The sequence below is a fragment of the Alligator sinensis genome, unplaced genomic scaffold, assembly GCF_000455745.1.
Source record: "Alligator sinensis unplaced genomic scaffold, ASM45574v1 scaffold795_1, whole genome shotgun sequence".
NCBI lineage: Eukaryota > Metazoa > Chordata > Crocodylia > Alligatoridae > Alligator > Alligator sinensis.
Window position 1 is genome coordinate 65,706 of NW_005842758.1, and position 72,089 is coordinate 137,794.

Genomic DNA, 72,089 nt, shown 5'->3' on the forward strand with positions numbered 1-72,089 from the left:
CTTTGACGGATTAGAACTTCGTAAGCAGGAAAATAATGAGTACAAAATGACAAAAGATGAATAAAGGACAGTCAATACTCCTTATTTATTTAAATTAAAACAATAAAAAACCCACTCACAGTACAAATCTTTATACCTCATGCTAATTAATTAGAGTTGCAGTTGCAAAAATGACATCCCCCCCCAACAACCAAAAAAAAAAAAAGCAAGAGTATACAGGAAACCAAGTAACTCAAATGGGCAATAAATTATAATAAGAGAAAAAGCCTTTCAGCCCTCAAGAACCTTCTACACAAATACCCTCCATCACATGCAAATGGAACGCTTTCTATTTCCCATTTCCCAGCTATCTTTGTGTTCTAACCTGAGAGATGTGTATAAAGCATTAGTGCTAGGTGCACTTTTCACATTTTAATTGAGATATAGACATTTATAATCAAATTCTGCCCTGATCAGCAGCCATTATGGCACACCAGTTGGGTTGGAGGTGCACCAGGATTACATCTGAATCTAAAGATCCTTTTTGTTGAATCTGTTAATAGTAATGAACTCATAGCTTTACTTTATGTTCACAATATATTCCATGCTTGCCAGTCTGGCAGCACTCCTTGCCCTTATAGCTGGAGTAATATATTTCTGAATGCCTTTGTACAAACACAACAACATCAAGTTAGAATTTGTCCCTTTTGTATTTGAAATTTATTATGGCTTCACTTCTCTCAGTTCTCTTCATCTCTTTGTGTATATACATTTAATCCTCCATCTTCCAATGTGTGACAAACAGCTTAATGGCAGCACCACCTATATCTCCTTTCCTTTGACCGAAAGTGAGAACAGGCTATAGATTACAGAATTTCTTTTTCCTTCATCACAACTCCTGTTTTCTTAGGGAATATCGTCATAAAGTTACTCATACTTCATTGGAAGCTGACTTGTCTCTCATCAGTGGTCTCCTAGAGCCAACCTTCTGCTCTGTGGCCATGTCTGCATGTGCAGTGGGCTACTCAGTTGTTTACTGCACAGCCATTTAGTACTTGCTTATGCACAGTACTGTTGCTGCATGGTTTTCCCCCCATGCTACTGAACAATAATTCATTAGTACTGCACAGTATCATCACCACATGGTTATTGCCTAGCAACGTTACTACATGGTAGCAATGAGCTATGCTGCAGTAGCTTGTTGCTACTGTGCCCTAGTGTCTTGTGTAGATGCATGCTGTGTATTGTCCACCCCTACTGTACAGGGCTTGGGACGGACATTCTAAAAGCCTGAGCCTGAATTGATTCAGTCTTTGCATGTTAGTCTAACCTGCCTTGGCTGAATCAGTTTGTAACCAACCAGACATCCCCTTAGTACTGAAGAAATGCAGGTACATGCCTGCAGTGGCTCAGCCAGAAGCCTGGGGGCACTAGAGCCCTTCGTTCCCTTCCACAGTGCTGAGCTGAGGGCAGGCACAGCCAGGCCCTGGCCAGATGCTATGATTAGGGAGGGGTCCCCTCCCCTTGCTGGTCAGAGAGGGAACTTGAAAATGGGCTGCAGATACAGACCACCAAACCAGGGGGAGGAGCTCGATCTGGAGTTCTCAAGAGAACTGGCAGAGGCCACATACACATGGAACATGGTTTTCATGGATGTCATCAATTACCCAGACATCTCTTGGGAGGAATACTCGGCTAATCCAGATTGGTTGTGTTGTTTCCTGACCTGTATTGAAGAGCTCTACCTGACTTGGGAAGTGCATGGGCCACACAGAGGTAATGCTCTCCTGGACTTGGTCTTAGCCAAAGGAGACAATCTGGTGAGCGACTTGAATATAGAAGGTAGCCTGGGTGACAGCAACCACAAGACCATCACGTTCACTGTCTGTCACAAGGCAGGAAAATCAGCTAGCAGGGTTGAAGTTTTGGACTTCAAAAAAGCGAATGTCAACAGTCTCAGGGCAATTGTAGGGGATGTACTGTGGGACCAGGAACCAAAGGTGAAAGGAATGCATGAAGAGTGGTCATTCCTTGAGGACATGATCCTTAAAGCACAAAAGAAGCCCTTTCCCACATGGAAGAAAGGTAGCAGAAAGGCTGGTAAACCCTCTTGGCTTAATAGGGATATCATGGTCCTCTTGAAAAAGAAGAATGAGGCATACAGATAATGGAAGGTTGGGACAGTTCCCAAGGAGGACTATACAACAACAGTCTGCACTTGTAGGGTGCATGTTAGAAGTGCTAAGGTAGAGACTGAATTTAAATCTGCTACAGAAATCAAGGATAATAAGTCCTTCTTGATGTATGTAGGGAACAGCAGGAAAACAAATGGAAACATGGGGCCATTGCTTAACAACTTAGGACAGGGTTGGTGGCACTCAGGAGAAAACTGAACTCCTGAATGACTACTTTGCTTCGGTATTTCACCAGACTAAGGGGAAAATCATACTAGATAAGGTTCAGATTGGGCATGGTGGGAAAGACTGCCTTCCTACTGTTGACGTTGAGCTAGTGCATGATCAGTTAGAAAAGTTAGACATTTATAAGTCAGCAGGACTGGATGAACTTCATCCAAGAGTGCTGAAGGAGCTGGCTGAAATCATTGTGGGACCTCTGGCAAAACTCTTCCAAACTCGTGGCACTTGGAAGAGGTTCCTGAAGATGGGAAGAGGGCCAATGTTGTACTCATCTTCAAGAAGGGGAGGACAGAGGATGCAGGCAACTATAGGCCAGTTAGCCTAACTTCTATCCCAGGGAAAATCCAGGAAATATTTATCAAGGAGTCTGTGTGATCCACTTGCAGGAGGTAGGATTCTGAACAACAGCCAGCATAGTTTTGTTGTGGGCAGGTCTAGTCTTACCAATCTCATCTCCTATGACCAGGTAACTTGCCACCTGGATGAGAGAGGAGGTCAACATTGTATACGTAGACTTCCAAAAGTCCTTTGATCTGATATCCCTTGATGTTCTCATAGGAAAATTGGAAAATTGTAGACTTAACTGCTCAACAGTTAGGTGGATAGGAAGCTGGCTATGGGGTAGGACCCAGAGAGTTCTAATGAATTGATCTGTATCATCCTGGCAAGAAGTGGCCAGTGGTGTCCCTCAGGGGTCCGTGCTTGGTCCAGGGCTTTTTAACATCTTTATCAGTGATTTGGATGTGGAGGTGAAGAGCTCAGTGGCCAAGTTCAGAGTTGACACCAAGTTATGGGAGAGTGTGGTCACGCTTAAAAATGGGCTGCAGATACAGGTGGGCCTAGATAGGCTGGCAAATTGGGCGGATCAGAACCTGATGAGAAGTATAAAGTGCTCCATCGGGGAACAAAAAATCCCCAACATACTTACAGTCTTGGTGACACCAAACTGACTAGCATCATGACTGAAGGGACCTAGGGGTAATAATAGAGCATAGTATGAACAGGAACTGCCAGGGTGATGCTGTAGCCAGCAGGGCAAACAATACTCTGGCATGCATCAACCGATGCATCTCAAGCAAAACCAAAGAAGTGATTCTTCCACTTTATTCAGCATTGGTGAGACCACAGCTGGAGTACCGTGTTCAGTTCTGGGCACCGCACATCAACAAGGATGTGCAAAAGCTTGAGAGAGTCCAGAGAAGAGACACCCGTATGATCAGAGATTCGCAAGGCAAGCCATAAAAGGAAAGACTGAGGGACTTGAGTCTCTTCAGCCTAAAAAAGAGAAGGTTCAAGGGGACTTGGTTAGCAGCTTACTGCTATAAAAGGGGAATACATCAAGGGCTCAGTGAAAACTGTTCACAAGGGCATCTTTGGGGAAAACCCGGAGTAATGGCCACAAACTCCTGGAAGACCATTTCAGGCTTAATACTAGGAAAAACTTCACAGTTAGGGTTTCCAGACTGTGGAATAAAGTCCCTCCAGAGGTGGTGCAGTCACCTACCCTGGAAGTCTTCAAGAGGAGACTGGACGGTCACTTCTCTGGGGTCACCTTACCCCAGTTGCCTTTCCTTTCTAGTGCAGGGGGGCTGGACCCAATGATTTTGCGAAGTCCCTTCCAGCCCCTTACAATCTATGAATCTATGATTTAACTTAAACCAGGAAGGGGTCTGAGACAGACATTACATAAACCAGATTGAGCCAAATCAGTTAAACCTGGTTGAACATAGTATCAGACTTATCTCCAGCTGGGTTCAGCCATTTTCAAACCAGTTTATGTGCACTGAACATCTGTTCTGTTACAGATTTAAACCAGTTTCTGATCACTTAAACCAGTTCATGTGTAATGTCTGTCCCTTGTCCAGTAGTGTAGAGATACCTGGTCTAGCTCTGGAATTGGTGTCAGTCTAGGTGCAGTAGTGTAGAGCTCCAGTCAGCCTGTCTGCTTTGAGTATCTGAGCCAACTTGTTTACAGATACCAGTAGTTTGTTTATGAGTGCACTTCAATGCACTCTAAGTTACAAGTCTGCTTTCTCTTCTCAGCTTTGTCTTCTCCGCTTTGATTCAGAACCATCTTGACTGTAATTCTCCTCCTGGCTCCTGCTGCCAGCTCTATACTTCTTCAATCCAGTTTTTCCCCACCCACCTTTCAGTATCTTCTCTGAAAAACCTCCCACGTGTCTTGCATAAGCAGTTTCCACAGCGTATTCAGCAAAGTATAAAGCAGTAGCAGCAATACATTTCACCAAGATGCCTATTTCTAGCCAAATTATGGTTGAAGCAACAAGCTAACAGGCTTACTTGTATATAGGCCTACAATTGAAGCAATAAAGATGACCACCCTACAGCACTGACCCAGTCAACCTCCCTTTTAAGTCAGTGGGAATTATGCCTGTGAAAAAGACTGCAGAATTGTCCAGAAGTAACACATATATTTGTAATTAAGAGTTCCTTAGTGAGCAAAACAAGCAATGATAATGGAATGGTTTGTTCAGTTCTGTGCCCTAAATCAGTGCTTTTCAATCTGTGGTCAGTGAACACTGGGGGGTCTGCAGACTATGTCTAAGGGGTCCACAAAAGATGACCATGAGCAATCAAAAGTATATGAATACCTAGACTTACAATTCAAAGAGACCTGCACCTCAATTTGAAATTTTTTAGGGGTTCACAAATGAAAATAAATTGAAAACTACTGCCCTAACTATATAGCACCCTATTAGAAATAATATTTCAGATGGCTTCAGTGCTTTGGCAGTTTGGATGTTCACCTGATCCCATAGGCGACTGGTGTTGCCTTAGTCAGCGGGGGTACATGCCTCCCCCCCGATCAGTCAGTGACAGGGGGAAGTCCCTCCGCAGCCAATCACAAGGCGGCCGATTGCTGCGGCTGCTTCTGGAAGTGACTGTGGCCGCTTCTGGGAGTGCCATGGCAGTCCACTCCCCAGCCAGTGCTTGGGGGGGGCACCGGCACTCCCACCTGCCCCCCCCCCCACACGCTTCACCACTGCCTGATTCACAAAGGACTACTGACAATTCTGTAAGGATCTGGTGCTCATTTACTCTCCAGATCAATTATCCACCTAATATGACAGACAGACAAAAATGCCAGTTTGTTTACCTCTGATTTCAATGATTTGTTATCCAACACTACATTATGCTGCAGTGATGTGCAAACAAAACAAAAACACCATGCACAATTGCATTAGGTTTTCCAGTTAGAGATGGAGATTTCTGAGAAAGGAGAAACCTCAGGAGGGGACTGAGATGTAAAATGGCATGGATTAAACTGAGAATGTAGAGATATAGTGCAGTTTAAGTGGAGTGCCTAAAGCATAAGGGAAATCTGTTAGTTTTTGTACACAAGGAAGATAATGCATTAATATCAGACCAGCATGATAATCTGCAACAGGAAAGATTTGTTGATCAATCTCAGTATTTGTAACATTTAATTTCAGGGGAGGAGATATCAGTGCTTCTTGATACCAGTGAACAGACAGCAGAATGTTATTGCCTTGCCAGAGTTTCACAAAATGTTGTGAATTTATCAGCATGAATCCATATGCTACCACACCTAAAATTAAACTCAACTGCCTGAGGAATAACTTTCTTCATATGCGGCTTTGAAACAAGAGTGGCTTTGAAAGGCCTGATTCATGAGAAGAGTTAGAACAAATCCTGTTCAGGAAGTTGTAGAAAAGACTTTTGCTTCTTTAAAAAATTAATAGCTAAACTAACTAGTTCTCTTCTGGCTGAGTTCTGCTCAGCACAGGAATATTCCCCATGTTATAAGATCTGTTGGTGTAATACTAGCTGCAAATTATAGCAAGCAGGGGGTTAATTTAGGGTGCTGCCACACTCCAGCCATCCCTGACTATTCTCTTTGCCAGGGGCTGCAAGTAGACTGGTAACTGATCTATCTTCACAAATACATACTACAAGTGATGTGTCACAGTGCCGGTAGAGCTGTTATGCTAGACACTCAGCAGACTGGCATATTTTAGGTCCCAGTTTGCTGGATCCATGTTCTTTTAGTTTTACTGAGTTTAAGTAAGCTGCAGCACCATTTATTTCCTTGTCCATTCTAAGTATGTTTCCTTGATACAGACTTTTCCTTTCTAGAAGTAGAACAACATAATAGAGTTGTGTAAGGCTTGAAGATCGCTGTTTCTCACACAGGCTAGGGACAGAAATTACACATAAATCAGTTTAAGTCATGAACAACTGGCTTAAACCTGTAACAGAACAGAAGGTCAATGCACATAAACCAGTTTCAAAATGGCTGAATTGGTTTAAGGTAAACCTGGTTGAACATAGTATCAGACTTAACTGATTTAGGTCAAACCAGTTTATGAAACTTCTGTCCCAGACCCCTTCCTGATTCAAGTTAATTCATAGTCCCCCAGCATGCTTTTTCAGCCCTGGGCTGGGCTGTCTGCTGCAGTAGAGAAGGGTTGGGGAGGAGGGGGAGATAGGCAGGAACTGTCTCCCCCAGGCAAGCCCCAGCTGGGGTCTGGGGCCAGGGAGGGGGGTTAAACCTCCCATCCCCTGAGGACAGAGCTGCACTGCCCTGCTAAAAACTTACAGCTGACTGCGATTGTGGACTACAAATCCCAAAGGCAACTGGAAGCAGGAAGAAGATCTCACATGCCTAGAACTGCCTATGCACTGGCCTGAGTCTGCATGCCCAGATTTGGCTGCATGCCAGTCCAACCAGGTATACTTGCATCCAGGCATAGAGCAATCCCATGCACCAGCACAACTGCACACTGGTGAATTCTAGCACTCAGAGCCAGAGCATCCAATCCATGAGGCTCCCCACAGGTCTGGAAATGTGTTGGCTAGGAAGCAGCAACTAGACTGCTAGCAGATAACATGGGCAGATGACACAACTCTGTGCCAGAGGTTGAGCTCCACTGACTTAGTGAAAAAGGTGGCAGATCCAGGCAAGTAATAAAATGTCTTGCATTTTTCTGCCTATGTTTCTCTACCACACAGGAGCATTCTCTGATTTTAAGTCCTCTGTTCAGGAGCCTTTCAGTGATGCAGAAAACAACCAAAATTCCTAAACTGTAAATAAATTTCCCAGATAAGTTCATAAGGGATATAGACAGATATACCAATTTTCACCTCCTGTGTGCCTATATGGGTAAACATATACCTTAACAAAAAATTTGTGCTCATACTTTTCATCTCTCTAGGAATTTGAAATAAATACAGAGTAAAGCTATGTTTGAGAGAGATTCCAAGCATAAGAGTAGGCAATTTATACTGTGTAAGAGTTGGCCAAAGCTGATTAGCTACTCACTTTATATTTGTGATCTCAGGGTGTATCTACATGAGATGCCTTACTGCTCAGTAGACTAATCTACTGCACAGTAAAGCATCACCATGTAACTGCACAGCAGCTAATGTGCAATAAATTAGTCTGCTGAGAAATTAGCTAGTACCTGTAAATATAGGTACTAAACTGTGCCTATAGGGCTTGTGCAGACACTGACCAGGAACAAATTTGCTCTTGATCAGCCACTCTAGCACAGAGCCCAGGCCTGGCACTGCTCAGTTCCTGGCTCCCCCCAGGAGCTGGAACCTGATCAGTGAAGGGACCATATCCCTCTCTGCCCTCCCCCGCAGTGCTGCAGGGCTCCTGGCACCCCACAGGAGTGGGAAGCTGAGTAGCTCTGGGACCGAGGAGCTCTTGCTTCCCTGCTTAGCCAGGGTCTGGCTGGAAGCTGCCCCATGGGCAGGACAGCTCCAAGCCAGCCCCTGGCTGGGCAGAGATTTCCCGACTAGCTGGGGGCTCACTGTCAGCTGCCCTACCAGTCAATTGGGCCAGGGGGCTGGGAAATTGTCCCCTTCCCCACAATTGTCTCCCAGCTCCCTGCCTCATCAGCAGATTGGGTCAGACTATTGGGAAACAGCTGTGAGGTAGAGAGCAATTTCCTAGCCCTGGAGCACTGGACTGGGAAACAGCTGTCCCCCACCCCCTGGAGCCCAAGCCTGACCCTGGTCCTCTGCCAGCCTTGAACCTAGAGCTCCCTCTGGCTGTCATGTGGCAGGGGCACAGAGCAATGTATCAAATATGAGGTAATTATTTAAATACAAAAGGAAAGAAGAGAGGGAATGGGGCGGGGGGGCAGTGTATGAGGCAAACATGGAATAAATCCATAGGAAGAAAGGTATCACAAGAGCTTATCCAGGTAATGGAATAAGAATCTGCACTCCCCTTTTATACTATACTTAGCAAAATCCAGTCTATGGATGCTTTCTCATTTTGCAATTTCACAATGAAGTTGTGTTTTTAAAGAACAGCCACTCTGAGGTCAGCGATGGGATGTCAAGGGAGGTTATAGTGTTCTGCCTGAGGCTTGTGTGTCTTTTTGGAACTAATGTCACATCACTCTTTGTTCATTCTTACACATAGGGATTTCCCCATTTGTCCAGTGCAGACAGCAGAGGGGCTCTGTAAGCAGGTGATGTCATATATGATGTTAGTAGACGTGCAAGTGAATGAACTTTAGATGTTATTCATGTTATTTTGTCGAGTGATAATGCAGTCTGTACTGATGAGGGACTACTGATTGTGTCTAGGTGTGGTGCAAAGCCAAGAATCTTGTTTTGCAGATGTAAGTGGTACAAGAATTTTGGTACAATTTTGAAAGATTGACTACTTAAACTACTTGGGTAACTAAATTACTCCTTGTACACTTCTGTTTTCCGCTTTTATGCCCCTATCTTCTCTTCTTCCTTTTCTTTGCTTTTTTCTCTTTCTCCTATATCAATTATTGATTAGAACAGAAATATATGTAGTTCAGGTTGATGTGTGTAGCTGATGCATATGTATTTCTGATTTTTGTGCTGTATTTATAAATCATTTAAAAATTAAAAATGTATAACTCTTGTGCTATTAAGGAGAGCAGAGCATAAGTGATCAGAGCCAAAATGCAGGTCCCACTCTGTCAGTGCATCTACACATGCATTTTACTGTAGTTGACTAATTAGCTCTGCACTAAAGCATCACAGTCTACACATGCGCCAGTATTAGGGCACAGTAAACTAATTAACTCTGTTGTAAGATACTTACTATCTTATAGGACAGTAGTGTCTTATGGCAAAGTCATTAAGTACGATGAAACACAAGTGTAGACAGCGACCAGCAGGTACAAATTGCTCCCAGTCATCCTAACCAGCCAGGGGCCAGACCCCTGGCTCCTGCTAGCCTCTTTGCCAGCTGACACTGCCACCCAGAGCCCTGGGCTAACTCCCCACTCCCCCCAGGGCCTCCTTCTAGCCCAGGGCTGTTCCATCCTGGCTCAGATTGCTACTGTCCCAGGTACATGTGTAGATGTTCTGCCTCGGAGCAGTTTACTCTGGCTCAAATGGCTTCCAAGTTTATTGCATCATGTTAATTGTTATTAACTCCAAAGTTTATTGTTAATTGTGTAGATGCACCCTGTATAAACCATCTGCAAACATTTTAAATTAAAACTTTTGTTATGTTTTTTTCAGTTGCCTCGTGTTCTCACAGTGTGACTGTTTTCTCTTGATGACAATTTTATATGTATAGTTTGAAAATTTTATGTTTTGGTTATTTATAAATATTTTATAAAAATATTATACATTTATAAATAGAGATGTCTCATACTTCTTTTCAATTGCAGGGTTTTATTTTGTTTCTTCTCTTTTTTAGAAAAAATTGAAAAAAAAGCCTGCAGTGGTTTTGGACTTTTTTTTTTGCAAGATCTAGAGGACCCAGAGCAACGAACCTAGCCACTTTTGGGCTGAAGTCAGTTATGAAGCAGGATTAAGGAGAATGGATTTATAAGGGGAAAGAAAGAGGAGATATAGAATTGATAGACTTAATTGTAGTTTTTGTTGATGCTAAAGCTCTAATATTACCTGATCAGTTTAAGATGAAGACAGACCGTGAAGTTAAAGGTTTGCCTCTCTTTTCATTTCTGTTTCCATTTTAGGGCTTTATCAAATCAAGGATGATACAGTAGGAGATGAGTGTGTTCATATAAGCATAGAAAACTAATTATGCGCTTCTAGAAAAAAGATGAACTGATTGATATCTGAATGTGTCAGACAACAGTAATCTCCATGATCCTAGATGGCAAAGTTGTGGTCAGCTGTATTTTTTTGTGTGTATTCTACTCACATTAAACATTGCAAAGTCCTGCATTTCTTGCACACAGATCATTTATATAGGAAACTAGAAGAAACGCAGATGAATCAGCAATAGTCCTACTTCTGGATATCTAGCCATACAGAGATGGATATTATAAACACACTGGGTCACACTTATATAGACAAGCACATTCACTCTTCTGCTCTGGCAGCTTCCTTTTACTTTGGTAAGACAACAGAGCCATAAACCTGATTTACACAACTGGTTAAGTGATCTTTCGCACTTCTTTGCATCACAGGGGCTAGGGACAGAAGTTGCACATAAACCGGTTTAAGTGATCAGAAACCAGTTTAAACCTGTAGCAGGACAGAAGTTCAGTGTACACGAACCAGTTTCAAAATGGCTGAATCTGGTTTAAGATAAACCTGGTTGAATGTAGTATCAGACTTAACTGATTTAGGTCAAACCGGTTTAAGGGACCTCTGTCCCAGACCCCTTCCTAGTTGAAGTTAACTCACAATCTTCCAGCATCCCAGGATGCTTTGTTGACCTGGGCTTGGCTGTGCTGTCTGCCCCAGCAGAGCAGGGTTAACCCCCCTCTCTGCTCCCTATCCAGAGCACTATCACTGCTCCAGCTGGCTGAGAAGGGGGTTGGGGTAGAGGTGGGAAAACCTACTTGGGACTGCAGTCAGGAATTTCCCTGCTTGGGGGTGGGGGTTGTGACCAGATCCTGGCCAGCATGCTGAGGCAGACAGGAGGGAGGGAGGGAGATTTAATCCCTCCTCCCTATCCTCTCCCACTGGCATGGGACACCAGCTGGGGTCTGCCTGTCAGGGGCATAGCAACCCCTGCCAGGATGTCCTCCCCACCCCCGCTCAAGCCATGAGGGTGGGGGTGTGGCCAGATGCCAACAGTGGGCTGGCAACATGAGGCAATTGTGGAGGGGGGAGGGAGAGAGATTTAATTCTCCCTCCCTCCCCCCGCCCTCCCACTCACAGGGGATCCCATCTGGGGTCTGCCTGGCAGGGGCACAGCAGTCCCTGCCAGGCTTCCCCCTCTGCCTTTCTTAAACCCCCCTCCCTCAGCCTGCTTTGCTTCAGGCTGTTGGCCAGGACGAGTGTCTGGCCTAGCCCCCAGGTCCCAGTGCTCCAGTGGGGAGTGAGGGGGAAGAGCTCAGCAGAAGCTGCTGTTTCCCTGCCAGGTAGACCCCGACTGGAGTCCCATGCTGGTGGGAAAGGGGAGGGAGGGGAAGTTGAAACCCCCCTCCCTCCCTACCTTCTCAGTGTGCCGACCAGGGGCTGGCATCTGATGACACCCCCTGTCCCTGCCACTTGAACAGTGAGTGAAGCAAAGCCTGGCAGGGGTTGCTTCCCCTCTTCCCCTCTAGACACACCCTGCCTGGGGATCATGCAGGCCAAGGTGGGGGTTTAAGTCCCTCCCCAATCATACTCATTGGCCTGTCAGGGCCTGGCCATGCCCCGCCCCTGTCCCCACTCAAGCAGGGAGGGGGGAAAATCCTGGAGGGCTTCTCTTCCAGTTTCCCTTCAGCCTCCCAGCCACTGCTGAAGGGATGGGAGGGCTTGCTGTAGTGCTCCCCAGCTTCTAGCCTGAGTCACTGCAGGCATGTGACTGCATTTCTGGAATCAAAAAGGAATGTCTATTCACTTGTTTCTTGGTTCAGTCTACACAGTTTATACTAACCTGCAAAGATTGAATTGATTTAGGGTCAGGCTTTTTGAGTGTCTGTATTTAGCCTAGAGCAGGAAAAATCAGCCAAAAGGCAGTATTGGATCTAGCCCAGAGTATCAGTGATGAATTCAGGGATCGTGATTTTCTCTGTTTAAAAAATTGCAAATTCTCTGATTAAAAACTCCAACATCTGCATTTTCCCATGATTAAAATGAAATATCACTAAATATATAGGTATCAGTTTAACACAATTTTTTGATACATTTACAGTGTTAAAGCAATTTGGAAGCCTGCCAGTGCCTCAATCACTATAATAAAATAAATTCTAAATACCCATAAATGTTGCTATTAGATTTTAGGTTTTTTATCATGGAAAATCAGAGCTTCCCCTGCTCCCTTCACTCACCAGGATGTGGGTCCAGCTGCAGCTGTACCCCACCCCCCACTGCTTTGTGGTGTTGAGCAGCCCTGATATGCCAGTGTCTTGTCCATGCCACTGCCCCTCACTCCCCACCCACAGCCCTCTGGGCGCTGCTGGTGCTCCACACTCCCCAACCTCAACCTCGTGGCCCTGCTCGTGCTCCTCACTCCTCACTCCTCACCCATAGCCCCTCACCTCCCAAACCTGTTGGAGGGGGCCCCCAGCTGCCACGGCTGTGGGGCCAGGGGGCTACTACAGCCCCCTGTCCCCTGCAGCAGAACCTGAGCCTCGGCTGCTGCCCATGGGAGGCAGCTGAGTGGGGTGCGGAGCCCGGCTCCCCCTCTGTCATGGGTGACATGGCCAGAGTGGAGACAATCATGTGGAGTGCATGTGGGCTTCCCACTGCCCTTCTGCCCACCCCCCAAGGCCTCTGCATACCAGCAGGTGAGACTCAGTGCAGCAGGGCAGAGCAAGAGTGGGCTGGGAAGCTCATTGCTGCCACTGGGAGCTCTGTGCTGCCATGGCAAGGTACCCCCTGCCCACCTGGCAGCAGCAAGGGGCACAGCTCTATGACAACATCCCCTCTGTTGCCAGACTGGCAGAGGGTGCCTCACCATGGCAGTATGGGGCTCGTGGTGGTAGTGAGCTTCCCTGCCCCACTCTGTCTTGCCATGCCAGGTCCCACCCACTGGGTCATGGAGGCCCTGGGGGAAGGCCAGCATGGTGGGGAGGCCAAGCCTTCAGTGGGCAGCCCGCCCCTGCCCCATGCACAAATCTGGGGGGCATGCCCCTCCTGGGAGTGTATGCAGTGGTGGGGAGCCATGTCCCTCCGCTCACCAGTGAGCCACCTGTGGCCCTATCTCACTCTACGTGTTACGGTCCCAGACCCCATTCCCCATGCACTGCTCAGGCTGGGTAGCAGCCCCAGCTCTGCCTAACTCTCTCTCTCACTATGGGGGCCTCAATTCTCCAGCCCCCCTCCCATCCCCCATCAGACTTACCTGAAGGAGCTGCTTTCCATGCTGCCTGGTGGCCACGTGCATGTGTATGTGCACACATGCACGTGGTATCCCCTGCAGGTTGACCTTGTCTCACTCCCCTCAGCCCCTTGCAGGATGGAACTCTGGCAGCCTGGAAGGCAAAACAGACCCTTTCCCATGTTTTTCATCTTTAAAGGAGAAAGTCTGGGTTTTTCTCCTTAAAATGAGAAAATCCGTAGTTTACCATGGTTTTCTGTGGCAAATGGAAAACCCGGGTCCATGGTGATAATACTACATATGGCCTCCTTTCCTTGTCTACATTTCCTCCACTGTTAGGAGTCTCTAGAGTTCTGGGGCCTAAATCTCATCTTGGTCATAATAATTAAATTAATCTGTATTTAAATTAAACAGTATCAGTGATGAATTCAGGGATCGTGATTTTCTCTGTTTAAAAAATTGCAAAGTCTGTTGGTCAGCTGAAATACTCATGAATATTATTTTGATAGTTTTGCATCAAAATATAAAGCATAAATCTTACTAGTTTTACCCACAGTCTAATTTAAGCGGCAGTTCAATAAATCACTAAAGTGTATACTTAAAGTTAAGGATATGATTAAGTAGTATGGACAGACTGCAGGGTCCTAGCTAATGAAGTATTATGCAAATGAATGCTAACTGCAAATGAGTGTCTGAGCTCAAGTAAAACATCATTACATTGGTTCCCTCAAGTCCGAACCACATGGCTAGGGACATATAGTCAAAAGCCTGAGCCTGAATTGATTCAGTCTTTGCAGGTTAGTCTAACCTGACTAGGCTAACCTGGTTTGTAACTGGACAGACATCCTGTCTGGACTGAGGAAATTCAGGCACATGCCTGCAGTGGCTCAGGCGAGAAGCCAGAAGCCAGGCTAGCACAGCCCTCCCCTCCCTTGCACAGGGCTGACCTGAGGGGGGGGGTAGTACATTCTTATTATTCCCCATCCTCCCCCAGAAGCCCAGCAGGGAGTGTTTATCACCCGTAACTGAGTGTTTAACAACCCATTAAGAAAACAAACACTCTTTACATCAGCTAATGGAGCTCTTCTTAAACATCTCTTCTTAAACAGCTTTCCCAAGGAAGGACACGAGCTTCTGTTGCTACCAGGAGCTGTTGAGGGCAGTTTATGATCACTCACCCCCAATGCCTTCCTCAGCCCTGCTGGTGCCCCTTACTCACCTTCAAAGCCCCCCTACCCCAGCCCTGCTGGTGCACCTCACTCACCCCCAAGGACCTGTTGTTTAGCTCCAAAAATCCTGTCTGGGGCATCTGTCTGCCTTTGTTGTCTCCCACAGCACGGACTGTAGCCAGCAAGTGGTCTGCTAGCTAATGCTGAAGTGTCTGCGTAAGGCAGAGGGGAGTGGGGAATAATCCCTGCTTAGCAGGCAGAAGCCAGGCAGGTGCTCTGTGCCTGCAAGTCTCTGCCAGAGCTGCAACCAGGGAGCAGAGGGGAGGGGCCAGCCCTGCTGTGGAACAGAGACTCCTGCCCAGCCCAGAGAGCATGCAGGGGGGGAATCTGGTTTATCTTAAACCAGCAAGGGGTCTGGGATAGACATTGCATAAACCAGTTTGACTCAAATTAGTTAAGTCTGATACTACATTCAACCAGGTTTATCTCAAACCGGTTTCAGCCATACTTAAACTTGTTTATGTGCGCTGAGCACCTGTTCTGTTATAGGCTTAAACCAGTTTCTGATCACTTAAACCAGTTTATATGTAATTTCTGTCGCTAATCCATAAGTCCCCAAGATCCACTTCGGTGTTTTATGGCTTAATTGTTATGTCTCTTTCAGTCATATGTGATTCAGCCCTCTGCCCTGAAGTCCTCTCTGATAACATAGTACAAATACCATGAGCACAGAGTTTATTGCTTGCTTTCTTTAGTGGGAGCTGTTTGATCTGCTACTACGTTCACGAACTTTGAATTATCGCTGTTTCATGAGTGTCTTATTTCTCACCAAGAACATTGTGTAAGCTGACTGTTCACCATGTGTTTTCAGGACCACAGTTCAGATTATTCCAACATTTTATGACAGATGACAAAAGTACAGCAAATTTCAAACAGGATTTCATTATTCTGCGATGAATCTGCCTTTAATGCAGGGCATTCTCCTTGTGATCAATGATGGACTATGCCAGGAATAACTCATAGGAATTACACATCCAGTGGGTTATTCATAACCACCTGCTCTTCTCTATGGATAGAAAAGAAGAAGGATTGCTGAATGTTTGTCTTTTTGTAATATGGGGTCATGACATGGGAAGGATTGAGAACTACTGCCTGATATGATCTTGAATGGAATTTTTATAGTCTTATCATCAGGGGTCCTGGTTTTCTCTGATTAAAAAAACCACAAATCCATTATTAACTCCCCTCCCCACCCCCAGCCCTCTCAGCCCTGCTGGTGCCCCTCACTACAACCCAAAGCTCTCCCTGGCCCTGCTGGTGCCTCAAACTGCACCCCAAACCCCCCCCCGCCAGCCATGCTGGTGCCCCTCACTGCACCTCAAAGCCCCTCCAGCCTTGCTGATGCACCTTACTTCACCACAGAGCCCACCCCCAGCCCTGCTGGTGTCCCTCACTCACCTCCAATGCCTCCCCCAGGCTTGCTGGTGCTCCTCTCTCACCCCCCCCAGTCCTGCTGGTGCCCCTTACTTGCCTCCACAACAGCACCCCCCACCCTATTTGTGCCTTTTGCCCCCACACACAGCCCCTGCCCCACAGCCCTGCCAAAGGGGTCCCCCAGCTCCCAGGGCTATGGGGCCAGGGACCCAAGTCTGTAACTCCCTGCCCCCAATAGCTGCAGCAGAAGCAGCATGGAGCCGGCTCCCCTACTGCTGCTGCCTGCTCGGGTGGGGTGGGGCCAGCTCCTGGCTTCCTCCCCAGCCCTGCCGGTGCCAGCAGCCATAACCTGCAACCTCCCTGCACTGCCAGAGGGGACCCCAACCTCCTGCAAACCCCACTTACCTCACAGGCCCCAGGTTTCCTGCCCTGTTTGCAAACAGCTCTTGCAGGTGGGAGCTCAACCAGCCTGTAGAGCTCTTTGTAAAAGAATAAAAGATTCTGTGGGTTTCTCTGCTAAAAGGAGAAATCCAGGTTTTCTCTGATAAAAAGGGGAAATCCATGATTTTCTCCATTTTTCCATGGGAAACAGAAAACCCAGATCTCTGCTTATCATATATGAATGGATGCAAATATTAAGATCGTTGTGACAACGATAAAGACAGGCAAGTATAAAGGGTTGCTTACCTGTCACATGACTCAAGCTATTAAAGAAAGAGGTGTGTCTGTTTTCTGGGGATGCAAGAGGCAAGGACAGCATGGTTACATACTTTTATCATAATTTTTTTGTTCCTAAAAGGTATATTTCTTTGCAAATTGGATCAAGTTTAAGTGAAAATTCCCAAGATGATTTTGGAAAATGTATTTAAAAAATATTTATAAGTAATTCATTTTTACTTTTTTTCATGATGTGTACAATATATTGAACTATTTCTGACATGTCATAGTGACATGGCAGTGTTGGAATATATTGTATTTTGAAATCATAAAGGGCAGCAGCAACTAAGCAAGGATTGAAACATCTTTTTCTTTATCAAAAGGTCTTCTGTTGGAGTTATAATCATTTTGACAAAGTGTGCTTGTGATGTGTCATGAAGCACAGTAAAATATAGAAGTGATGCCCATGAAATAAAGTTCAAACATTTCAAAACTGTCATGAAGTTTTGAACTTGCACTCAGCATTTTCACAAAATTAATTATGTGGCAGTTTCAAACACACACTTTGTATCTCATTTCAAAATGAAATTTCTGTGCATCTACATTTATTACAAACAGAAATTCTTAGTGTCAATTGGCTTTACTCTAGGGATTACAGTCTGTGCCAGACAAGGCAATTACAAGGCTTTGTGTTACAAAAGTTTGAATAATAAGTCCTACCCTGAGGCCAGGGTCCCAGACATGCTTAGGTATGGCACTGGTTTCTCCCTGGACTGGGAAATGAATCTATTCATAATTACTCCCTACTAATCTTCACTGGACATTTTTTTGCAAAATTGTGTTTTGATGGGATCCCAGATCATAGTCAGTATTTCAGGAAATATTTAAAGGCCTCCCCTCTCCCCCTCTTTTTCAATCAATAATTGTTTGTGAACAACAACATTTTGATTGCACTCTATGGGTGTGTTGAGATGCTTTACCCGAGATTGGAGCTAATGCACAATAAATGTTACTATGTGCATGTGCAGATGTTTACTTCACAGTAATTTGTTCTAATCCTGAGTAAATTTACTGCCTATAAATACAAGTAATTACCGTGCACTACAGCATGTGTAGATGGCTGACTAGGAACAAATATGCTCCTGGGCAGCAGGGGCGGCAAATTGCGTCCTGCCCCCAGGAGCTGCCTGCTGCTAAGGCAGTCTCTGCCACTGGAGCCCAAGTAGGGACAATGTCCTCCTGCCCTTGCAGCAGGGAGCTCCCAGCCCCTGCTCCACAATCATGACTCCAGAGCGGGGTCTTTTAGATTCTTATCTCCCAGCCTTGGATTTGCAAATGCTGAGCTGGGGCCTACAGATTCTTATCTCCCAGCCTCAGCTTCATGACCTCAGATCATGGAGCGAGGGTTGGGAGCTCCCTGCTGCTAGGGCAGGAGGATATTGTCTTTGCCTGGGCTCTGGTGGTGGAGTCCACCCCAGCAGCTCCTGGGGGCAGGGAGCAGTGTCCTAGCCCTTGCCAGGAGGCAGCTGGCTCCTGGCCCCATGCTCCCTGCCACCTTCTGGGATAGCAGCTAGGGGGAGCCTAGAGCTCCCCTTCGGGTGCTGCAGGGCTCCGGTGCAGGGCTGCCAGTGTCAAGAGCATACTGCTGCCATGAGCATTGAGTATCAAATCTGCTCCTGCCTCCTCACGTGTAGATGCCTGCCCTGGGATGAGTTTATTCTAGAGTAAATTACTCTAGAATAAACCCACCCTGGAGCATTTGTATGTGTAGATGTACCCTATAGTTTCTCGCCACTCCCTTCTGATCATTTGAGGAAAGTCTGTCCAGTCATATTTTGGAAGATTTTTTTAAAGAAAATGTTACCATTTAGTAGTGTTCTTTCAGCAGAACGAGGTGTAAAATCTGTACTGGGAGATACACTATAATATCTTGATGTTCTTGCTTAACAAGTCTGCTCGTTTAAACTACCTCAGTGTCCTTTGTGCAGGCAGTATCATTGCCAAATGTCTGGCTGGAAACTGGGGACAGAGAGAATCTAATTGCTGAAAAAGAGAAACTGTCAGTGTGGACAAGTGATGAGGTAACATTAGTGGTGAAGCCTTTGAAGATGAGATTAAAAAAAAAAAGAGGGTAATTAAGGTGCAGAAACTGTAGCAAATGGACACAGCTTGCCTGACCGTCATGGTGCTGACTCTTTAGTCTTTTCAATGGGCAGACTTGTCAGACAGCCTGGTTATGTAGTTCAGCATTGCTTGTCTTAACCTTTTGTTCTAGGGAGGTGACATTTTCCTGAAGGTAACATGACATAAAGAATTAGATATATACAGGCTCAAAACATCCCATTTTCAGTTATAGTCTTGCTAGCAGAAATGTTTCCTATAAACATTGATGCATTAATACCTTCCCCTCCCCCCACCCCCCCACAAATCCCCCACCCATCTAAAAGTTTTGAAAAACTTGCCATTACTTACATAAACTCAGGGAAACATTCCCCACCAATCTCAGTCTCCATGTGCTTCTCTAGTACATGTACTTTGATTTTGGAGTTATAGAGAAGTAGGGCTGGAGGGGATCTTGAGAAGCCATCTAGTCTAATGCCTTGCATGAAGAAGGATCATCCCTGTACAAACAATCCCATAAAATCCATTGTCTAACATTTTAGCAAAACTATACAGTTGACCCTGACACAACACAAGACAAAACATCCAAACATCTGCCACAAGCAAAGCAAGGGGACCATGGCAGCCCGTGTCCTGCTGCTGCAAAGGTTGTTAAAAATACACTAAAGAGATCCTATGAAAAGGGCCATATTCCCCTCTACATAAGAAGGCAAAACTCTCCACAGTCCATACCAATCTGACTATGGGGTGAAATTCCTTCCTGACCTAAATATAGTGATCAGTCTGACCTTGTGCTGAGGGACAAGATCCTCTAGCTGGGAACCTCTGAAGTATTGGCACACCCCAGTCAAAATACCAGCCTTGGCTGCTGTCAACACCCAGTGCTTCTGAAGAATGCAGTAAAAAAAAGACCTTGATACATGTAGCACCAGAAAGGGAAAACTTTCCTCCCCTCCTCATGTGGCAACCAGCAAAGCGCAGAAGCATGGAAAATACCCATAGTAGAACATAGGCGTAAGTGTTAGGGGTGTGAGAAGGTTTGATTGCTGATTTGATTCACAGCAGATTCATCACGATTTTGCAGCCAAATCATCAAATCCTAATCAAATCGGGAGACCCATTAAAAGCTCTGACTTGATTCAAACCATCCAAATCGATTCAGAAAAAGATTTAGCAATTTGGTGATTCAGAAGAGGTGGTCTTTTGGGGAAACAGAAACTGAGAAGGGGGAGAAGGGAAGGAGGAGTGGAAAGACTGCTCTGATATTGACATCAGTAGCTGACTAGTGACTGTGATCTTTCCCTTCCAATCACAGTGCTCTGGGGGAGGGATGTAGAAACAGCATATAAGGCTCTGTGTAAAGCCTTTCTCTTCCTTTTGTGAACTGTCTCTGGAAGCAACAGCATGTGAAAGGTACTGGCTGGCTCTTAGTTACTCTCTTGCTAGTCTCTCTTCTTGGAAAGGATTGGATACACCTTTCCAATATATGACAGATAGAAGATATAATAAACAGCCGATAGAAGATGTATTGCACATAGAAAATATATTACACACACACACATATATATTAAACAGATAGCAGAAGATATATTGCACATACAAGATATATTTCACACACACACACACACACACACACATTTTCCAGCACAGCAAACATTATGAAGCGTGCTGGAAAGGCAGGCGCTAGGTCTTCTGGCAGGAGAGGGAGAGGGGCTACAGAGGGTAGGGGAAGAGTTGCAAGTCCCTCCCCCCCAAACGTAGATGCAACTTCTTTCCTGGCAGTGATGAGCCTTCTGCTGCCAGTGGGAGCAAGGAGATGGAAGCAGTACCTGTCCCTGCACGTGAACCACGTCCACTAACACCAGAAATAGCCACCAGCACCAGCATGATAATATCCTGCACCCCAATTTCAGCTCCCAGTGTGAGCCTCCCCATGCCAGAGATGGAGCTGGATCTGGAAGCAGGGGAGCTGAGTGCGATAGCCAAGGAAATTCTGGGGAAGGAGGGAGAATATGAGTTTGTGCTCCACACATCTCAGAGTTCCTCTAGAGGCAGGTGTCTTTCCCTGGAAGGCACCTCAAAGGAGGTTGTGGGGACAGGTGGCTCAGCTTCCCCTATTGTTGTGCCTCTGTCTGGTGATAAGGCAGGATTACCACCCTCAACCCAGAAGCAGTGGGGGAGGGGGGTAGTGTAGTGTGGGATCATTTTGAATTGGCAGATGAGCCCAGGTTTGCTACCTGCCAGCACTGCTGAAGGCAAGGCAGATCAGCCAGGGCAAGGACACGAAACACTTCACCACCACAGCGATGCTGCTGCATCTCAGGAGGCAGCACCCCTTTGCCTTTGTTCTTCCTCTGCCTGGCACCAGTGGGAGAGTGCCCAAAAAGAAGTCCTGCTCTTGCTCCAAAGCCCCCATCCCCACAAAACAGAGACGAAACACTTCACCACCACAGCGATGCTGCTGCATCTCAGGAGGCAGCACCCCTTTGCCTTTGTTCTTCCTCTGCCTGGCACCAGTGGGAGAGTGCCCAAAAAGAAGTCCTGCTCTTGCTCCAAAGCCCCCATCCCCACAAAACAGAGGCAGGCCACCCTGGACCGGTGGGTCACAAACAAAGTGGGGCACATTGCAAGGGTGAGCAAGTCACTCAGAGCATTGGAGAGATGCTTGCTGTGGATGGGAGAAATGGGGGCGTGTTCCCAAGGTGAATGAGGTCACCCAGAGCGTTGGGGAGGTGCTTGCTCTGGATGGCCAGCCCTTCTCCTTTGTTAAGCATACTCATGACACTCATGGCCCCATTGTACCAAGTTCCTGCACACACCACCTTTATCAGGACAGTGGTGCCCCCCCCCTGTATGAGGCATGCAGGGAGTACTTGGGGGAGGAGCTGCACAAGGCAGGGCCACAGGTAGCCTTGCACTTCACCTCGGACATCTGGAGCAGCCGGGGTGGGGATCATGCCTACCTCTCCCTCACAGGGCACAGATGCAATAAATCAGGCCATCGGTGGGCTCTCCATCCAGCAGAGGTGATGGATGAGTCCCACAAGAAGTAATGGATGAGTCCCGCACGGCAAGGGAAATAATGGTGGCCATGAACCACATGGTACAGGGGAGGCTTGTTGGGCAAGGCGAGTTCTCACCCATGGTTTCCCGGTCACCGACAGTGGGGTCAATATGGTCAAGGCGGTGTGTGAGGCCTACTTTGTTGGCATCTGCTGTGTGGCACACAAGTTCCATGTCTGTCAGGGATGCCTTGGACGGGGACAGGGTTCCCAGTGATGGCGCTGTCACTACCAGCCAGCTGATTTCGAAATGCAGGAAGATGGCAGGCTACTTCCACCAGAGCATCAAGGGGGGCAAGATGCTGTGGGAGAAACAGGCAGAGCTGAGCATCCTGCAGCACAAAATCATGCAGCATATGGAGACTTGGAGGAACTCCACATACCTGGTGCTCAAAAGGCTGGTTGAGCAACAGAGGGTGATCCATGAGGAAGGAGGCTATGGGAAAGGAGGAGGCCCGAGGTCCTGGGCATGTCCTAAAACCTGCATCCTGCCAGGGTAGGGGGGCCGGTGGGACTGCCGGTGGCACAGCAGCTCCAGGAAATGCCAGGACTCCTAACCTCCCTAGTGAAAGGCGGGTAGGGTGCACCTGAAAACTTCCAGCCACCACATGCACGCACAGTTCTGGCTGGAGAAAGCCCAGACCTGTAAGATCTTTGAGAGGCCTGAGGCTTACTGGCTGTAGTGGAGTTGTGAGGCTCTAGGTGAGCTTAGCTGCCTGCGATGCCATCTGTGAGGCATGGGCCGCAGTGCAGGGAAGGTACAGAGCTGTGGAACAGATGTCACCCCTAGACATCAGGGGCTTAAATTGGCAGTCTCCTGCCTGGGTAACGTTTGAATCAGTTTTCCATCAAGAGCAAGAGGCTCGGGATTCTGACTGGCCTGAAGATGGGGTCAGGACCTAAGGGGAAGCCTAGGTCCCAGAGAAGGGACCACAGCTGGAGGGGGTGAAGGATGCAATCTGTCAGGTATGGGCCACAGTGCAGGGAAGGTATGGAACTGTGGAATGGATGTCACCCCTAGACATCAGTATGCTAAATGGGCATCCTCCCACCTGGGTAACATCTGAATCAGTTTTTCATCAAGGCATGGCAGGGGGAAGAGGGGGGGGCGGGGTTGTCCCAGAAACATGTAGACAGGCCAAGATCTAACCAGCACTGGGAAGGCTCCCTGTTATAGGCTAGCATCACTGTTGCTTTCATCCCGCTCTGCCTTAACACACACAAGGCAGACAAGATACTTTGGGTCAATCTGATATCTTTTATAAGACCAACTGAATAGTTTGAGAAATATATCTTGGCAAGCTTTCAAATTTAAAAATCCTTCATTAGGGTGAGGAAGCATTGCAGTTGGTGTATGTGCTGTTCCTGAATGGAATGAATAGTAAAAAAAAGCAGATGCTGGGATGCTATGCAAGAAAGACATTCAGTGAAAAAGTAAATTGAGATGTCAGGGGGTGAGAGAGAGTCTTGCGGGGGGGGAGTGGGAAGGGGGATGTATCAGTCAGGTAAAAGTGGAGAGGTACCTGGGGAGTCAGATGTCAGGCAGGTTATAATGTGCCATAAATCCAACATCTTTATTGAGTCCCTGATTTTTTATACTAGTAGATTTATGAAGTGACATTTGTAGGCTTGTCTACAAAAGGAATTCTGTAAATTCCCTTTGAGGATCAGGATTTAGAGATTGGAGAGAGTGTGGTTTCCTTGTGAGAAATGTGCTCCCACTGGAAATTGGGTGTTCTTGTCTTTAATAGATGTCTGGTACTCATTCATTCTGATGCACAGTTGTTGCTTGGTGTCTCCTACATATTTTCCATCAGGGTATTTGGTGCACTGGATGAGATATACAACATTTCTGGAGGTGCAGCTGTAAGATCCAGGAATGGTGATGGTTCTGTTGTGGGGTGTAGTAATTGTGGGGGTACTGGATATATGTTGGCAGGTTTTGCATTTTTTGTCATGGTATGGTCTCGATCCATTCGGTGTGTTTTGGGCTGTAGGAAATTTGCTTCTGGTGATGAGGTCAGCGAGGTTTGGTGCTTGTTTGACTTTACAAAACAACTTTTGTAGACAAGCCTACAAGCTTCACTTCATAAATCTACTGGATATAAAAACTCATGGACTCAATATAGACATTGGATTTATGACATACCTGCCTAACATCTGACTCCCCAGGTACCTCTCCACTTTTACCTGGCTGATACATCCCCCCCACCCCCCCAGCCTCTCTGTCACCCCCTGATGCCTCAATTTACATTTTCACTGACTGGCTTTCTTGCCTGCAGCCTAGCCTCTGGCTTCTTGACTATTCATTCCATGCAGGAAGAGCACACACACCAACTGCAGATGTTTCCTCAGCCTGACGAAGTGTTTTTAAACCCGAAAGCTTGCCAAGATATATTTCTCCAACTATTCAGCTGATCTAATAAAAGACATCAGATTGACCCAAAGAACCTTGTCTGCCTTGTTTGTTTTAAGACAGAGTGGGATGAGTGCAGCAGGGATGGTAGCCTGTAACAGGGAGCCTTCCCAGTGCCTTCACCCAAATGCATTTTGCTCTACTTTCTTCCTCCTGAACCAGGGAGCAAGTGTATGTACATTAGACGTAGAAAGTGACACCACCATTTTTTCTTCCAACCCTATCCTTCCAAAACAGAATAACACTGTAGCCCTCAACATTAATGTTCTAATTATAAGAGATATCCCACCAAGTCTCTTTGATACCAGTCAAATCATAGTTCCCTTCACAGGTGGCAGCTTTCAACTCATCTTGTCTTGCTTATTCCCCATACTTTTCACATTTGTATACAAACACACACACACACACACACACACACACACACACACACACACCCCCCATACTTTGCATTTCAATCTACTGGCTTCCCTTTTGCATCACTTGTTGCTGTCCTGTGGTTTCTTGGTCCTTTCCCAGAGTTGAGCTGCTCCTTCTGGTCCTTTTTGGCTTTTTGTTTGCTCTGTTGCTAAAGGGTTCTGTTCACCATCCCCATGAAACCTAGTTTAAAGCCCTGCTTAGTAAGTTGGCCAGACAATGCCAAAAGATCTTCTTTCCAGTTCTGGTCAGATGGATCCCGTCTCATGATAACAATTCTCATCCCCCAAATATCTGCCTGTTGGTCAAAACATTTAACACCTTCACAGCAACACCACTGTTTCAGCTATGCATTTACTTTCAAGATAAGATGGTCTCTGCCTGTCCCTTGCTTTCCAAGGGGAGGATTGATGAAAATACCACTTGTGTTCTAAACTCCTTAGCCCTCCTGCCAAAAGCCTCATAGTTGCCTCTGATCTGCTTAGTGTTGTTTCTGGCAGTATTGTTGTTGCCTACATGGATAAGTGGAAAAGGGTAGTGGACTGAGGGATAGATGAGCTTTGGCAGTCTGTCTAACATCCTAAATTAAAGCTTCAGGCAAACAGCACACCTCCTGGAACCCCAAATCTGTGCAACAAACTGGTACTTCTGCCTCCCACAGAAGGGAGTACCAACCACCACCACTCTTCTCTTGATTCATGGTGTAGTGTTCCTACAGTGGTCATCCCTGGGGCTCTGTGCTTCCTGCTCTCTAGTCTGCTGATGTTCTGTCTTCTGCCTTTTTTCCTCAGCAGTTCCACCACACCAAGCAGTAGAAAGGGGGCTGGGGAAGTGCAGCCACTAAGGTGCACAATTGACAACCCAGCAGTTGCAAGCTCAAGGCCATAGCAGAAGTAGTAATGGCATGACCTCTCAGATTCCAGTGAAATTCTGCTAAATACAAGGGCATGAAAAAGCAAATGGAACAGTAGAAAATGGTTGCTAACTTCAGTCTGCTCCTCTTGAGTCCTCTTTCTTCTAGTAGTCACATTCCTCCACTTCTCTTTTCCCTTTGGCCTCTCCAGTCCCAGAATCTCATAACTTCTGCCCAAGTAATTTTTTTTCCTTGATACGATGCAGCATGGGTATCTGTGCATCCAACCTTTGAATCTTTTCCTCCAGAGCAGACATCAGCTTATGCTTAATGTAAGTGAAGAGGTTCTGACCCTGTGGGAGGAACACAAACGTGGCACATTCTACACCGGTCACAACTGCAAACCTAGACTCCATTTATGCCTCCTTTGCTCCCTGAGGGACACCTAGGCTGTAAACAAAACTTGATGGCTAAGTACAGACAATAAAAAAGCCTGAGGCTGAATTGATTCATTCTTTGCAGGGTAGTGTAAGCTGCAAAGATCGAACCAATAAGCAAATGAACACACATTTACTTTTGATTGAGGAAATGTAGCCACATACCTGCAGTGGCTCAAGCCAGAAGCTGGGGGGAGGGGGCACAGGGGGCACTAGAACATGGCTGTCTGGCATGTAACCAGCATGTGGTGTTTGTTCACTTCCTCTTCCAGCTGCCCCTAAGGTCTCTGGGATTTTCAGTCCATAATCACAGCAGCAGGACTCTGCAGAGTTGCTCATCACTTCCTCTTCCTGCTTCCAGGTGCCTCTGGGACTTGTCTACAGTCACAACCAGGAGTAATTTTGAGCAGGGGAAGGGATGTTTTACTCCCCGCCATTGACCCAGACCCTAGCTGGAGTTTGCCTGGGGGTGACCCCCCCCACCAATGGGCTGCTTCCTCAACTTGGCTTGCCTCCCCCCACCCTGCTTATCATCCAGCCCTCACTGTTCCAGCTATGGAGCAGAGGGCCTGGGCCAGCCCTGTTCTCTGGAGCAGACAGCAGAGCCCAGCCCAGAGCTGCAAAATGCTAGGGGACCGTGATTTAATTTGAACCAGGAAGAGGTCTGGAACAGAAGTTTCATAAACTGGTTTGACCTAAATCAATTAAATTTGCTACATTCAACCAGGTTTATCTTACACCAGTTTCGGACATTTTAAAACTGGTTTATATGCACTGAACTTCTATTCTGTTACAGGTTTAGATCAGTTTCTGATCCCTTAAACTGGTTTATTTGTAATGTCTGTCTCTAGCCAATAAGAAAGAATAAATCACTAAAGCCACATACAAAAACACCCACACCTGTACTTTCATGCACAGTCTCCTGCTCCCTGGTTTCCTTCCAGGGCAAATTCCTTCTCTGTTTACTGCCCTGTGTTCCCTGCCTACTCAGTTTGCAAGGGACTGCCTTCTATAAGGCTACCTATCCTAGGTCCATCCTTCAGTTAGGTAAACTAGCCCCACACAGATCAAGCTCTGTCAATCAGTTACTCTAGAGGAGGAGAAAAATCCTATAAAAACCACACATACCAGGTACTGGTCAAAACCTCAAGTTCCAATCAGACATCCAGTCACGAGCTCCCAGAAAGCTTCTCAAGGCAGTCTGCTGCTGCGCTACTTCTCACAGCAAGTGCCTCTCTGCTTAGAGTCCCTAGTTTCCCTGTGAGGAAACTAAAGGCATCACAAGAGGGCAGGGAAAAATGCACAAGTGTAGGAGCAGCATATGGCCAGTATAGTTGGTAGGCCTGTGCGAAGAGGCTACTATTCACTTGGGATTCAGCCAATTCAGAGGACAGTGATTCAGTTCAGTGATTCAAACCACTGTCCCGAATCGATTCGGGTGAATCTGATTTGGAGAGTTGACCACCGCCCAATTGGCCAAATTTCTGAATCAAACAGGCCCCATCCCCTGCCCGCTCTCCCAGCACTGTCAATGGCTGCCCTGCCTGGCCCCAGCATCCTGGCTCTTAAAAAAAAAAAAGAAAAAAAAAAGCCCCCCAAAAAAGCCTGGAACTCACCAGTTGCTGTCAGGCGGGGGGGAGGGGGATGATGATCCCCGCTGCCCCCCCAGTGCCTCATGCTGCATGAGGGGGGCTCTGTTATGAGCCCCCATCCCCCATCTGCTCTCCCAGCCCTAGCATCCCAGCTCTTTAAAAAAATAAAATAAAACAACCCCACTCACCATCTGCTGCCAAGTGGGGGGGAGGGGGAATCCCCACTGCACCCTCCTGCCCTGTGTTGCATGTGGGGGCTCTGCCATGATTCCCCATTCCCTGCCATGTCTCTTAGCCCCCCCTCCCCCTTGGTTGCCCCGCACAGCCCCAGCTCCCTGTTCTTTAAAAAAAACAACAAAAAACCCTCCCTCCATTTGCCGGCTCCTGCCAAGCAGGGGGCAATCCCCGCTGCCCCACACTGCCCTGCACTGTGTGGGGGGCTGTGCTAAGAGCCCCCAGAAGCCCCAATGGCTGGTGCAGGAGCCAGTGGGGGCAGGGGTTGGGGTTTTTTTTTTTTAAAAACGGAGCTGTGGCTGGGCAGGGCAGCCATGGGTGTGGGGTGAGAGGCTGGGAGAGCGGGCAGTGATTGGAGGGGGCTGAAGGGAGCTGGGGGAGAAGGCAGGGAATTGGGCCTGGCAGGGGGCACCCCATGGTCTCCTCCCTCCTCCTCCAGCCCCCACCCCTGCCCTCTACATACTTGCACAGAGTCCAGGTTCAGCTCCCTGCAGTGGTGAGTGGAGACTGCCTGAATCTCTGAAGTTCTCCAAATCTTTTTAAAGTTGATTCGGAGAGCTTTGAATCAATTCGGACTTTTTATTGGTCTCCTGATTTGATTCAGATTCGGCTGCCTAATCGGGGTGAATCTCCTCCAAATCAAATCAGCACCCAAAGCTTCGCACAGCCCTAATAGTTGGTTCTTCTCTGTCCCCTGTAAATGTCTGATCTTTCACTCAGCAGCCCAACAGTTAGTAGAATCACCCTGGAAATGTGAGACCCCAGTTCAGCTACCTCCTTTAACTGATTTAGACCTACATTTCCTTCTTTTCTCAACTATGGGGTACTTTGGTGCATCACTTTTCAATCTTGCTTGTGCTTTGTATAAAATATTAACTAGAGCAGTAACTGGATCCAAGATCTCCCACCTCTTTGGTGAGTGCCCTTACTTCTGGGGTACTGAATATCTTTCTCATGGCTCACTGAGCATTTATTTATACATGTATGGTATTTATTCATGTAAAACTTAAGGAAAGACCAAGGGACTCATTTCACCCCTTTAAATAACACTGAGTGCAGAAAAATAAGGTTCAAATACCAGTTTTAAATCTGTATGGAACTGAACCTGGGTTGCTCGTATCTCTACTCATTTCTCTAGCCCCTGGCTTAATGGGGAAATGAATATTGAGATTATCTTCATTGTTTTGTACAAGACCAGATCCAGGACATATGCTTTGAGACTGCCTGCCACATCGGGCTCTGTAGACAAGCTAGGTGAAGAACACTTGTCTGTAAAATGTATTTGAGGTTGGATGCTGAGTAGCTTAGTGCAGGGAATTTAGCAGTGTGCTACACATTTAGGTCAGCATTTCCCAGACTTTTGATACTCAGGCCACGCTTTTTTTTGCCAGATTAAAATTGGTGGCACATTTCACTCATACACCTCAGAAGGTGTGCATGTATATATATATTCAAAACCTACAACTTATTCCACTCCCCTAACAGTGGACCAGTGCCAGTGGACCAGTGCTGAGATATATAGTTAAAAAAATATCTCTATAATGTTGCTGAATTTCATAACACCCCAGCTAAAAATCACTGAGCTAGATTTAAATTCAGGGAGCCTCAGGGCTAAAAAAGCTGAGAATCACTGATCTAGCTGATGGCACTTAAAGGTAGTGAGGGCAAGACCTTACCCTGCTGGTCTGTACTTCAGGGGGCAAGGGCAATCCCTGCTGCTGAGGCTGAGCATGGCAGTGACCACTCCCACAGCCCATGAGCATGAGTGGAATGGAGGGGATGAGCCAAGATACAAAGTATCTCTTCATCTCTGTGTCCATCCACCTGCCTGCTTACAGCAGAGTGCACTGCTAGGAGATTGGGGGCACAGCACAAAGGCTACCTGGGACAGGCACAGAGTATTGGATGGGGAGGAAAGCATTTACCTCCTCGCACAGGGGTAGCTTGCAGCACATCGGTATGCCACAGTGAATCCTTTGGGAATCATTGATTTAGCTGCATTTTGAAACATTAAGGCTAGATACAAACAGTCAAAAAACCTGAGGCTAAATTGATTCAGTCATTGCAGTTTAGTTAAAGCTGCACAAAATAAATTGAAACAGAAGTGAAAAGACATTTACCGTTGATTCAGGAAATGCAGCCACATGCCTGCAGTGGCTCAGGCCAGAAGCCGGGAAGGGGGGCGCTAGAGCACGACTCTCTGGCTGTGTGTTCACTTCCTCTTCCTGCTGCACCTGATGTCTCTGGGATTTGCAATCCGGAATTACAGCAGCAGGATTCTGCAGGGTTGCTTATCATTTCCTCTTCCTGCTTCCAGGTGCCTGTGGGATTTGTAGTCAACAGTTGCAGTAAGTTTGAGCAAGGGACCTCAGCTTGGGTTTGCCTGAGGGGATGCAGTCCCCCCACTGCAGACTGGGCTGCATCCCCAGCTATGCTTGCGTCCCCCCCCAGTCAGCCCCATCCAGCCCTTACTGCTCTGACTAGGGAGTGGAGGGGTGAGGCCAGCCCTGTTCTCTCGAGCAGACACCACAATCCAGCCTATGGCTCGAAAGCATGCTGGGGGACTGTGATTTAACTTGAACCAGGAAGAGGGCTGGGACAGAAGTTTCATAAACCGGTTTGACCATAATCAGTTAAGTCTGATACTGCATTCAGACAGATTTATCTTAAACCAGTTCCAGCCATTTTGAAACCGGTTTATGTACAATGAGCTTCTGTTCTGTTACAGTTTTAAACCAGTTTTGGATCACTTAAACAGGTATATGTGTCACTTCTGTCCCTAACCGAAATGTAACTTTAATTGTGTGGTGCTGAAGGAGAGTTTTAGACATAGGTATTTAAGTCTCATTATCAATGTACTCCTATATCATCACACAGCCAAGGGCCACTTAAAACCTCCCATATCCAGTAGCTCATTAATTGCTTTTTTATGTTCCATTTTGAAGAAACTCAGCAGCAACTAAACCTCCAAATCATAGTCTCCTTTCCCAAAGAGTCTAGCCATAACGGACTTGGGACGGTACTTTAGTCTGCATCTGCAACTGTACTTTAAAAACCCTGTCCTCAAAGTCCTATAATAATAATAAAGGAAGGAAGAGATGGTAGTTCAATTGTCCCCATTTTACTATCTGTACAAAATCCACGATTGCTTATTCATTAAAAGGAACCTAGACCTGACATTAGACGTGCAAGAGTAACTTCTAAAAGCAGTCATATATAATTAAATCTCTACTTCTTAAATTAGTCATAAAGCTGTTGAAGACTTCCCCACGAATTCATGCTTCTGCAGCCCTAACACTTGATGAAGTCTTTCATTTATAGCAGGCTGTCTAACTGGCAGCCCATAGCCTTCTGCCCAGCTGTGACTCCAGTGGAGAGCAGAACTGGGCTATATGCGCAGCAGGGGAAAGATTCAGCGGCGGCCTCTGGTGTGTTGTATGTGGCTCTCAGATGCCCAGAGGTTTGACAGCCATGGTCTACAGCAAGCAAGACTGTTCTAGTGAGTCAGATCTCCAAGACCAGGCCCTTTAAGGCCTGATTTTTCAGTAATTTGGGATGCCTATTAGACTTCCCTCTTTCAATTCATAATCCGGAGACAGTTTCCAATGTCTTTATCTTGATGGCTTACAAAATAACAGACACTTGTTTTAATTCCTTTCACTGCACTCAGAACTTTCCAGATGGATTTTCTTTGTACACCTGTGGCTTTTTTAAGTAAAGATAAAAGCAGACCATAAGGAATAGTTTTAAGTCCTGATGCCAAACTTGCATGTTGCATTTAAGAGGACTGGCTTGTTTCTATGCAAAACTTTCATTGTAAATTTGTCTCTTACCTATTTAATTGATTGCCTTATGTACCACAGCCAGGAGCAGTAGCCAAAATCTTTCACGCTCTCCAGGTTGAGTGTAAACCTCCAATACAGTAGTAAAATCTACATAAGCAAAACATCACCCCAAGAGTTCTTGTATTATTCTTTGAAAATGTGGGCCCATCTTTTGCTGTTTTTTCACATTCAGATAACAAACTAGAAGTGACAATAAAATAATCCTAACCTGACAAACCAGTATGTCAACATGTACCACGACTGAGGGCCAGCATATACTTGACCGTACACAACTTGCATGTAGGTGGGGTTCAGCAAGGGAGTGGATGTAACCTTTCTCTGACCATTAGGAGCTTTCCTAAGTGTTATCCACAGCACAACGAAGCAGTGGAAGTACGGTGGGTGCGCAAGTGGCACTATCTGGTCCACTTCCCTGCCTGTAAGCCAAAGGCAAATATGTGAGCTTTACATAGTATGCCAAAAGTCAGCTAATCCAGATGGTCATATCAATGAAGATAACTTTCATTAGTCAGGAGCTCTCTATTGCAGAACTCCTGCCCAGCTGCTACATTGATCCTTAGCTCTTTTAGATAAGTAGTGAGACTGTCAGCTGGCAATGCTTTTGTAGTGCACCAGCTGACATTTGTTGTGAAGTGACTGTGACCCAGCTGTTTATTGTCAGGCTTAAAGTTCTGGAGCCTTAAAACATGTAACTGTATTAAAAAGCTACACAGATATTTCAGCGTAGGACTTCATGACATAAGTTTTTTTTCAATGGAGCGTACAACCCCAATTAAGATCAGGTCACCATTGTACCAAACACTGCAGATGCTTAGCAAAAAACAATCCTTACCCCAAAAGCATTCTCAATAGGCAAGCTGGACAAAGGACTGGAAATCGTATTATCCCTGTTTTTCAGTTAGATAATGAGTACAGAATAAAATTAAATGATTTACTTATAACACAAGGTGTTTACTTCAGCACCTGAAGTTATACCAAATCCCCTGAAATGAACTTAATGATGAAACATTGCTTTTTATGGGAAGGGTGAGCATATAGGCCTGGGCACTGTAGTCTGGTCCTGGCCAGTTGGTCAGAAGTCCTGAAGCAGAATCTGGCAGGGATGTGGAGAGTCATGGTGCGCCAGGCAAGTGGGCAGGTAGGCACTGTTGCTGCGGGGAGGGAGCGAGTTGAGAGGACTGGATTAGGGTAGCACCTCCACTTCCCCACTATACTCCACTCTGGGAATTTTGACCAACTGGCCAGACTGGACTACAGAAGCTGGGTCTGTCCTGGTTTGCCTGGATCATATGATCACCCTATTTTTAAGGCTCCCAGCATTCCTCTCTAGGGCTGGCTCTTTAAATATGTTAGACTTAGGTAGCTGCACTGGCTATATTGCAACAGAAAAGTATTGATAGAATGGTTCTTCTCACTTGTTTTCAGCGGGTGATGTCTCACTGTATTTTTCCCAGTCTTCCTTTGTTTGTTATTGTGGGTGCTTAGTTCTTCAAACTGAAAAAATCAGTAGTATGAAGATTGAATGGGGATTCCTATACCTGTGTTGGCTCTGAATTGTTTCTTTCTTAACACCACATCTTTTACTGCTGTTTGAACACCTTAAAGAAGTAAATGTTCTATGTGAGTACCCACACAAAAACCTCATTTTCATTTCTCACCACCCTGTTATTAAGCAAGCTGTAAGTGTTTATATACCCTTGTTCTTCCTTGTGCATTCTGAGTGCAGATAAATTCATTTGTTTTTTTCAATTTGAATTCAGTTGTATGTATGCATACCTGTTGGGATGGATGGGGATATGGGTATTGTAAGAGGCTGTTATGAATGGGGGAGGGCATAGGTTTGTCTTGAAGATGGTTAGGTTAATCTTCCTTCTCAGTCAGAGGCCAGGTGCAGAAGTCACACTTACTGCATATTAGCAGAAAGCGCTCAACAGCCATAACCAAAGGGACAGTCAGGGACCATAGAGCACTGTAAAAATGGTAGATCCCACTCTAGAATAACCCTGGATGGATGTGGTATCAGAATTCAGTGCTATAGGTTAGAGCATTGTAACAAACATCTGTACCAGATGACGTTGTGGCTCCTGGTAGGTCACATTCCACCTTCTGCCAACATCTGATGGATCATTGCAGCACCAGGGTTGGGTGGGGACTCTCACCCAACCCTGGTAGGGCTGTGGTCTAACCTAGGCCAGAGCTCGTGTGGTTTGCAAAAGCGCTGGGCTGGCCCCACCCCCAGGATGTCACTGACAAGAGCCAGAGAAGCTCTTGTTTCCAGCCTCTCCCACCTTGTTCCCCTAGGCCAGCTATGAGCAACTGTCCAGTATTTTTGCTCAGTTTATGGATTCTATCTACCCCATCTAAGCATTTGTAAAGATTGCAATTAAGGGCTGTGCTGATTGTAGATACTGAATTCACACAGGGGGGCTGTCCAAGATGTTCATCATGTACAGTGTTGTTTTGAAGTGTCCGTATCCAGATCTCAGTCTGTTTAACTTGACCCACACTTCTCTGTCAAGGTGGAGTCCAATGGGGGACTCATTTGCTCTTGGTATGAAATGCTGTAGGAATTGTTTTCAGATTGGATTACTCTGAATGATAATTTCATTTCCATTCACCCCACCCCTTATCTAAATTTAATACAACACACAAGGCCACAGTATCCAACCTGCTGTGCTATCCACTGGCCCAGAAACCTAGCCACAAGGGCACAGTTAGGATCTGCCTTCTTATGTCACTTGATCTAATGACCAAGAGTACAGGGAATATATGTATGTGTGCAAGTTGTGCAGCCTGTTATGAGTCTCTGCAAACTGTCAAGTACAGCGTTGAGATTTTTTAGCGCAACAACTTGTGGACCATACAGGAGCACAGTAATCTGCTAGGGCATATACCATTGCAAGTGTGGTGACTGTGAGCACTTTGAAGTTGGCACCCCACGTCGTGCTGGCTAAACATCTTAAGGTAGACATCTGTGCAGAAACTTTACTGCTGACTTTCTGAATGTGATGTTTATAGGTGAGGGAAAGGTCTAATGTGATTCCTTGGTAAGTTGGGGTATGCTCACGGGGAAGAATGTGGTTGCCTACTCTAATATTCATCATGCTCAAAGATTGTCCAGGTGGAAGGCTGATGATACTGATTTATTGATGCTCTTCACTGACCTTGTGCCTTCCAAACAACCTCCCTCCCCCACAATACTTGTGTCACTGGCCTGGAACAAAGCAGAGATGACAAGACTTGGACACCCTACCATTGTTGGGGGCTTATCAGTTTGTATTACATTGAGTGGGGCCATAAATCTGGGTAATTGACAAAAGGCTGATCCATCTCTCAAGGTCGCGTTGTTTTCCTGAGAGAGGCCAGTGTGTTTACCTGGATCCACATGACAAACTCCAACCCAAACACCCTGATATACATTTAAAGGGTTTTTTTGAGACCCACAACCAAGATGTAACCAACAGGTGAATCTCCATGCCTTTGCTGGTGATCCTCCAAGCATCCTTTGGCAGAGCAGGTACGAATGAGCACTGCTGCAGATAAGGCACAGCTGGAAATGGGAATTCTCCTTAGCAAACATTCTCCCTCCCCCTCCCTCCCTCTCTTTTCCAGAGAACCAGAGAAGGCTTATGCCTCTGGCCCCTGACTTTTGGGTTTCCCAGCTCTCCCGGCTCCCACAGCAGGGAGATGCAACTGAAGGTCTGGGTTTTCCCAGCTGGGAGGCAGAACGTGGGCATTCTGTGCCACAGTCAGCACCAGGTTGTGAGCAGCTGCATAGGTTCTGACCCCAGACAAGAGAAAGGGTCCAGACTGGGGACTCACCGGAGGTCCCTCAGTGTCTCCTTTGTCTGCAGACTCCACTTGTGTTCTTGGGAGGCTCAGTCATGAAGCCTGAGATGCTGGATCCAGGATGGTCACCCAGAAACCTGCAAAGCACTGGAGATATGTGCATAGATGGTGCCAGTGACATGCAGACCAGAACGGACTACTGATGTGGGGGGTTAGAATGAACAGATTGGCAAGTGCTTGCACCCATGTTGCCACAACATTTAAATGAGCCATCCAGGACCAGGAACACACTGCAAAGGTCCAAGAATGAGGTCTACAGATGGTCAGCTGCTCGAGAGAGAAGTTGCATGGCTGCTACAGAGCTGAGAGAGTTGCAGTGCCAGGATAAGGAGTTTATGCACAGGATCAAAAAACACTTGGGATCCAGCTACGACACCCTTCAGTGGCATCAGTGCTGTCTCCCATAAGGAGACCGATGCCCTTCAGAGCCAGAGTGGTTGGAGAGGCCGCCGCCCTTCCCCAGCATAGCGGGCCTTGCTCCAGGGACTGCTCTCATGGCAGAAGCACTCAAACTTTAAAGTTTTACTCTAAACTTTACCCTAAGCAGTTCTGTATGTGTGTGTGTGTCCTGGCTACCTGGGTTCTGTGTGTTTGTGTGCTTGTGTCCCAGATGCCTGTATTCCCCCACCCCCACTGATATTGGTGGCCCTGGACCTGCACAGTGGCAGGCTGTCCAGGTCTGCAAAGCCCTGGCCAAGTAGCTTCTCACCCATGTGGACTAGGACCTCTCCCTGAATAAGCAGGGGCAGAGAGCTTTGAGTGCCCATGCCCTGGCACTGGGCCATGGGGCTCCAATCCTGTTTTTCTCTGGCCCTGTGTCCCAAGTGGTCACTGGATCCCAAGTGGTCTTTGACCCTGTGCATAAACTCCTTAAATTGGTGCTGCAACTCTTTCAGCTCCATAGTGACACATGGAACCTCCCTCAGAGAGCAGCTGGCCATATGTAGACCACATTCTTGGACCTTCATGATATGTTCCTGGGCCTTTGTGGCTTGTTCCACTGCCACAAAACTGTGGGTGCAAGCGCTTGCCAACCTGTCCTTTCTAATCCGCAACACTGAAGATCCCCTTTGGTCTTCATGTCACTAGCACTGTCTGCAAATATGTCTCTGGCACTCTGCAGGTGTCCAGGAGACCATTCACCATGCTGGATCCAGGATCTTGAGCTCCACAACCAGGCCTCCCATGCACAAATGTAGAGTCTGCAGACAAGGGATATGCCAAAGGACCTCTGGTGAGTCCCCTCTCTAGACCCTTTCCCTCACCCAAGGCAAAAAGCCATGCAGCTCTTCATGGTGATACAGCATTGACCACAGCACAGAGCACAAGTGTTCTGCCTCCCAGGTGGAAAACCCAGCCCATCTCCTTGGAGTCCATCTCCCTGCTGTGGGAGCTGGAAGGACTGGGAAGCCTAAGTGTCAGGGCCTGGAGGCATAAGCCTTCTCCAGTTCTCTGGGAGGAGAAGGAGGGAGTCAGGGGGTGGGGAGGGTTTGCAAGGGAGACTTCCCCTCTCCTGCTGCGCCTTACTTACAGCAGTGCTCATTCATAGATGCTCTGCCAAACGATGTCTGGAGGATCACCAGTGAAAATGCAAAGTTTCAGTTTACACCTTGGCTGTGGAGCTCAAAAAAAGCTTTCGGTGTACACCAGGGTCTGTTTGGGTTGGGTCTTGTGTCATGTGGATCCATGTAAACATGCCAGCCTCGCTCAGGAGAGCAATGTGACCTTGAGAAATGAGGTAATCTGTTGACAGTAGGGTGACCCAAGTCAAGCATCTTTGCTTTGTCCAGGCCAGTGACACAAGTTTTGAGGGAGGAGGGTGTTTGCAAGGCATGAGGTCAGACACTAGGAGAAGGATCCAGTCTGCATGAGATCTTATGTTTTTGCTTGAGGCAGGGTCCCTTTCCTTCATTTGCTTTGGTTTTATATAGATGCAACAGATCATGGATTCAGTAGATTTACTTTTACCTACTTCTGTTCTGTTGAAAATGGTTCTTTTGGAGACATGACATGTTTACATCAATGTAATCAGCTTTTACTCTGGGGTAAAAAAAGGAGTCAATGCCTGATGTAAATAAGTCCTTTATTTTCACTGATTTCAAATGATGGTCCTGCATCAGTTCTTTCAGAACTTTCCTTAATCATAGAGTATGGTTTAGAAAGCTTCCAACTTGTTGAGATTTGATAAATCTGAAAAATAGTTTTAAAATAATATGGCTGCTGAAATATATACATGGACTAAATTAAATTAAAATAAAATAAAGCTATAAAAAGGCTTTATTAATAGTTTCCTTTCATTAAAAAAGAGCAAAATAGTTCTGGCTCAACTGTATTTGTTACAAATATTGCACAAGAAAAAAAATCTATTTTGCTGAGCATTATTTTTTTTAATCTAAGGTTTGGAAGAAAGTTATGACAGTGTACACAAGTCAGGAGAATTGCTAGCAAGTGCTTTTTCACATTCACTTAGCAAGAAAGTTCACCCATATGAATGTGAAATTGAAAATTGGACAACAGCAGTCTAGTAAAATCTTGAAGGAACATAATTGGACAAGTCTGGGACATATCATCAGAATACAATAAAATAAACTGACAAGACAGACTTCTTACTGGAATCCTTGTGGGTGGGAAAAGTTTTGTAGAGCTGCCTTTTCCAGCAGAGGAGAGCTAATCAAGAGCTACGGTATAAGATTGTTTCTTTGGAGTGGCAGAGATGCTGCCAAGTAGCAGAGATTGATTGAAAGGTATTGCAAATGCTTTACTATTTTTGTCAGCACTAGACACCCTAAAATTGGGGGTTTAATACTTTCTATATTAGTACTAAGCAATTGAATTCAATTGCATTCATAATGCCAAGGTCATGTTACTTTGACATGGATTTCTACCGGGAAAGCCTTTCTTAGAGGATGTGCAGGTGTGGGTAGAAGTGGAAGGTAAGATCACTCTGTTTCTGCTGCTTCGTTTCTCAGGAAACATCTATTCCAAGGAGCTATTTTATGAGTTTTCTGGGAACCTGCTTCTAATTCCCTGAGTGTATTTTACCAAATGACTTGGCTGGAAGTAAGACTGAAAAGGGAGCTGTTGGAAACTTTAGATAACCTTTATATAGTTATTGGACTTGAGCTGAAATAAAAGATCTCAATGAAACTCCCAAAGATAGTCTCTTCCCAAAAGTATAATAAAATGTAATTATGCTCTTGAGAGCAGAAAGCTGAATCTGCACTGTGTTGTCCAGGGACCCAAAGCTAGCAACCCAAGATAGCATTTCAGTACATCTACTGCTATTGTGCATGTGTGTTCCAGAAAAAATATAATACGGTAATGCTATAAATGGATACAAAATTTGATTTATAAGAGTTTGCCCACAGCTTGTAAACCAGAGAGCATAAGTACAGAGAGATCCTTTCAAGAATCTCAGAGAAATATGACCACCGTATTTTGCTGAAATACGGAGCGTAGGAAAGGGACCCAGCAGGGTTCTGAGTTGCAGACTATAGTAGGCCCTGATGCTTAATGGCAGTACAATATGTTATCAGATTTGCCTGTCCCTTTGGGGTGCACTCATTTAGTAGAGTTACATCTCTCGGGTCTCTGCAATTCTATCAATCCACTGCTTGTGTCACTTGTGTTTCTATATGGAGCTCTCTCTCTCCCTTCTGCAAGTCCTCACCCCCAGTGGAACTACCTTGCAGGGCTTAGTTTCAATGGGGCTGGGTTCCTCCAGCTACCGAATCAGTTGAACACACACACAGATTAATGGCACACGTCTGAGTGGGCAGGGTTACTCAGCTTTTACAGGCTGACACCCTCAAATGCCACAACTCAGCACTTCCCAATCTTTTGTCCCAATTGTCCTGATAGTAACTTCCTTAATGAGCAGACCCCACAGGATTTGGGGGCTTTACAGGGATCTTTGGCTTAGGTAAAAGAAGCATTGCTGCAGAGCAAATTGGGTGGGCTGGGGTGGGAGGTCGAGGAGAAGAAAGAGTAAATGAGGTTTGGAGAGAGAGTATGGCAACCAGCTTGACCATAAAACTAGTTTTATTACCAGGTATATGAAACTTATGATGGTATTAGTAGTAATAGCCATACAAGGAAAAACAAACAAAAAAGTTACAGTATTACATGACTTCAATTGGGTATTTTGGGAAATCTAGTTCAAGACTGATCAACAAAAGTCAGGTTTATAAAGTAATGCCTGGAGTAAGAGAGAAGGAGAGAGAGAGATTAATTCAAGTCTGAGGCTTAGAAAGTGTTTGTTGGAGCTTGCAGACAAGCTGTTCAGTTTCAGTTCCAGAGTGCCTGAGACAGGCAGAGCCCAGCATGATCAGTGGAGGTATCCCAGGCAGAAAAGGAGAAGGTGAAGCCCCCGTGGAACTGCTGCAGCATTTGGATCCAAGCACCAGAACAGAAACTTGAGTTTGGGTAGGGGTTTTTGTAAGGAAACAATAATCATTCAAGGGAGAACACTAGGTTTGTTTATGGGTAAATGATGGCTCAAGGGAGTATACCAGAGTTGTTTATGCTGGACAATGGGAGCTGACCATTCCTGGCTATGGGCCGCTGTTACTCTGAGGAAACTCAATGCAAACAGGCAGATGGAGTGTTTTCTGTACCAATAAAGGAGTCATCAATAGAGTTGGTCTGATAAATGCTGACCTGGGTGTGTGCATATGTGGATTAATTAGCATTTGGAGCAGAGATCCCCCATCATGCAGCGCTCCCCTTCTTCTCTGGTCCCAGAGTTCAGTGCAGTCCTTGCCTTGGAATCTGTTCTCCAGTCTGAATGCTAATGGAGGTGCCTCGTTGTCCCATCTTCACTGTAAATGAGACTAGGGGAGTTGCCTTACTCCTATCACCCTTGTCCAAAGGGGTTTAGGAGTGTCTCCTACTGCATCCCCATTGCCTTTTGTAAGTCTTTCTTCTGATCTGTTCCGGTTCAGGCAGAGGTGGGGGGAGTGAGTCCTTCGTGAGTCAGACAGGCTGGGTACTGCACCAGGATTCCTTGAGAACACAGAGCTGACAGGTAACAGTATGTATGTGGTTGCATTTACTTGATCAAAGTTTGGATAAGATAAGAGGCAAAAAGACTGAGAAAGTGAGAGAATGTCAGAGGGGAGAAACATTTTAGAAAGTGTGAGCAAGACTGTTTAAAAGAAGTAGCCTAAAGGTTGCTCAGAGTACATTAGCAGTTTCATACCAGTTAGTTCTGGGTGGGCATGTCTACACGTACAATTACCGTGCCAAAATAAACTGTGGAGTTTATTGCTTCAGAATTAATTGTTCCTGGGCACACCATTTGAATCTGTGCCTGGGAGCAATTAACTCTGGAGCAATACACTGCAGTTTATTGAAGCAGAAGCACCGTAGCACCGGGTGCTTTGAAAAGCATCTAGTACTGCAACCCTTACAGTTGTGTAAGTGGCAAAATGTGTGTCAGCACTGAGAAAATGGCGGTGGCGCGCTTTTGATCTAAAACACCTTGGAGGCGCTTTAGTTCAAAAGCACACCGCCACCATTTTCTGCGTGCTGATGTGTATTTCACTACTTATACAACTGCATACAATTCAGCGCAGTTCATCTCAGCTCACGTGTGGAACAGATTTGATTAATGATGATTAATTGAATCTGCTCTGAAGTGGTGGCTTTCCAGTGTGTCGTGGGGAAAAATACGTGCATAAATGAATATGGAGCTCAGGTGGAGCAGCCCCGGCTAACAGGGGACCCTGGAAGTCAGCCTGCCAGCCCAGGGCAGCTCCCCTCAGCTTAATGTGCTCTGGAGTAGTTGACTGGGGCACAAGGGAGCTACAGTAGGAGCCTAGCTGGTAGGCAGCCCTGCACTGAAGCATTCTTGTGCCCCAGCCAGCTGCATCAACATGTATGCTGCTGCACACGAAAAAACTGTAGCGGGGTAGTACTTGTATTTATTACCTTGGAGTTTATTCGTTTCTTATACCCTAAAAGGCATGCGCGTGTAAGTGCAGAGATGTTTACTGTGGAGCTAATTAGTCAGCCTCACAGTAAACATCTCATGTAGATGCACCTGGTAAGGACAAGATATATCTTAAAAATAAAAATGAGCATAAAAATAGGGATAAAATAGACATATGAGATATGAATATTAAGTAGAGTAGAACCTATTAGGAGCATTTTTTAAACACATTGGTCTTATGTAGTAAGCTTTTTAATACTGAGATTATGATTCATCACAATCTTTGTTCTTCAGCCTTGAACTACTGTACAGTTCTTGTTGAATAGTCTGTTTTCAGTTGAACCAAGATAAGTGCACTTCTAAAGCTTAATTTGAACCCAGGTAAGAAGTTCTTTTCCCTAACAGTCTGGATACCTGTCTAGAAGCTATAAAGACTTTTAAACTTAGAGAAATTAATTTAAAACTAGTTGAATCCATGCTTCGCTGTGGAAGATTAATTTGATTTTTAAAAACTTTTTATAACCTTTTGTCATAATCATCATCATCTTCACTTTATGGTTTATGCATCATTGCCTGTTCCAACTTCAAAAGCTTTTAGACCATCATTTCCATCTGGTTTCTTCTCTTATGGACTGTAATTGAAATTTTTGAAATGGGTGAGGTACCAACCCCCGGCAGCACCCTCAACCTGGAGGACCAGACCAGAGCCCCTTTAGCCAATGCTTTCAGTTCCCAGGAGACCTTCATGGCACTTTAACACCATAGCAAACATTATTAGATGTACTGTAACTGGTATCTAGCCAACATTGAATCTTGAGCAAAGTGTTTACTGAACAACCTTTTATCATTATATCACTATGAATTGCACGTAGGCCAGGGGTGGGCAAAATAATGCCTGCAGGCCAGATATGGCCCACCAAGCACTTTCATTTGGATCGGGGAGCCCCCGAGCAAATTGTGCCCTGCACAGCCCTTCGACTCATGAGGGTGGAAGCGAGGTGTCGAGGTGCCCACATGTACATGCAGCCCCAGAAATATACCCTGTTGCCTGGCTCCCACCCTCATGGATGGAAGTGCCCAGCCAACTAGCGTGCAGCTTCTGTGCAGGGCTGCTGCTTCTGCAGCCCCTAGGACCTGCTCACTTCCTCGGTCTCCTGCTGGCTCTGAGCAGCATGTAGGCAAGAAGTGGGGGTGGGGCTGCAGCTGGGAGGGAGCCCGGAGCATGGGGCTGGGGCTGTTGGCAGCACGGAGCCCACACCCATAGGGACTGGGGGTGATGGCAGCATGGAGCTGGGGTGGGCAGCTTGTGGGTGTGAAGGAGAGTGGGAGGTGTGGGGATCCCCCACACATCGCCCAACCACCATGGTGCACAGCCCCAGCAGGTGGTGACAGTAGCAGCAGGTGGGGTTCTCAGGGCATAGGTGCTCAGTGGGGCATGGTTCCAGCCAGCGCTGCACATTGCAGTGAAGGGTGAAGCCTCTGCACATCTGCCTGTATTGCTGGTGCCTCCTGCCACTAACATGCCACCGCTGCACTCACACAGCAGGGAGGGAAGCCACAAGTGCTGGAGCCAGATGTCTTCCCTGCCAGGGCTGCATAGCACCAGAGAGAAACTTCAGGCTCCGGAGCTAGCTGTCTTCTCTGCCTGTGGTTTTCCTCCCCTGCAGCGCAGCCCCTGTGGGGAAGGCAGACAGCTCCAGCACCTGAGGCTTCTCCCTGGTGCTGCTCAGCCCTGGCAGGGAAAGCACCTGGCTCCAGTATGTGGTGCTTTCCTCCCTGTTGTGTAAGTACAGGGGTGGCATCTGAGTGGCAGGGAGCACTGGTGATACAAGCAGCCACACAGAGTCTGTGCCCCTCACTGAGATATGCAGTGCTGGCTGGAGCTGCACTCTGCTGAGTGCCTGTGCTTTGAGCGCCCTGCTTGCTGCTGCACCATAGGGAGAATGTGGGGGGATCTCCACACCCCCCCACCTCCCTCACAACCCTCCACATATTCACAACCCCCCAACATACCTATGCCCCCCACACACAGCCACATCCCCTCACAAACCCCACATGCTCCCAGATCCTATCATACACCCCCACATCCCACCATATACATCCACAATATACACACACACTACACACCCATACCACACACACCACATACCCCACATACCTCATGTACACGCCACACACACAGCCATACCATGCACACATACCACATGCACACCATGCACCCCCAAAAACCACGCACACACCACATGCACACATCATCCCCCACAATATACAAAACTAAGAATTTATTTTTGAGTTATTATGCAGTCACCTCTACATACACTACAGAAACACAAATCATGACAAAATATTTTTTTTTAATAACATTAAAATATGTTATGGTAGGTGTTTGACTTTTTGTGTATGATTTTTTTTTTCTGGTTCCAAGATGTCAACCTGCCCTCCCAAAAGGAGTCTTTCTAGGGGGAAGGGGAAGGACTTCTGGTGGCAAAGGTTAGGGGTTAGGAGGTGGGACTTCTGGGCCCAAAGTGGTGACAAGGGGGCAGGGCAACCCACAAGGGGCTTACCTATGCCCTCGACAGCTCACCAGAACTTGTTAAGTGGACCTTCCCTGAAATAATTGCCTGTCCCTGGCGTATGCTGACAGATCTGGCCTCCGTAATAAGAGATTTAATATATAGAGAGTCTCTCAACTGTTAATAAGATTGTAATTTCTTTAAATGAATGCAAATGTTACAAATGGTAATCATTTTCTTGATACAACTTACATGTGCTTTTTGGTCATTTATATCTTATCTATGTTTCATTGTTACATCTGCTATTAACGTTTATTGACATTTATGTTGGGGAGTGTCCTTCTCAGCAGCTTGGAGGCAGAGAGGGATCCTAGAGTCATAATTGACTCCAAGATGAACATGAGCCGGCAGTGTAATGAGGCCATCAACAAGGCCAATTGCACCTTGTCGTGCATTAGCAGGTGCATGACTAATAGAACAAAGGAGGTGATGCTCCCCCTCTATGCAGCACTGGTCAGGCCGCAGTTGGAGTACTGTGTCCAGTTTTGGGTGCCACACTTCAAGAGGGACATGGGGAATCTCGAGAGGGTCCAGAGGAGGGCCACTCGCATGATTAGTGGCCTTTGTGACAGACCCTACGGGGGGAGGTTGAGACAGCTGAATCTCTTCAGCCTTCACAAGAGACGACTGAGGGGAGATCTTGTGGCCGCCTATAAATTTATTAGGGGAGGTCAACGGGGAATAGGGGAAGCACTGTTTACTAAGGCGCCCCAGGGAGTGACTAGGAATAATGGGAGTAAACTAGTTGAGAGTGGATTTAGGTTGGATATTAGGAAGAGATTTTTCACAGTAAGGGTGGCCAGGATCTGGAATGGGCTTCCAAGAGAGGTGGTGCTCTCACCTAGCTTGGAGGTCTTCAGAAGGAGGCTAGATAGTCACCTGGCTTGGGTCATCTGACCTCGGTCCTCTTTTCTGCCAGGGGCAGGGGGTTGGACACGATGATCCATTGTGGTCCCTTCCGACTCTACAATCTATGAATCTATGAATCTATGTTTGTGACTACTTAACTTTGGTGGGACAGGCTCTTTGAACCTTTCTTGGTTCCTATAGTGACTTTGGGGGTCAAGAGAGTGCCTTCCACTTCCAATGGTATTAATGGGGGATGAGAGCATTTAGTATCTCTTGCCATGTTTGGAGCCCTGAAACAAAATAACAACAACAACAGTAATAATAGTGATAATAATGATAATAGAAGTTAACAAAGAAAAATAAACAAATACCTCATAAAAAGCAATAAAAATACTTCTGCTTCCTCCTGGCTTAATAAAGGCTATTGGAGCCAAGAAACTTCGCACACGGATTGCACGTAGAGTTAGCTATAGAAGTCATTAGCAGTAAAAATTCTGCATGGTTACTATAACCTTATCTTTTATTTTGCACAATATTTCTTCATGATATTCAAGCCTTGAACCAGAAACACAAAAAAGGAAACATAACAATATAATAAAATATAGCCCCTGAACTCAAAAGAAATCAAAATTGCTCTCTTTATTTATTTTTGAGGAAAAAAAGAAACCAGTAATACTTATCACAAAGAATTTGCAAGTAATGTGTTTAAATGTATGCCTGTGTTACATATTTTAAAGGAAATGATGGATAGCTAATGGGAATATAAATACTGGCTGATCTGCCTCCTTATAGTCTTAAGGATCACTGGAGCACAAAGATGATATCGACTGTCTGATCAGTTACACAGGATAATCAAGATATCAGACTGAGATCTGATAAATTGATTCCATTGTTTCTTACAAATTTACACAAAAATACAAGTTCTCCAGGTCAAATTTTTCCTTGAATTAAGCCTCTTTAACCTCCCTGGCTTCTGGTTTGGGTCAGAAACTTTGGACTTACGTAGCCTTCATCCTTAATTTTCGTTTATGTAATTCTTTGTAAATTGGTACACAACAATATATGATGGACAAGAAGCATCAGAATCCACTTCACTCTTATAACAATGCTGTCTGGGCAGTGTTAGGAGGAGTGAGCAGCAGCCCAAACATGTTTATTGCTAGTGATAGAGAAGATGCCTGAAGATGCACGCAGAGCCAACCTGTTGAGTGAGCAGCCATCCTAGCAGACCTGCTCTGTAACATTTGTTTCAGTGTACCCTCATTGTGCATAAAGTAAAGGGAATAGGGGTGATAATAGTAGCTACCAACCTCAAAAGGGTTTTTGAAGGAACACATCTTGTTAAACCACTTTCAAGACTTTTGAGTGCCAATCAAACTGAGCATAGATGCGGTAAAAAACCCCTCAAGATGTTTAAAATTTAACTGCTTTTTAGTATACTAAATAGCTTTTTGTTGATTAGAACATTAACTACACCACTATATATTGTTGCATACTCAGTGAGCATGTCTACAAGAGATGCCTAAATGCACAGTAGCGTTATGTGTGCATGTTTACTGTGTACCAAAAACCCTTAATCCCCTGTAAATTTACTCCCTGCAAATGCAGGTAGCAAATTTAAGTGGAATTAGTGACTGCACATAATGAATGTGTGGGTGTGACCTGGAAGCAAGTTTGCTCCAGGGTCTGCCCTGCCACTAGGGGGCTGACCTCAGGCTAGCCCAAGGGCTCTGGACAAGGAGCCGCTCCTGTCCCAGGGCTGGGCTGCCTCTGTGGCAGTCCCTGCCTCAGGCTTTAAAAGCCTGCAGGTGTTTTGAGCTCTGGGGCAAACCAGAAGGGAGCCTAAGGGCACTCCAAGCTCTGTGTCCCCCTGGGCAGGCTGCAGCCCAGGTCTGCCAGCCTACCTGCACCCCAGCACTGCTGCGTGGCACCACAGTGCTGTGTGGCTGCCAGGACAGTGCCATCCAGGCCAGCGGAATGCTGCAGGCTGCTGCAGCTTCCAGCCAGACGTGTGCTGTAGGCAGCTTCTGGCCATCAGGGCAATCACCACCTGCCCGCAGCCCACCCCCAAAAGCCTGCCCTATGCCTGCAGGTGCTACCCGCCATTTCCTCTGCTATGCAGCTGCCACTCCCATGCTGTGCCCCTGTGTTGGCTGTTGCAGGAAGCTGCCTAGGCCTGACAGGACAGGGACAGCTGTGCAGGGGCCCAGAGAGCCAGCATGGGACCAACAATAGCCTCATCCTCCTCACTCAGGCCTGTGCCAACATCTGTGCCTGTGCCTGTGCCTCCCATGCAAGGCCCTAACTAGACCACAGAGGAGACTGGTGACTTCATGGTGCTGTGGAGCATGGTGGAGGTGCAGTGCCAGCTTGAGCATGGTGGGTTCTCCAACACCCACATCTGTGAAGCCCTGTCAGGCGGGATCCAGGAGCATGGGCATGACTGGTCACCACAGCAGTGCTGCATAAAGGTCAAAGCTTTGTGGGCACAGTGGATCACCATGATCAACCCAGTCATAGGTCTGACAGTGCCCGTAACTCCATGCCCTTCATGTGGCAACTGACAGCCATCTCTGCACACCGGCACCCAGGCTGCAGCTGTCCTGTTTATAGCAGCACAGGCAGCCTACCCGAGCCCCTGCCCTGGCCAGGCACATCTAGTGACACATTACTGCAGGAGGGCCCCTCGGGCATCCAGAACCCTGTCCCACCAAGCTTCCAGCTGCAGTCTCCACCAGCAGCTCAGGAAGCCCTGGCCAGTGCCTGCTTTGCCAGCTCCACAACCCCAGAGCTAGCCACAAGGCACAGCTGGCCGTGATACCACCAGCCAGCAGCAGCAGCAGGTTCTCCCTGGGGCAGTCCCCAGCTGGGCACTTGCACGGTGCACCCTGCCATTGGAGGACACCTTCCAAAGCCACATGCCATCACCTACAGCCAGGGTGGAGCAGAGCCGCTGGCCACACAAACCCTGGCCATATGGTAAGGCCCACATTGGGAGCGCCCTCCCCACCCCTTTTCCTGTCCCTGGCCCCACCTCTGCAACCCCGTCCCTGCCCGGCCCACCAGCACTTCCCTGACTCTGAGTTTCCCTCCACAGCACTCACAGAGTTGGGAGACAGTGCAGACCTTTACTGAGCAGTCTGTGCCTCTGCATCTAGACAGGCTTGGGCCTCTCATGCTGAGGAATATGTCAATGCCTGTGGCAATGACCTCCTTGGCTGCAGGTGGTAGGAATATGTAGTACAGCCACAGGTAGCCCTCCAGGCAGTGGGGGAGGTTGTGGGACAGCCCAGGATCCTGTACCAGGTGCACAGGTGTGCCCAGGGCACCATGGCATCAGCAGCAGCAGCAGCAGCAGGGCATATCCAGTCAGGCCCTCATGAGTCCACCCAAACATCTCCCCACACACTACCCCTGATACTCACAGCAGGGGCATGCTCAGGGTGCCACACCGGTGTGCCGGAGGGGGGCTGGCTCTGGGGTGTCTCCCCGGAGAGACCCTCTGTGGGGACGGCAGAGGCACAGGCAGCTCTTCATCCCAGTTATCTGGGAACTGTGTGCTCCTGAAGCCTGGGTGCTGTGGGCTGGGCGGCAGCACAGGATAGTGCCTAGCCTGCAGGAGGAAGGGGAGGAGCAGGGTCTGGAGCTGTGACAGCAGGTGGTGCCAGGAGCCTGGCCTGTCCTGGCCTGGGAATGGGGCAGGGGAGGCAGACTGTCTGCAGCCAGTGCCCAGAAATCCCACTGGCCCCAGGGAAGTGAGTGGGAATGGGGGGCTTGACCAGCAGCTGCCTGGGCCTTGGCCTGCTGGCCCAACCTACCATGGTCCCTGTGCACACCTGAACTGAGGCTGGGCAGCACATGACCACTGGTACAGAATATCTTATCAGAGAAATGTTGCAAAAGCGCACAAACAGCTTCTGTCTCATGGCTCTGTAGGTTGTGCAGCTGCACATAGGCAAGGCTGCCCTTGACAGCTGGGATGTGGCCTTAGGGTTCCTGTCGCCAACAGCCCCATGGATATGCTGGCTCCACCAAAGGCAGATGCAGGACTGCACCATCCTCCTTCAGCAGCTGGTGGTGATGTGGCAGAACTGGCTGGAAGACTTACGGGCCTGGTGGGCAGAGGACATTGCCCACGAGGTCACATGCGACCAGGCAGACCATGAGTTGTGGGCAGAGCTCCTGCCTCTGGATCAAGAGTGGCTTCAGCTGCGGCAGGAGCAGAACACCATCCTGGGCCGGGCAGTGCATGCCATGGACGATGACCACTGGGTGCTGGACATCATTCTGGTCCTGGCATTTGCATTTGTGCCACCTGCTGCCCAGCCCCTGACCTTAGTCCTGCCTGCCCTCTGTCAGCTGCCCACTGCCTAACAGCAGGCCCCCATCTGGGCCACAAGGAGGTCCTTCACCACCTTTGGCAGCCCCTTCTCCAGACCCCACACCAGGTCTAGCACCATCCAACCCCTCTTGCCTGGCTCCACACAGGTGTGGAAGCAGAACTGCCTGCAGTGGGGCCAGGACTGCACGGTGGCCCTGCTGGGCCTGGCCACAAGCTGCCGGAGGGGGAGCCACCCATGCTGGGGAACCAGCCTGCTGCACTTGCAGCGGTGTCTATACCCATGGTGGAACAACCAGAGGTCAGGGTGCTAGCTGCCTGCCCCAAGTGTCTGCTCTGTGCCACTCCCACCCCATGGTGCCCTATCCAGGATGGCCCACAAAGGATATTATAAATAGTTTTCAAGGGAAAGAAGGTTTTTTATTTCTGGTTGGTGGGTTGGGGGGTGGAGGGGGCTCTGTTTGTTGGGGAGGGAGAGAGGAGGGGTTCTCTGGTTGGTATGTGGGAAATAAAAACTTGTTCTTGTGAGACATTCGTGCAGTGAGTGTGGTGCTGGGGGTGGGCAGGTGGAGTGAGGGGGTTTGTGAGCAGCAGTGCAGGTGGGGTAGAATGGGGAGTGCTGGTGGAGGTGGTTGGCCAGGGCCTCTAGCACCCAGTGCCCTGGCCCCTGCTGGTGGGTGCATAGCAATCCTGGGGCCTCAGTGGGGGTGGGCTGCCACTATCACGCCTGCCACAGGTGGTGCTTCTGCTGCCAGGCATCCTCCGCACCCCACTCCTCCTCTGCCCAGGCCTTGTGGAAAAGCTCCCCCTGGACAGCACACAGGCTGCGATGATGACCTGGGGGAGATTGTCCTCAGTGACCTCAAGGCAAGTGGTGAGGGAGCACCCAAAGCCACAGTCCACCAGGGCGTGAGTCTGGACCAGGCATCAGTTGAAGTAGGCCTGGCAGGGGTCCAGGTGGCCAGTTTAGGGCCACATGAGCCAGGATAGGAGTGGATAGGTGGGGTCCCCGATAAGGAGGGGCGGGACAGCCATGGCATCCAACTGCAGGTCCAACACCCACAACACAAAGTGCCCATTTTCCACAAGGGCCCTAATGTACTAGAGCATGGAACCTTGTCACCACCTCCAGGGGATCATGCATGTGGGGCACGGTGTCTGCCAGGATGTCCTGGAGGGTGCCATACACCTCCAGGATGGCATCCCTGGTCATAGCCTTGCCCATGCCAACCAAGTGGCTGATGTACCGTAGGCTGGCAGGCTTGGACATCTTGAGCAGGATGAGGGCCAGGTGGGTGTCTGTGGGGAGGGGCAGCTACATGCCAGTGTCCTGCTGATCCAGATGGGGCTGGAGTTGCTCAGCGAGGTCTCAGAAAGTGGCCTGTGTCATGCAGAAGGCCTCTAGCCACTGCTTGTCATCCCAGATATTCTGGACAGCATGCCACCACCAGTTCTGGCAGTCCTGGTGGGCCCCGAGGCAGTGGGGCTGGAGGCCCAGGAGGGTGACCCTGGTGGTGGCATCCTCAAGCACCTCATTGGTATCCCTGCCAGCAGCAGCAGTGGTGGTGGCCCTGGGACAGTGTGCTGCAGCCAGGCAGGCAGTCACTGCATGGGGGGACCTGTGTGGGTGAGATGGCCGTAGGCCAGGCAGGAGTCAGCATGGTAGGCCAGTGCAGTGGCCAGCAGGAGCCCAGGGTTCTGGTCATCCCTGCCAGGGGCAGGGGCAGCCATGGCATGGGGAGGCAGAGTTGGTGAGGAGAGAGCTGCTATGTTCTGTCCCTGTGCTGGGCATGCTGCTCCTGGGCAGGGAGCAACAAGCAGGGCTGCCTTTTGAAGAGGGCTGCTCACTGCTGGCAGCTGCAACCCGAGCCTGGAGCTCGTGGTGGTGGCAGGAGCCCATTGCAGGGCTGCAGGAAGTTTGGTGCTGAGAGCAATGTGGGGCATAAGGGGGCAGCGAGAAGGCAGTAAGTGCGGGGCTTTTTTTTTTTTTTTTAAGAGCCGGGATGCCGGTGCTGGGTGGGGCAGCCATTGACAGGGCTGGGAGAGCGGGTGGGGGATGCAGCCTGTTTGATTCAGAGATTTGGCTGATTCAGCAGCAGCTGAATCAGATTCGGCTGAATCGATTCGGGACAGTGATTTGAATCACTGTCCCCTGAATCGGCCGAATCCAAAGCAAATACTGGCTGGTTTGCACAGGCCTAGTCCACATAGCAATCAGAGAAGTGTCTGCAGACATGCTTGAGTTACTCTAAACTGGCTAACCCAGGTACTTCTGGCAGTGAGAAGCACAGAACCCATGGATTCATTATTTTAAATATTTACGCAACTTGTCAGGTGGGGTTTGCAGCCTACAGTGCTGAGCCAGTTGTGATAATTCTTATGTTCCTAATTGGGGGCCTGTATAATAACGAAATCTAAACATTCTTTCTTAGTCACATTGCTATTTTGCTCTTGCAGTGAAAAAGGAACATGTTATAAAACAAAACTCTGTTCTCTGAACATCTTTTTTTTCCTATCTGAAGCACGCTACAGTTTTCTTGATGTTCTACTCACTATCATCCTAATACTTTCAGATCTGATTTGGATGAAGATTGTCACTGAAATTGTTTATCGAAAATTGGCAAAGCATGAAAAATGATATGAAGGTTTGTCTGTGTAATTAAAGAAAAGGTCTGAAAAGTAAAGTAGTATATGGAAAAGGATTGAAATATAAAAATGAGCTAAAGGAGCGGAGCAGGGAAAAGAGAGAGGAGGGAGGGAAGGGTGATAATTTGCTAAAAAATTCTGATGCATTATTCCCTCTAGGAAGGAAAGAAATGGAAGGGAGAAAGTGGGAGGAGAACACTGTGAAGAGGCACTTGGATACCATGGAGATGGGTGCAGCATAAAAATCTAGATACTGTAGATAGGTGGGTGGGAGGTTGATATCAGACTCCTACCAGCAGAAATTGGCTCTGTACAGGGCAGCAGTGTTAAAGGAAAAGACAGCAACTATTGTCTTAGTCTCTTCTGTACTATTTCTGTTCTTGCTGTAGAAAATGGCAAAAAAAATAATTTCAAGAGCTGAGAGTAGAGTTTTAAAGATTTGGGTCCTCACTGAAATTGTCTCGCTACTCCTAAATCTGTTTTTCCTTTGATGCTCACTTTTGCTTCTGTCTAATTTCACTGCAATTTGAAAAATTAAACACACTTAATAAATCCATAATGCTGATTCATGGTTTTTGAATTTTGTGGAAAAAATGTGGCTGAGTAGGTAGGAAAAGAATGTTCAGCTTAGTTGCTAGATACATGAATAAGATTGTGTTTTCTTAGCTAAGTCTGTATGTAACACTGCTTTGAAGGATTGTCTGGTTTTCATTTAAGTATTCCTTTTGTTTTTTGCTTCTATTTTTTCACTTTTCAATACATATAAGCTAATACTGTAATCTATTTTAGTTTATATAAATAAAGTAAATGTCATTTCTGGACTTTGATACTGTACTTCACCATGATTTTTGTAAACCTCCAAGAAATGTAGTATAATACTTTAGTTTTCTAAAAATTATGGTAATAACAATATTCCTACTTTATTATTTTAAAAATAAGAGTTCTAGTTATTTTACAATTTGGTATAAAAATATTTGTGTAGTTGTGTCCTCAAAAGAAATATGATTAATGTTATTTAAGGGTGACCTCTGGTCTTTCAGTTCTACATGAAACTAATAATTAATTTCCTAGGAAAACACCTATGATATGTTAGCTACTCAGTAGTGTATTGTATATCCCAAAACTATATATTAAAGAAGAGTTAGCTTTTAAAGTCAGACACACAGAAGTCCAGAAATGCCAGGCTTACAGTTGCCCATTCTGCTCTACTTCTGTCTGTTTATATGTACATTTTGTGCACACAATTAAGTAAGAGTCCTGTGGAAAAAGTATTATGTGGCCATATAACTTTATGACTGCATCATACACAGACTTGAAATAAGGTTGTCCAGGCTAGAGTTTCCTAACTTTTGAATAAGTAACTTTGCAACCTAAAGAATATATTTTTTACAAAAGTAATTATATATTTAAAAAGCCCTACAATTTATTTATGTAAAACAATAACTGGCTACCCCCTTATCCTCATCTTCATCAGGGTTTGAATCCTGAACTCAGAGGGTGTTTATACATGTGATCTGGGTGTGGTGGTGGTGGTGGGGGGGGTGCTTTAATTAATGTAGCTCCAAGAGCCTCTCTAATTAAAGCACCCAGCATGTCTTGTGTATCAGGGTCCCTGTGCTGAAAAATGGTGTTAGGGCTGCTTTAACTAACATTGAATGAGCTTTAGTTAAAGTGCCCCCACCACCATTTTTCAGTGCAGGGACACTGATACATGAGACGCTAGATTAATTAAGTCTGCTCTGACACGCTGTAATTACACTGCATTGAAGCAGCCTCACTGCTCGTGTATAGGTGCCCTGAGAGCTGCAATACAGTTATACCACTGGAGCTGCAGGACTAACTATATTAATTGGCTGTAGTAGAAGCCTGTTATCCTGCAAAGCTCAGGGTTGAAATGACAAATGGGTCACTGGGTCATGTGATGGGTGTATAGAGCCTGGCTTTGTTCTCTTTTTGTCCTCAATCTCATCAGGAGATGGGGAGCTCCCAGGGGTGGGTTGGGTTGCTGTGTCTGTGCCAGGAGTATCGGGATTCTCACTGAAGAGGGAAGTCCTACTCTCTTAGTTTCCAGGGGTCCTCTCTACACTATGTGATGTGGTGATGCTACTGTTTTTAGGGTAGTGTCAATCTGACGCTTCAGAATTTCAAGATTCAGTGAGTCTTTGACACACTGCTACACTTTTCCTCAGTAGCATAAGCCACAGCAGTGGTGATGGGTTTTTTTTATAAGACAGTGGTGCTCAATGTTTTTGCCCAGTGGTCTGGAGTGGCAATATCTGGTCCATACATGGACCAGATCAAGTTGGCGTTCCTGATCTGGTGCCTAGGAGGGCATGATGGGCGCCATCTGGCCATGTGGAGGGGACAGAGAGACAGGCCAGCCCAACACAGCCCCTCAAGAGACAGGAGCTTGACCCAGTCCTGCAGAGAGGGAAGAGTGTGTGACCCAGCCTTGTGGGGGAAGAAAGCATGGCCAGGCCCCAACCTGGCCCTGCAGGGAGGAAAGCGGCCTGGCCCACTGTGGCCCTATGGGGGAAGGAAATGGGGCGTGACCCTGCCCTAATCCAGAAGTGTGTGTGGTAGGGGGAGAGCATGACCCAGCTCTGCGGGGCAAGGGCTTGCAGCCTGGCCTGGCCCGAGTAGCTGTGTAGGCCCTGGGGGTTGTAAATTTGGCATGGGGGAGGGTATCCATATTAATGGCCACTGCTCCCCCGCTGCCAAATTTTCAGAGCCATGGGGAGCCCTGTGGGCCAGAAATGATGGCTCCACAGGCCACATATGGCCAGTGGGTCAGAGGTTGAGCACCCCTGGAATAAACAAGGACTCAAGCTCTAAAATATTGTCAATCCCAGACTTCAGAAGCTAATCAAAAAACCTGATTGAACATTAATGGATTTACAGTTGACCCAACCACTCTCAGATGATATCAGTCCAATGTTTGAAACCAGAAACAAACTACAGCTTTACAAAAAGTTTAACAGTTCTTTTAAATGGAAAGCATTAGGCAGCCTTGCTACATGGGCACACCAGCTTCCACTTATTTCTCCTCTTAAAATATTTGACAACAGTTTTGAACATTGGACTGATATCATCTGAGAGGTGGTTGGGTTGACGGCAAATCGACTAATATTCAATCAGGTTTTTTGACACACAAAAGAGATACTTAAGGGACCGGTACTGAAATACTACAGGAACTGATATAAAGGAGGTGGTCAGTTACCTTCATTTTTAATTGGTTTCATTCTTAGAGCAGTGGAGGGAAATCTGTTTAAACTCTTAGCTATAGTTATCTTTATTTTGGATAAAAGTTGTGCTTTATAACAAGGATGTCCATTCTTTATGATTGTAAATCAAACTTCTTGATGCCATGAAATAGAAACATATTACCCCCATTTTTATGACAGAGGGTTTGTGAGTTGTACAAGGCTAGCTGTGTGGCCTGTACAGCAAATAAATGCATTTTTAGCACTTTCACCCTGTGTTGTAATCATTAGGCGAACCTTTTTCCTTCATTTCCATCAGCTGGGAAGAACTTTCTGCCTATGAGGCATTGGAACAGGCCACCTAGGGATGTTATGGAATCTCCATGCCTGGAAACTTCAAAAGCAGTTCAGACAGACACTTGGCTGGGATGGTTTAGTCAGGAAAGATCCTGTCTTGAGCAGAGGGCTGGATTTTGTGAGGTCCCTTCCAGCCCTACTCTCCCATGATCCTATGAACTAGAATGCCTAGTTTCCTGTTGAACATTATGGGATATTGGTATTTGTCATCCTATCTCCTTTGAAAAAAAGAAAGGCAATGCAACTAATGTTCTCACATGTGATGTATAATATTCACTCATCCTCCATGTGCACATTTTAAAGAAATTTAGTCTGTCTCTAATAAAGTAATTAGATTAATAGCCTTTCTTCATCTGATATAAGCATGCAAATGTTTGTCCTATGCATGAGGAGAAGCTTCATTATGGAGTGTGCCTTGGGGGTTGACAAGCTTTTTTTACACTCCTCGGAGAGAGTGCTAAATCAGAGGGCTTTCAGGGTTCATCTTGAGAACTGAGAAACCTAGCGTGACACCTTGTAAATTAAGCAGATCTTTTCTATGCCTAATCAGCCAGGAATACCATCTTTTCTCTTGCTGACCTTTCATATTCCTATAGTTTTAAAGAAAGGCACAGTTTCTTTCTAAAACAATCTGACAGTGTCTAACACCTCTTCAGACTTGCCTTGTTTTAGGCAAATTTCAGCACACTGTGCCATCTAGTTTATAACTCTCATATCTTAAACAACCTTTCGATGCACACATAATAAAAATAGCACTCTGCACTTATGTAGTACCTGCCACTCAAAGCATGTTGCAAATATTCTCTCTCAATACCTGAGAGCAGTATTATATTAGTTTTGATGAATGGGAAAAACAAAGCAAAAAGATGAAGCCCATAATTTTCCGAAGTGGCTTTTAATTCCAGATGCCATTTTTGTGTATAAGTTTAGACACCCAAGTTCCATAAAAGAGTGAATTAAATTCATTGAAAGCTGTGGGCAGTTAGTGTCTAGATCTCAGCAAATCAACCCTGAGCACTGCGTAGATTGAACTGATAAGCAAGTGAACAGACATTCAATTTTGATTCTTGAAATGCAGCCACTTGCCTGCCATAGCCTAGGCTAGAAGCCAGGGAGTGCTAGAGCATGCCTTCCTGCTCGGCTGGAGCAGACAGCTTGGGCCAAGGTAGGCCTGCTCATCCTGAGAGGTGAGGGGGGGGGAGTTGCAGAGAAGGTGCAAAGCATCCTGGGATGCTGGAGGACTATGAGTTAACTTGAATCTGCAGGGGATCTGGGACAGAAGTTCAATAAACCTATTTAACTTAAATCAGTTAAGTCTGATACTACACCTATCCAGGTTTATCTTAAATCAATTTTGGTTATTTTGAAGGCAGTTTGTGTGCACTGAATTTCTGTTGTGTTACAGATTTGAACTGGATTCTGATCACTTATACCAGTTTAGGTGTAATTTCTGTCCCTGGCCCAAGCTTCGTTAAAAATCTATCACTAAATAATAGAAGTCAGCTGGGCCTGAATAACTTTCACAAAGTCACAGAGCAAGTATATTGGGTGTACATTAAGAATCCATTTTGTGATTCCAGACCATTCATCGTACTGGCTCTTACCTAAACCCCTACCGAAGGTGCATATGCTTACTGAGAGAAGAATGGAATTCTCATTAGTATCTGTTTATTTAGTCATTGTTTTAAAGGTAAATATGTCTAAAGTTCTGTACTGCCGTTTGTTAGGTGTTGTTGTAGGCAAGCCTTCCAAAATTGTTACAGAGATTAATAAATCTCTATAAATGCCAGGCACTTCATCTATGCTATCTGTGTGTGATGATATTAAAAAATATTTTACTCACCTGTCAAACATCACTCAATCTGGATTCATGGGTGAGTAGAAATTTGAAAGGATGTGTAGCTAACAGTAAACAACTGGCCTCATTAGTCCTTATCCAGCAGCCATCAGGCAATCAAAATTTCCACTGAGTTCAGTGCATGTTAGATATGTTTAAGAGCTGAACACCTTGGCCCAGGACTAAGGTACAGACATTCAAAAAGCCTTAGATGAAATTGTTCTAAATTATGCAGGTTTCTCTAAGCAGACTAGGTTATTTCAGTAGCGAGCAGAACTCAAGTTCATCATTTGATGTGGGAGAACACACAGGCTGCCTGAACTGGCCAATGCCAGCATACTGGGGGTTCTCCTGAATGCCTCCCACCATGTCCCCTGGGCTCCCTGAGTTGCTGGAGGTTGTCAAGTGCACCCAAATGGCTGGGCCATCCCCAATTGGCTGCTGGGTATGTTGACCATGCCCCCAACCCCTTGTTGCATCATCATGGACCCTCTCCTGCACCCAGCCCTAGGCTTCCAGAAGATCCCCAAAGCAACTGCCCTCCTTCATGACTTGCATGTGTCTCTTCCCAGCCTCCCCACATCCACCACCCATGCCCAAGCGAGAGACCCAGGAGCACTGGTGTCCTTCTTATTGACCTGCACAACTCTTATGGGAAGTCACAGGACATCACATGTGCCCATCTGGACCTGATGTGGCAACAGGTCACTGTGGCATTTGCCTCCATGCCTCAATTGCATGGAGGCCTTGGACAGCACCCGCATCGCCATCCTCTGCCTAGCCTAGGACATCCAGGCATTCATCAACTGTAAGGGCTACTTCTTCTTCATCATGCAGGGTGTCACTGACCACCAGGACTTCTTCTCTCATGTCTTTGCTGGCTGGGTCGGCAGCACCCATAATGCCCTTGTCTTTCACAACTCCTTGCTCCTCAATTGATGGAGAGTGGGCACTATGCACCTGGGGGCCTCAATTACATCATCAGTGATATCATCATCCCCCACTTCACATCATCAGGGAACTAGGCTACCACTCATGTCCTGGCTCATGAAGCTCTGTTGGGGAAAGCAGGATCACTGGAAGGAGCACTGCCTGATCAGGGGCTGTATGATGATGGAGTGCTCCTATGGCTGCCTCAAGGTGTGTTGGCAGGCTCTCAGCACATGCCTTGAGGTGGACAAGGAGAACCTGATGTAACTCATTGTTTCTGCATGTGTTCTTCACAACATCTGTGAGACCAGGAGGGAGATCTTCCACAAACCTGAGCTAAAGAGACAATGTACTGACTGGGCATGGCAACGCGAGCATACAAAGTGCAGGAGAGAGAGATGGTGAGCCCCCTGCTGATTTTGGGGGTGCCAGCCTTGCAGTGCACAGCAACAGGGTAACCAGATCCATGAAGCCCTGGCTGAATACCTCCTCATCCTTAAAGACCAGGAGCTCTCCCCAGATGAGTAAGGCTGGAGAGGTTTGAGTGCCCCTGCCTGTGCACTGGGCCATGGATCTCCCACCCTAGACATCTCTGACCCTGCATTCCAGGCACTGTTGCCCACAACTGAGGCTGCCTGGACAGTGTTCCCCTTCCCCTCACCCCCACGCTCCCCCCAGGGTTATACACTGGGGTGTGGGGGAATGTGGCCTGAGGAAAAGACATGACTCAGTTTATAACATTGTGGTTGCCAAACTTTTCTTGTTTTTAATAAAGAAAACCGGTTGAATGTTGCCCATGGCAGAACTTGGTCCCTCTTTCCAATTAACACAAACTAGCAAACCTTTGGAGGGGATGAGTGAGCTTTGAGAAACGGGCAAAAGAACATGGAAGGGGCAGTTAGGATGGGGAGGAGGTTGAGGTCAGGGTGAATGCCACAGGTCCTGAACTCAGTAAACATAAAACCTTGGAGAGAAGGCACAGAATAGGGGGCTATAGACCTGACACACTAATTCCCAAACTCAAGAAGCCACTCCTGGCTAGAAGGACTAAAGGCTCTCCGCAGGAGGTAGCACTAGTGCCAGTCAGGGGCATCGTAGGTGGACACAAAGCAAGTGAGGACCCTGGCCATAAACTCCCTATCCTGGTGTCTTGCCTCTGCTAGCTCTGCAGTGCTGTGGCTTGCCTCCTCTAAACAGCAGGGGGCCATCTCAACCCCCTGGTCCTGTGTCTTGACAGTCCAGGTGTACACATCCGACAGCCTGAGCATATCCCCCCTGCACATCTAGAGTCTCTCCTCATGCCAGTCCCACAGCTGGTGCCAGGAGTCAGTTATGCATGTACAGAACTTGGAGGTGGCAACCAAGGCCTGCAGCATCTCTTTGTTCCTTCTTCAGTGCCTCCTATGAACAGCCATCATGCACCCAGCCTTAAGCTACCATTCTGTCCACGTGCCATGTCCGCCATTCTGCCCATGAGCCATCCTCCCTCACACACGTGTGGTCTCTGCAATCAGCCAGCGGAGAGCCTTTGCATGAAGTTCCAATTTTTGCTGATAAAATGAAGTATTAACAATAAAATAAAGTATTAGACCCTCTCAGCACTCACCTGGGCACTCACATGGAGACACTGAGGGAGCTATGGTGAATCCCCTGCCTAGACCCTTTTCCTACCCAGGGCTGGAAGCCATGCTGCTGATCTCCACCATGCACAGCTAGAGTGGGGCCTTGGCTGCCCTGGGGGTGGCAGCCATCCCTGCAGTGGGGCAAGGACAGGTTGCTGGGGAAGGAGGGCCTGGGTCCTTCTGCAGTTGCTGTGATGGACACCTTCTCCACTCCCTCAGAGGATCCCCTGGGAACTCGGACCATACCTGGAGTGGGCAGGAACTGACCATTCTGGGGAATGCCAGCAGAAGTCTCCTTCCCCTGTCCTTCCCTTTCAGGAGAGGTAATTCAGCACTGGGCCCTGTGGGAGCAGCACTTATGTCTTGACATGGCCCTGGTGAGACTCCACTGGGAGAGCAAAATGCTTATGCTGCCCTCTTCCCCTGTGCTTTCCTTACAGGAGAGACAGTTTGGCTTTGCATCCCTGCCACACCAGGTCTTCACTCCTGACATTCCCTTGGTGAGAGTTGGTTAGGCCCAGAGGGATGTGCTTTTCCACTACTTCTGGGGGACCCACAGTCATTATGCTGTGCTCCTGCTGCAGGATAGGGTCTCCCAGGAAGTACTCGGCAGCTGGAGGGGGCTGTCTGCTGTGACAGCACACCAGTGAAGCCCAGGTTGCCACTCAATGTAAGAATGCACATCTGGTGCTATTGTGGCTCTGCAATGATGAGCTGACACCTTCAGATGAGTTCACCATTGCCACCACTATTGACATGCTGCTGAGCCCAGGACTGGACCCCGGGAGTGGTTTTCCAGACCCCGGTCACCTAATAAGTGTCCTGCCATGCATCACGTTTGGCTTTCCAGCACTGTTCTTTTATGAATACTCCAGGAGGAGGTGGGGGAGGAATTAATTTATTATTAGGGGTTGTGGGGTGGGAGGGTCTGGGGCCAGGGTGTGGCCACAATTGCAGAAGTTGGGGTGGGGATTGCTTTTGTTTCAGGGTTTGGGATAGGGTATGGGCCATCCAGGACTGAGATGAGGCTATGGTTGCAGGAGTGGGGGTAGAGGCTGTCTGGGGAGGTCAGTACAATGACTACCTGCACCAAGAGACTTGGACTCAAGTGGTGCTCATGGTCTTTCCCCGCATATTGGGTCAGAGGGGAGGAGGAAAGTACTAAAGTGCAACTTGCCAGCCTCTCCAGGTGCACAACTCAGGAGTCACCTTGGCAGCGGGAACAGATTGGCTGAGATAACAGTTCTCATGTGGGACTCCTGTCATCACATCAGTGCCTTTCTTGGACTGAAAGGGAAGCGGGGAGGGAGGAAGTGGGGTTGTTTTGAAAGGGGGAATTTTTCGCTGCTGTATTACAACTCTAGTAGTTCTCATAGACAGAGAGACTCATACATCTTCTGTCCCTGACTCCTCTGCCACGTGGGCACGTGGGCTGTGGCAGGGTGCTGAGCTGCCTACTGCCAAACAGGGCGGGGTGCTGAGCTGCCAGTGAGGCACAGCTTTATTGGGAAGCCCCAGGAGAGGGGGCCACACGTTGGGAAGCCCCAGGAGAGGGGACAGAGCAAGACAGGGTCGCGCAGGGCCCAGAGAGGGGAAAAAGGGGGCGGGATTATAACAAGGCCCAGACTGAACAGAGTCAATTCCATCGGCGAGGCGTGGGCTGCGGTGTAGGGGAGGAAATGGAGCCGCAGATAGCACCCCCTGGCATCAGGGCAGTAAAAGGGAGCCTCCCGCTAATTAACATCAGTTAACCAATTAACAGCAAGGCATGGCAGAAGAGAAGGCGGGCGGTTGCCCCAGGAACACGTGTGCGGGCCACGTTTAGATCAGCCCAGAGCGGATACTTGTTATGAAGTCCCTGAGAGATAAGGCAGGGAGATGTGAATGAGGCAGATGTATGTTCCCATAGAATGGGAGATGGGCTGCTAACTGTCTGAGGCTAGGAGGAGGGGAGCCTGGCACCTTGGCTGCGCTCCAGGATGGGAGGGAGGAGGGGTGGGGGGGGGCTGGTCTGCCCAGTGCTGAAAGACAAAAACCTCTCAAGAACCTAGTGCCCTCCCCCATCCCCTGCTATGAGTGGGCAGGGTGGGGTGATTCACCTTACACTAATGCCCCACCATCCCTCCACTGCCCCCAAGCCCCAACACCTTTCTGGGCTTCTTGGCCACAGCAACCTGAGAGAGGGCTGTGACTGTTGGGGTGGCCTGTAGTAGCTGTGGTTCCCCCTTCCTCCCCTTCTTGCCCCAATCCCCCAGGGAACCATGTATCCTCCAAGGCCTATGACCCTGTCATACCATATGGAGTGAGGGCAAGCCTGACCTTCCTGGGCTCCACAGTATCTTTGCTCAGTGCCTGAGTCATCATCAGGAGTCTGGGGAGGACTGACTGTGCTTCTGTAGTGGCTGCTGTGCTGGTAGTGGGATGCGGGGGTTGCGTTCTGCATCGCTGGGGGTGGGGTAGTGAGGAGGTGTTGGAGGAATGGATCCGGAACAACCACAACAGCAGTGGGGGGAATGGTTTCCTGGGGCCTGTGCGCTTGAATGTGGTCTGCAGGATTGAGGACCAGGATGGAGAGGGCCACCCATGAGAGAAAGGCATGGACTTAGACTCCAGGTCCTGGGTCCCAATGGCTGTGGCATCAGCACTGTCCCCCAGCTCCTGTGTGCCATGCTCCCTGCTCTATGATAAACCTTAGAAAAAGTCAATGGAGCTGTTTCCATTGCAGGTGCACCTTGGCTCCCACATTGTGTGATGATGTGGGGACCAGCACCAACAGAGTGGACTCTTCATGGGCCAGCTCCATCATCTGTGCTCTTGCCCTGTGGTCCCTGGGGACATGTTCTTGGGCACTCAGTTTTCCCATTCTCCCAGGGCCTTCCTGTGCCTCCTTCTCCAGTGGGGTCCCTGCTGGTGTCTCCTCTGGCCCCCTGCTGGTGTCATGAGATCTTGTGTGTGAAATCTTGAGGGACATGTCCTTAGCAAAGAAGTGGGGACAGATCCTTGTAGAAGGTTATGGTCTGCCTTCTGGCCCTGGACATTTTGTTGGCATCATGCACATGCCTATACTGACTCTTCATCTACTTGGTCTTAATGCACTGCTGCTCCCAGTTGCTTTTGTGGCCCCACACCTGCATCTGATGGGCAGTGAACTTGAATACATCTCTGTTGTGGTGCACTTTATGGAGACGGTGCTGGGTCTCCTCCTTGTCCAAACTGACAATGAAATCCCTCATCTTCCCAGTTGTATGACTGGGGTTGGGTGGAGGAGGAGGAGGAGATGGGATCATCCATAGTCTGTGGCAGTGCCTGTGGGGTCTCCGCAGCTGTAGGTGGGACAGATGGGTTTGTGGCTATGAGAGGGTAGATGGAAGAATGGAAGGAAGGATGGAAGTGTGGGTGGATGAGAGGAGTGGAGGATGCATGAGGGTGCAGGTCCTGGCAAATGACTCTCCCTCTCACTGTATCTGGGTGTGGCCCCTGGTCCAGCATGACTGGGGCTCCACTGGTCAGGCTACCTCCACAACCTTGAACTTTTTAGGGGCTTCCAGCAGACACCCTGTGATTCTGGCAATGCTCTATGCCCCAGCCTGGAATCTCCAGTGTCCTCTGTCTGCAACACAGAGACAGCTGGCCATGCCTCATCTGGTCCTGAAGTTTCCAGAGGCATCTGCCTGCTTGTCCCAGCTTGGATATTCAATGCCACTCCCACCCTCATTCCTTCATCCTAGTACTCTGTGACCCTTTCAGCAAGCCAGGTGCCCATGAGCCGGGTACCTGCTAGCAGTGGCCAAGCCATGGAGGCCAAAAAGTTGCCTCCATACAGGTAGTCCTGATGTTCTTCCCTCTGCCACCCCACACTATCAGAGGTGAGCCACCTGCACTGGCTCCTGCACTGCACTGCTTCCTGCTCATGGGGGTCTGTGCTGGGGTCCAAGTGACAGGGTGCCTGGTTCTGGCCACTGAGATGGTTTGTGCAGGAGCCAGGGGTGTGATCTGTGAGGCTGCACCTGTGCACAGGGGTTCTCCTGGGCTCCATGTCAGGTCTGTTTCTGGGTGTTTTGTGATGGGATATGGGGGCATAGCTTGGAGACATGGGTCCCAGGGTGCATGCAGGGAACACAGAAGTCTCTGTTTCCCTCCCTGCCACCCTCCAGCCCAGCCCTCGCTATCTGCTTGTGGATGACAGCTGGCTGCAGACAGAACAAGGTGGGGCTGGGGACCGAGGTTTTGTTGGCTTAGACTTGGGAGAACCCAGGGATATGCCCAGCTGTGCACTTGGCTAGAGCAGCCAAGCATGGGCTGAGTTCCAGCACATCTCCTTGTGAGGTGGGGGCTGGTGGGGGCCCACAGAGGATCCAGGGGTCCCAGCAGACCACAACTTGACTCAATAGGGAATCTGGTACAGAAGTTCAATGCACCAGACTAACCTAATTCACATAACTTTGAGTGCACATCAGTCCAGGACTATCTTAGGCTAGGTTCCGTCATTTTCAGTCTGATCTATGCACCCCAAACTTCTGTTTGTTTGATTTATGATCACTTAGTCTGAATTATGTGTAACAGCTGTACCTAGCCTAAAAGGGATTTGTTGTAGTATCATAAGAACTGTTTACCAAATATTTATAACAAATGTTGTTTTTTGTAATGGTTGTTTTTCTTCCAGTAGTTATAAGACATTAATTGTCTTTTTGTTTCTGTATTGCAATAGGTTCTGCCTGGCATACTGCAAAAGCACTGCTGTATTTTACCGGACAGGAATACAGGTAAACATTAATTTTCCTTTTTGTGGGGAGGGATAATGTACTAATATATTTTTGTCTTGAAGTACAAGGAAATGTGAAAGTGAAATTATGTAAGTTTGAGAGGATTTCTTATTTGTTTTTTCTCTAGATTGGAGATCAAAAATAACTGAGAAGTGAAAAATTAGGTATTTGTTTCAAAGTGAGTCGATTCATGTATTTTAAATTATATGTTTTCAGTTGATTAAGTAGGATTAGAGATAGCATACAATTTTGGGATATTATCTTTGTAGGAAAATGTTACCATTTCTTGCCTTCTAAAGATGCATATCGTAATTTTTAAACTATTCTGATTGTTAATTATGAAAATGTGTTTCTGCCTCAGAAAAGGTTCAGTCCTGGGTCTGTTTCCTGTTAGGTTCTGTTGGTTTTCAGGTAGACACATAAGTCATATGAATGTGATCAGTGTTTTAAAGCTGTTTCTCAATACAGAGAGGAATATAATGGAAGAGAGTTTGTAATGATGTCATTGAGTAACTTCTTAATGTGTAAAGATAATTTGAAGTGGTAAGTTTGTGACTTTTGCACAATTACAAAGAGAATAAATGTCAAGATGGGAAAGTGTGCAGGAAGAAAGATTTGACATACTATCATTTTTTGTTGTTTTGTTTTTTACAGAAAAAGCAAAAAATCAATTTCATATACTTTCATTTCATAGTAAACTCTTGCAGCAGTTTTAAAGCTTGAAGTGTTTATAAACTTGATTATCTTTACAAATCTAGTGGTAGTAGTTGAATGTGATTTATATGATGTGAACAATTTGAAGGGAAAAATTCAGAGAGGTGGAAAACTAAGAATCTCCTTTTTATAATCTGCTGAATAGAATAAGGTATCAAGTGCCTGAGGCCATTATGTTCTCCCAGAAATAACTAAAATTTATAATAAACTCAATTTGTTTCCCAACCCAATTTTACTAGGTTTGCGTATAGAAGTTGCACCTCACATGATTGTTTGTAAAATTCAACCTATATGGCCATATCAAGGCAAGCGGGTACATTTGGATCCGTGGGGACAAGTAGCAGTGGTGCACCTTGCACCGCAGCTACTTGTCCTCAGGGAACGCCCATTCTGCGTGCACTTTGGTGCATAGCAAGTTACACCGGGGGCAGTAGGGGAGGCTGGGGGCAGCACTGTGCTAGCCCCAGCAGCCTTACCTAGGGTTCTGGGGTCCTCCTGGGGCTGCAGCAGTGGCACTCCTGTTGGGCGGGGCCTGGCTGGCAGCCACAGCATGGCTCTGGGCAGTCCAGCACCACTTTTCAGTGGCACAGGTTCCCGGTACATGCACTGCTCTGTTTTTTTTCCCCCTGTGGTTTTATTTGAACCCTAGATATCCAGGGGTCAAAAAAACTTGTGGAAAAAACGTGGAGCCGTGCACAGATGGGCAACATGTGCCCTTGCAGCAGGGAGAACACCTAACTATGCAGTATGTGGCACTGCAGATACGTTTGCAGTGCCACATGCCACACATCCATGCTTGTCTGGACACACCCTATATGTTTAAAATGTTATGTGACTCACGACTATGCTATAGTAATTAAAAATGAGCTAAAATTTAATTTCCATATTCATTTGTGAAGAAGTGAGATACATGGTAAGAAAGGCTAACCACACCTTGTCATGCATCTATAGATGCATCACAAGCAGGTCCAGGGAGGTGATCCTTCCCCTCTATGCAGCACTGGTCAGGCCGCAGTTGGACTACTGCGTCTGTCCCAGCCACCTGCGGAGGGTTAGGGATTGAGAGTGTGTTAGGGGGGGTAGAAAGGTAAGAAAGGTTTATTGACTTAACAAACACACAACTACGCATAAATGATAATACTACAATGACAGACAATAATAGTTTGTGTCGGCAACTTATTGGCAGTCCCCTTTGATGCCTGATGTACAACAAGTTCCTCTTCTGCAAAGCTCAGCAAAGTCAGACGTCCCCTATCAGCGCTGTCCAAGGGGTACCGGGAAGGACCCTGGTATTCAGTCCTCAGGCTCCTCAAGGTCCACGGGCCCACTGAATCCAAGTCAGCAGCTGATCTTAAATCAGGAGCTTCTTTTACAGAGCTGCATCTTCTTTTTAAATGATTTCCAGATGTGCCAGCCAGTTTATAACTTCTGAGCTATGCTGATAACTTACAGCCATCCAGATTCACCCATTATAATTATTCTTAGGACTGACCAATAGCAGTACAAGCCTTGCATTCTTCTGATAAGGTTAATTTTTACTATGCCACAGGGCCTACCACTACTTCTACAAGGCCTTGCTAAATTTACTAGGCCTCATTACTCTTTGACTTTAATTAGGCTCTTAACAACAACATATAGCTTAATATCTGAACAAGTGACAGAAAAAACACTTGGTCTAATTTTCACAGAGCTTTCAGCAAGCAGTTTTATCACACAGACACAATTTCAGTGGCACTGGTCAGGCTACAGTTGGAGTACTGCATCCAGTTCTTGGCATCGCACTTCAAGAGGGATGTGGCTAACTTTGAGAGGGCCAGAAGAGGGCCACTTGCATGGTCAGGGGGCAGCAGGCCAGGCCCTACAAATATAGACTAAAGGGCCTGAATCTATTCAGCCTCCACAAGAGAAGATTGAGAGGGAATCTGGTGGCCATCTATAAACTCATCAGGGGGGACCAGCAGAAAACAGGTGAGGCTCTGTTCCCCCAGGCACCACCTGGGATAACAAGGAATAGTGGCCACAAATTGATTGACAGCAGGTTCAGGCTTGATATCAGGAGGCATTACTTTATGGTTAGGGCTGTCAGGCTCTGGAATGGGCTCCCAAGGAAGGTGATGCTCTCCCCTACCTTGGGGGTCTTCAAGAGGATGTTGGATAGATATCTGGCTGGGGTGTTATGATTTCAGCACTTGTTCCTGCCCAGGGTAGGGAATCAGACTTGACAATCTATTCAGGTCCCTTCTGACCCTAGAAACTATGAAACTATGAAAGACAAATAACTTGTTTTAATTTCCAGAACTTTGAAAGATGTTAGTTACATGAATATAAACTGAGTATCTTCCTATACTGAAGTACAGGATATTTATAAAGTCCTTGTGCAACCGTTAACTTTAATAACTTTGTATATACACATGATATAAGCAAACTGTAAATGGCGATTGAAAAGATAATTCATTAAGTTTTTTAGCATAGTATAAGCTATGCATAGGGTAAGGATCACAAATGCAATTCATGAAATCACTCAGCAGCAACTGGAAAATGTTTTCTATGAGGTGGAAAATCAGATTTGAATGATGTATCACAAAAGATGGTGGTTATGTTGAAGTCTGGAAATTTGAGCTCTATTGTGTTGAAACTTAATGAATTATGCTTTCAATCACCATTTATAATTTGCTTCTGTCATTTGTCCATCCAAAATTATTAAAGTTTAAAGTTGCACAAGGACTTTTTCTCAGAAGTACAGGGTGTTTAAAAACTCTGCAAAATGTGGGATCACATTGCATTCTGTGTCTGTCACTGCATGTTTCATCTTTATCTGTACAACTTCATCTTGACCCTGTTCCCACTGAAGCTGATGGCAAAACTCCTGGTGACTTGTGCATAATTGTACCCAATGGTAAAATTAGTGTTGGGGACCTTCTCCAACTGACTTTTGAAATTCAGACTACTTATTTATGTGTCTAAATTTATACTTGGGGAACCTTGGGCCTCTATTTTTAAAAATCTTAGCCTAAGCTTTTTAAGACAACAACCTGTTGTTTGTCTGAGACAGTTCGTTCGCTGTACAGTGAATACCACATACATGGATAGTATTCTGTAAATAACTACAGCCTTCTGTGATTGCAAATTCACCTTTCAGTACAAATTGTATATATTTGCATGGATGGTATTGTCACACTACTTCTTGCTGTTTAAATACAGTTTAGAACTGCCAGATGTGTCCAAAATGTTCTGTCTTCCTGAACAATGCATAATATAATGGAAGACAAAGTAGTTTAGCAAACATAATTTTTATTGCATTTTTTCTTGGAGAAAATATGACCATAAGAAAGAGACAAGTTACAAATGCAATAGCTGCACCCTGGTGACTAGAGGCATAATTCTCAACTAGGCTGCCACAAGGGTGCTGTATGGAGAGACGAGGAGATATAAGCTAGATAAGCGGAGGCTCTGGTGAGGAGATACATGTCATCCCTTCCAGTCATTCCTCCTCCCAACACTCACTGGTAGTCTTTTCTCTGCCCCTCTTCAAGCAACTAAGTGCTGTAATAAATAAATTAGTTTTTGAGATGGGATGCCTCCTGGTTCACAGAAGTTAAGAAGGGATTTACAGTCTAAAAAGGTTGAGAATCACTGGATTAGAGGGTTAACACCCTTCGGTGAGTGTTGTGAGCTGACTTAATTTTAAATCTTTTGCCAGAATTTTGTAGTTTTAGAGAAGTCTATTTTCAATTAGTGGAGGTTAGATTGGACATTTGGTTAGATCAAACATGAGAGCTTCAGGGAGGCGCACTGTATAAATGGACCCAGAAATGGATTATAACCTCATTCCTTAATGTCTCTCTTGTTCCTGAGGGGGAAGAGCTAACTGCAGTGCTAACAACAAAAAAGATTAAATTCATCATTTTATCCTGGCACAGCTTGTTTAGCTTTACCATTTCCCATCATCACCTCGTCTTTCTAATGAATAGATGTTTGGGTTGTGCTTATAACGTTTGGGGCAGTGTTCAGATTAGGATCAATTTTCTATTGAAAAAGCAAAAAGGAAGAAATAGGCTGACTGGAAGAGAGTAAGTAGGAGAACCACATAAAATAAGCCACACAACTCTAAAGAAGCAAACCATTACAGTGAGATGCTGAGAATAAAGACAAGTGAGAGCGACTGATAGAGAATGCAGATATTAAAAGAAAGAGAAGCCAAGAAGGAAAAAAATGATGTAAATACTGGGCCCTAAGGGAAAACATTTAAAGACAGAAGAGAAAAAAGAATAAGGACCTCAGCATATGAGCCAAAAGAGATGCAAAACAGTATTAGGGGGGAAAAACAGTCTGTAGCACAGTAATAGAATCCACATTTGTTTTCATTTACACTCTAGTAGTTAAAATACTGAAGTGGTAAAGATTAATTTTCAGTGAATTTTGACACTGAATGTTTTTTAAATAATGCAATTCTTATACAATCAACACATGCAAGGTATTATAGTGTTACTCAAAGTGCTCCCATTGTAAATGCATGCTAGTTTCCTCAATGAATTTATTTTAAACTGTTTCTTACATAGCTGTAAAAATACACTCCAGGCACAGCAGCTTCTGTGAATGTACTGCGCAAAACCTCCAAGAGGCATATACCTTGAAAATACAGAACTGAGTATATACCGGGGCTTACTCCCATACTAGTAGCTGCATATGAAAATACTAGCAAATGTTTCAAAGAGATCCTTTCTCAGAAGACACTGTTGTGGCAGGGATAGTCCTAACTAACAAGCTCCAAGAAGAAAGGCAATGGAAATGGAAAGAATTGATCAAGGGAATAAATATTACGCCTGTGCAAAGTGGCAAGTATTCAATTCAGATTCAGCCAATTTGGGGGAACAGTGATATGGTTCAGCACTTCGAGTCACTGTCTTGATTCAATTTGGCCAAATCGGATTTGGAGATTTGGCTGCTGAATCAGCCGATTCAGTGATTCGGCCATAGCCTATAATGGGTAATCACTAAAATACCTATAACTTTGTCATTTTTCTGCAGATTTGGATGAAAACAGTGAGGGGGGACCTGGTGGCCATCTATAAACTCAACAGGGGGGACCAGCAGGGTTTGGGAGAGACCCTGTTCCCCCTAACGTCCCCCGGGGTAACAAGGAATAACGGCCACAAATTGTTAGAGAGTAGGTTTAGACTAGATATCCGAAGGCACTACTTCACAGTCAGGGCGGCTAGGATCTGGAACCAACTTCCAAGGGAAGTGGTGATGGCTCCTACCCTGGGGGTCTTTAAGAGGAGGCTTGACGTCTACCTGGCTGGAGTCATTTGAGCCCGGTTTTCTCTCCTGCCCAGGGCAGGGGGTTAGACTTGATGATCTACAAGGTCCCTTCTGATCCTACTTCTATGAAACTCTAGCCCAGAGAACTTTAGGCCAGTGTCACTTCTATGCCAGCTTTATAAGCTTTACAAACGCCTTATTCTCAATTGCCTTTCATCTCATATTGAACAACATCTAATACTAGAACAAGCTGGATTTAAACCAGGCAAGTCCTGCAATAGCCAAATACTAAACATCACCTGGCATATAGGTGATGGATTTCAGTCAGGGATGATAACAGGTGTTGTGTTTTGTAGACCTATCGTGGCATATGACACAGTCAACCACCAAAACCTGCTTGCCAAAGTCTACAATATGACACAACTACCACCTACTGTAGGTCATCCAATCTCTTTTGGAGAATAAGCATTTTTATATAGAACTGTGCAAGGAATAGAGCTGCTGGGGACAACAATGGAACGGCCTCCCACAGACCATATACACGAATGACCAACTCATACAGAGTAATACGAGGAGCTTCATATATACTGATGATCTATGCATCACATCACAAGAGAAGAACTTTGCCATGGTCAGGAACAGGCTGACATATTCACTGACAAACACTGAGCAACACCTACTTCATAAAGAAAGCAAGTGGAAATTAAACATCACCTGGAATGAATCCCTTTGACTAATCACCCAAATTCTGGGTACTTGGGGATAATATTAGACTGAACACTTACCTTCAAAGCACATGTAGATAAGATGAAAGTAAAAGTCAGTGCCTGCAACAACATACTTCAAAAGTTGATCACCTCAAGTGGAGAGCAAATCCAGCTGTGTTATGAACCACTGCTATTGCCTTGTCTTACTCCACTGCAGAGTATGCATGTCCAATATGGAGACAGTCAGTTCATTTCATGAAACTAGACCCAGTTCTACATGATAGTTCTTGTGAAATAACAAGATGTCTAAAGTCAACACCAAAGAATAGCTTGTACTTACTGCCTGGCATTGCACCACCTGATACTAGCAGAAAGGTAGTGAGCCAAAAAGAAAGATCACACCAGATAGAAGAACCCAGGCATCCGCTCTATGGTCACATGAAATAACTAAATGGCTTAAAATGTGAAAGCGTTTTGTGACCGGTGTTCTGCCATTAGACACGGCAGCTAAAAAGGCACAGCTGAGGTTATGGAAGAAAAGATTATGTGCAATCAGGTGCTCTAAAATGGACGAGGAACCCCAGGAGGATCTTCCAAGATTGGCAGATCTAAATTGGCCAGGATGACACTGGCCAAATCGCCTGCACATGCAAACTGAAAG